This window comes from Molossus molossus, unplaced genomic scaffold, assembly GCF_014108415.1.
Source record: "Molossus molossus isolate mMolMol1 unplaced genomic scaffold, mMolMol1.p scaffold_m16_p_8, whole genome shotgun sequence".
Taxonomy (NCBI): domain Eukaryota; kingdom Metazoa; phylum Chordata; class Mammalia; order Chiroptera; family Molossidae; genus Molossus; species Molossus molossus.
The window spans coordinates 860,819-929,452 of NW_023425402.1; the positions used below are offsets into that span (position 1 = coordinate 860,819).

The following is a 68,634-nucleotide window of genomic DNA, read 5'->3' on the forward strand; positions in this document are numbered from 1 at the left end:
AGATTTGATTCCGGTCAAAGGCATGCACCTGCATTGCAGGTTCAATCCCAAGCCCCAGCTGGGGTCATGCTGGAGGTAACCAATCAATGTGTCTCTGTAATAACTCCTGCTGACCCCACCTAAGCAGTAGTGCTTGGGGCTCACAAGTCATAATGCAGCAGGGTCACCGCTGAGTCTAACTCCCACAGGTTTCTGCCACCTTTTGTTATAATGTGTCAGCAAGAAGTATCGGGGCTGCTGATCTGAGGGGAGACTATGTCTTCCGCAGCCCACCAGCAAGAATAAAGTGCTCCTTTACAATTTGGCTGTGCATCTCTGGTTATCTTGCTGACACATTATAACAACATCAGTTAATAATGCTAGACTGGCCCTGACCGGTTTAACTCAGTGGTTAGAGCATCAGCCTGAGGTCCAGAGAGACCCGAGTTCGGTTCCCGCTAAGGGCACGTGCCTCAGTTGTAGTTTGTCCCCGGCCCTGGTTGGGTCATGCGGGAGACAGCCACTCGATGTGTCCCTTTCACGTCGATGTTTCTCTCTCTCTCTCTCTTCCTCTCTCTCCCTCCCACTCTATCTGAACAAAAAATGGAAAAGTGTCCTCGGGTGAGGATAAAAAATAAATAAATAAATAATGCTAGACTATATATTTGAAAGTTGCTAAAAAAGTAGATCTGAAAATTTCTCACCACAAGAAAAATTAGTTACTATGTGGTGATGGATGTTAACTAGACTTATTGTGGTGACCATTTCACAGTATATACAAATATCAAATCATTATGTTGTATACCGGAAATTAAAATAATGTTATATGTCAATTATATCTCAACTTAAAAATCATTAGTTTTTTAAAAAGTCAGTCACAGCCCAGCCAGTGTGGCTCAGTGGCCTGAGTGTCGTCCCATGGACAGAGGTCCCGGTTCCATTCCCAGTCAGGGCACATGCCTGGGTTGTGGGCTCCATCCCCAGTAGGGGGCGTGCAGGAGGCAGCTGATCCATGTTTCTCTCTCACATCGATGTTTCTATTTCTCTTTTCCTTCTTCTCTCTCTAAAAAATCAATAAAAACATATTTATTTTTAAAAAAATCTTTATTGTTGATTGTAAAATGTACAGATGTTCTACATTTTTCCCCCATTGACCCCCTCCTCCCCATTCCCGCCCCCCTCCCGCCTTTTCCCACACTATTGCCTGTGTCCATTGGTTATGCATATAAGTTCTTTGGTTTATTTCTTCCCACCCCCCCTCCAACTCCTTTCCCTTTGAGGTTTGTCAGTCTAGCAATGAATTTGTACTTCTTAATCCCTTCACCTTTTTCATCCATTCCCCCAACCCCCCTCCCATCTGGCAACCAACAAAATGTTCTCTGTATCTATGAGAATGTTTCTGTTCTACCTGTTAATTTTGTTTGTAGATTCCATTGTTGATAGATATGTATTCATTGCCATTCTGTTTGTTCATATATTTTATCTTTTTCTTCAAAAAGACCCTTCATCATTTCATATAATAACGGTTTGGTGGTGATAAACTTCTTTAACTTTTTCTGGTCTGGGAAAGTCTTTATAGGGCCATCGATTCTAACTGACAGCTTTGTAGGATAGAGTAATCTTGGTAGTAGGTTCTTGCTTTTCATCACTCTGAATATTTCTTGCCACTCCCTTCTGGCCTGCAAAGTTTCTTTTGAGAAAACAGCTGACAGCCTTATGGGAACTCCCTTGCAGGTAACTAGCTGCCTTTCTCTTGCTGCTTTTAAGATTCTCTCTTTGTCTTGAACCTTTTGCATTTTGATGATAATGTGTCTTGGTGTGGGCCTCTTGCGGTTCATCTTGTTTGGGACTCTCTGTGCTTCCTGGACTTGTATGTCTGTTTCCTTCACCAAGTTAGGAAAGTTTTCTGCCATTATTGTTTCAAACAGGTTTTCGATTTCTTGTTCTCGCTCTTCTCCTTCTGGCACCCCCAAGGTGCGAATGTTGGCACGCTTGAAGTTGTCCCAGAGACTCCTTACGCTATCCTTATTTTTTTGGATTCTTTTTTCTTTTTGCTGTTCTGATTGGGCATTTTTTGCTTCCTTATATTCCAAATCGATGGTTTGCTCCTTGGATTTACATACTCTATTATTGAAGCTGTGTAAATTATTCTTTATTTCAGTTAATGCCTCCTTCAATTCTAACTGTGCATCTATGATTTCTGACCGGTCCTTTTTTATGCTCTTGAGGCCCTCACTAAGTTCACTGAGGTTCTCACTAAGTTCATTGAGCATCCCTATAAGCAGTATTTTGAACTCAGCATCTGTTAGGTTGCTTATCTCCATGTCGCTTAGTTCTTTTCTTGGGGTTTTGTTCTGTTCTTTCATTTGGGACCTGTTTATTTGTCTCCTCATTTTGGCTACCTCCCTGTGTTTGTTTCTGTGTATTACTTAACGAGAGGTATGGGGGCTAGCTGAGACCAGATGCTGCTCGTTTGAAAGAATTTAGGAAAAACCTGAAGCAGCATCCAAGACAGGTCAATCCTATGGTTAAGCAAGTGGCAACAGCTTGGGTGGGCCTGAAAGTTGGGTGGGGCGGGGCCTCAGGGAGTCAGCAGGGCGGGGCTACCAGTGTGAGCCAGGTTGCTGGAGTCCCAGATATGGTGGCTGTCTTCCACCCCAGGGAAGGGCTCACCAAAGGAACAAAGGGCTCTGACTGCACGTTTGTCCCGGAGAAAGCCCCCTCTCTAGCCCTCGCTCCAGTGCCAAACAGCTCAGTTCTTCCCTGTATGTCTCTGGTGCCCCTCGAGCTGCCTCCCCTCCAAGCTTAGAGGGAGTGAGTCCAATAAGTCCGTGCGCGGGCCCTTTAAGAGGAGCTGCCTGGGGCTCCAGCCGCCTCAGCCTCCCTGAGCCTCAGTTTCTGCTGGTTTTTCCAGCCAGAAGTGATCGGGACTCTCTTCCTGGCACTGGAACCCTGAGCGGGGCACCTGGTGTGGGACGGGGACCCCTCAGTCCTCAGGAAGGACCTTCCCAGCCGAGGTGTCCTCCTGATTTTTATCCACCACACGTGGGTGTGGGACCAGCCCATCCCCCTCCGCCCCTCCTACCAGTTTCCATGTGGCTGCTGCTTTAATTCCGTAGTTGTAGGACTGCCATTCAGCTTGATTTCAGGTGGTTCTGAAGGATGGTTGTTCTGTAGTTTAGTTGTAACTTTGATGTGGTTGTGGGAGGACACAATACCGCATTTACCTACGCCACTATCTTGACTGGAAGTCATCAATAAAAACATATTTAAAAAGATGTTTTTCCAGTCAGACACAGGTAGGTACATACTATTTATAATCAAGCAAAACTAACCTTCGGTAAAATGACTCAGATCACAGTATTTGCAGTGGGGGTAGCAGGAGACTGAGCACAGAGGAGCAGAGGTGACTTTCCAGGATGACGAGAATATTTTATATTTTGACAGGAAGGTGTTACATAGGTGTCTATAGCTGTCAAATAACATTGAACTTTATGTAATCTATACCTCAACAAAGTATATTTGTAAAAATAACATAATGTATAATGTAGCGGGTAAATAAAATAAATTAGGGGTTGTGACCATAGTATTCAGAACAGATCATATTAAGCATGATGAAAATGGACATTTTGTGATGCTTAAAAGTCATAATTTACAAAGAACACATAACATTTGTTAATATCTATGGGTCGGATGGAACAGCAGCAACTTAAAGACAAATTTAACAAGAGCAGACTGTTACACACCTCAATCTGTCAAAACAATCAAGTAGAACAATAGTAAGGACTTAGGAAATGAAAAGACTAGATAATCAGTAAAGTTTATATTTTTAACTCTGTATACCTGTAATAGAGAAAATATCTTCTTTACAATTGCTCATGAGATATCCATGAAAACTGACTATATATTATGTCACAGAGAAAGCCATTCTAAATTTCATGAAGTGGAAAGAACACATAGTATTCTCTGTATACACAGTAGAAATTAGAAAATAATAACAAACAAATAAGTCCTATGTGCCCTGCCGCTTAGAAATTTAAGAGCTTCTGAAAAATAATTCTTGGTTCAAAGGCAAATACAAGGTTAAATGTTTCTATTTCTGCAGAAAATTATAATAAAAACATGACATACACTGGTGTAATTTAAAGCAGAGTTTAGTCTAAAAGTAATGATATTCTTGCAGACATAAAGCCATAATCAAATTTCCAACTCAGAGGCTACCTAATGAATAAAACAGCAAGCTGAGAGACAGAGAGTAAGAAACTGGTATGAAGCAAATGCCTCCCCTTCCCTCCCCGCCTCCGTTTCCTCAGTCTAGTGTCTGGGTCTGGCATGAAGATCCCTTTCCGCAGACACTGGACTAATGAAGGGAACATCGGCATCCTTTGTGCTGAGGGGCTCTGGTATTGTTTTGAGCTCCTTTAATTCTCATGTTGGACCTGAAATTGTAGAGAAATGCTTTTCTTACATCCAGTCCCATGGTCCCGGGAAGAGCTTCACACAAACAGAATTCCACAGAAGCTGCCTTCGCTTACTGGGAAATGGTCTTCCCTCACTCCGGGTGCATCAGCTCCGTCCGCTCTGCAGAGGGTCCTTGGGCATCTGCAAAGGTGTTTCTCCAAAGATGAAGAGGACGGTGAGACAGAGAACTAGGTCCGGGCAGCTCCTACGGAATGAGCATTATTCCCGCTTCTCAAAGGTGAGAGCTGGTGCGTGGCTCTCAGGGCCCAGGTGGGAAGGGGCACACGGGTGTGGGTGCACCTCCCGCCTCCTCTGTCTTCAGCTCACGCTCTGTGCCTCCCAAGCTCTGCCATCTCCCTGAGACATCGTCCCTGTCTACATATGGCTACAGACTTTTTGTGATGGGGGAGTTTTAGTGATAGTATTTGCCAGCAAGAATAATTAAAATCAACTTCCATTTTTTAAATTTTTATCCTCACCCAAGGACATTTTCCATTTTATGTTCAGGTAGAGTGGGAGGGAGAGAGAAGAAGAGAGAGAGAGAGAGAAACATCGACGTGAAAGGGACACATTGAGTGGCTGCCACCCGCACGACCGACCAGGGCCGGGAATAACCTGCAACCGAGGTACGTGCCCTTAGCAGGAACCAAACCCGGGTCTCTCAGGACCACGGGTCGATGCTCTAACTGCTGAGTCAAACTGGCCAGGGCTCAACTTCCATTTTAAACACAATATTATAAGATAGTTTTTTTGTTTTGAAGTATTTTTTAAAAACTCCAAGCTTTACATGTGTGTGGATTATTTTACTCTAGTATTGGCAGTAATTGAAACATTAGAATTCTACTTACCATTTGTATTTTTTAAATACTGGTTAAATCAGAATTAAATTTTCTAGGTAAACTGCTCTAATGTTGACATTTGCTTTAAAATATGTAATTGCTTTTAAAGATTTTATATTGTATTATTTTTTGTTTGCTTTACTGACTAACGCTAAGTAAAGATTTCTGCACGAGGAAGGCTCACGCAGTACAGCAGGACTGGAGCTCCTGGGAAGGGACCCAACCCGCACTGGACACAGCGGACACGGTCTGTGCCAGGCAGGCGGTTGGTAGCTTGATTCAGATGAACAGCTTCAGTTCAGCTCACAAGCTCTGGCCTCATCCGTAACCTGTTCCCTGCAGCTGAAGCTTCCCTCGGCTCAGGTGAAAGTAGACCTGCACATCAACGCAATTTTTCATATTTTCCATTGAAAAACCATTAGGAAGCAGTTTATTTCAGAGAATCCTTTAAAGTCACTAGTTCATACACACAGCAGAGGCTGGTGATAGAGTCCGTGGGAATGATCTTCACCGGAAAACAGAATCACTGTGTTCAAAAGGCCCATCTGCTTCACTACCGTTATGGTTGTGAGGGGCCATGTGACTGGACATCAGGACACGGCCTCTGCATCATCGGAACATAGACGACGACTTACAATCTCCCACTGTCTGTGTTTTCGGCTGTGAGGCCACGGGGGACCTGTGCGCGCTGTGCACGCTGCATTCCCAGACCTCAGCTCAGCCTCCCCGAAACCGCGCCCCGCTTTCCTTGGGGGGAGCGATATGGTGACAGAAAGGCGGGCGGGCACGATCCACTGCAAATACGGGCCACTGCGAGGCACACACCGAACTCATTCACATAACTCAGGAGCCAGAGAACCCAGGGCAAATCGCAAAACAGCCCACGTGCTGTCTGCCAAGAAATGCAGTCTGGCCTTCAGCGGTTAGAGCGTCAGTCGGGAGACCAATGAGTTGCGGGTTCCATTCCGATGAAGGGCACGTACCTCGGCTGTGGTTTGTCCCCGGCCCTGGTGGGCTCCTGCGGGAGGCAAGCAGTGGATGTGGCTCTATCACATCCATGGTTCTCTCTGTCTCTTTATCTCCTTCCCTCCCTCCCACTCTATCTGATGATAAATAGAAAAATACCTTGGTCTGAGCTGGCGCGGAGACTGGCTTGGACTAACAGAATGTACTGGAAGCAACGCTGTGCGTTCTCAGTGTAGGCTCCAGAGGCCCTGCAGGCTTTCTCTTGCACCGGGGAGCCTTCCAGCACCTTCGGAATGAGCCTCAGTCAGCCTGCTGGGTAACAAACCCACAAGAGAGACAGGCCCAGTTCCCCAGCTCAACCAATGGAGGCACAGACTTGTGGGGGAGCCCCCCTGAGGACACCGGAGCCCAGCCCAGAGCAGGAAGGTGCCCAGGTGGGCCTAGCACAGTTCACTCTCTTGCAGAATCCTGAGAAAATAATGAAGTGTTGTTTGAAGTCATTAGGTTTTGGAGTAAATTGTTACAAAGAAAAATTCCCACTGATGTAACCTCTTCAAAGATATTCTATTTCCGGGTGACTTCCAGGACTTCTGTGGCCCACAGACACCTCCTGCCCCAGGGAGAAGGTCGAATGCAGAGGGAAACCCATGGGCCCCGCAGGCCTGGGCACGATGTTATCAGCACCATTATCTCTATTAACACGTGTATAGTATAGTAGTTGTCATCTGGGAGTACTTGTTGTGTGCCAGGCACTGAACTATATTTAAACCGTATAATTTGTAAATAGTTATAATTTCACATCATCATATTAACTATCATGCAATAGTTTTCACCCCATTTATAGAAAAGAACCCTCAGGCTCACATATTCTGAGTGACTTGCCCAAGCTGATGCAGCCAATAAATCCAGAGGCGGAGTTGACTGCTTCTCTATTTGAGTAGAGTCCGTCTTCCTTCCGCTTTGCTGCTCTGACTCCTGTCCATATCCACAGCGGGTGGTGGAGGTCTTGGCCTCACAGTGAGGACTCACCGATGCTCCGTAACTGCTCTGTGTCGGGCAAGGTAGTGGAAAGTCAGAACTAAAGAATGTGAACTAAAGAATCTAAACAGGTGTTTAGAGACTGTTAGAAATGTTCCTTAGAACTAACAGGAGTATTGTCTAGATAATTTCTCAGAGGGCTCTCAATGATGTAAATTATAATTATGAAATGAATGGCATGTAAATGAGTACTTTTTAAGAAAATTGTTGGGTAAAGTAATATTTTAAACTCTAAATTTTATCTCCACCATTAATTTATAAAAGGGCCCTTAATTTTGCTATCAGACAAAGATGACAAATTAGTTTTTTTGTCAAAGTGTTACAGCATTCCTCTATCTGAGTCTAATTCACTAGTAATTTTACTTCATGCTAAAATTATGACCTGAAGACAGAAGCAACTGGAACAAAGTCTATAGTGTGACACCTGGGTGGAGCAGGAGGAGGAGACACGAGTCGGGTTAGGGACAGAGCTCCTCCGCTGTCCCCTAGCTGAGGACAGTGCCGCACTCGGACTGTCGCTCTGTTCACAGGATGTGAGATCTGGGCTGGACCTTCAACTCCATTCAGGGCACAATTCTGATCCCGCAAGTTTAACACTAACTTCCTCATTTAAGTTGATTTTTTTAAGACTCGTATTTATAGGTGAAATATTTGAGTACCATCAAGAAAGTTTTCATTCATTTGTCAAGAAAGTTTTCATTCATTTGCCAAGCAAGATCTTGAGTCGTTTCTGCAAAGTACCAGCAGGTCAGTCTGGGTCTGGGAAAAAGCATGGAACATGTGGTTTACTGCGAGAAAGGGGTACTACCCTGTATATGGAGCACGTCTCAAGTGGAACCTCTTGATTCACAGCGGCAGAGGCTAAAAAGAACAATGAGGCCACCTATAGGGTCAAATGTCTGTCCTAATGATTCCAGGGCACTGGGTTCTGAATCCACAGGAAAGACTCTGGCTTGCCCTTGTCACATTTCATCTCTGACACCATCAGCTGTGAACCGGAGACATTCCTTCGCCTCCCTGAGCTCCCAGGTCCTCCTGGGAAAATGGACTGTTGCTACAGCAGGACAAGTCGATTTAACAAGCCCTAGGAAATCGCTCCAAGTGCGGTCTGTGTCCTCACAGCAACCTAAGGAGGTGCTGTCAGTGGCCAGCCAAAGGTCACCGGGAGCACACCTGTGGATGAGCAAGTTGATACGACGGGGAAGAAAACTCACTCTGGGGACTGGGAGGCATCAGTAAGAGGGTGTTGGAACCAAAGAAGCAGAATCAGCAGGAGATGTCTGAGCAGAGAATTAGTGCAAGGAATCAGTTTACACAGTTGTGGGGAACCAGGCCAGTCAAGATCCACAGGGCGGAACTGTCAGGAGGGGCAGCTGGAACTCCCAGCACAGCCTGAAGCTGCGCCGGAACTGGAACCCACCCCCTCAGGGAACCTCAGCTCTGCGCCTGAGACTCTAACGAATTGGACCGGCTCACTCGGGTTATTCAGGATGACCGGTATTGCTCAGTCAACAGGTCGGGACTTTAATCACATCTATAAAATATCAGTGTTTGATTCAATAACTGGGGACTATAACCTAGCTGACACACAAAACTGATCATTAGACCTTGCCGGTGTGGGCCTGTGGTTAGAGCACTGGCCCTTGGAATGAAGGGACATGGGTTTGATTCCCAGCCCTGATTGGGGAACGTGCAGGAGGCAACCAATTGATTTGTCTCTCTCACGCTGTCTCTCTCCCCCTGCCCCCCTTTCACTGTCTTTAAAAATCAATGGGAAAAAATGTCCTCAGGTAAGTATTAACAACAACAAAAAATAATTGGGTATGTTAATGAACTTACCTGGAAGGAAGGAGACAGCGCTGAGCCAAAGCTCTAATTGGACAAGAAGCCTCAGTCATTCACGTTATGGGGGAGAGACGTGTGCGTGGTCATTTTCGTGGCTCAGACAAGGTTCATGTTTGGTCTGTGTTGAGCCGGGGATACTGAGTGGCCTTGTTTTCTGTGGTGACCGCCGTGGTCACAGAGTGGCTGTCCGATACGCTGTCCTATTAAATTGCTACTGTTCAGCAGGAAAACACCAGAACAGCTGTGAGTCCCCGGCCAGCTCCTGGAGGCCCCAGGCCTGGTTAAAGCACCAGGAAGCTCCGCACTGCAGGGCCTTCTGTCCCCCATTTTCACAGTCACTGTCACTGTGAGGCAGGACAGGGCGCTGAGAGCTGAGGGCCATCTGACATGGGCAGGGTGGTTGACTCTGAATGGAACCCCCATAACTTGTGGCTTCCAGGATACAGAAAATCAATTCTTCTGAAACTAAGAAAGTGTCCTTCTAATGACTGCCCGTGACGGCCTGTGACCTTAGCTCATTCCTGGTTCCTCGCACACACATGGAATGTTCATGTGACAGGACTGAATATGAAAAGGTTCAGCAAATTAAGGGAAAGAAACCCATTTTCTAAGTCACAGCAATTCCCTCATTCCACCCTCAACATTTTACTTGACATTTTTAAACTTAAAAAAACCTCACGAAGGGAGCCCGCACAGCTTCCTTGGATATGATCAGTGTCCGGGTGCCCTTCCAGGTCCATCGGCAGCGCTGACCGCAGCCTGCGGAGTCCTGGGCGCGGACCCTCAGCAGCGAGGCGGGGCGCCCACTGCCCCCAGCACGAGCTCCGTCCTCCTGTGCCCGGCAAACCCTGGAGCTGTCCAGAGCACGAGAAGGAACTTTCCAGCAGGATTTATGTACCGAGAAAGGCCAAGTACGCCTTGGCTACCGTCAGCAGAGACCCTTTGGTGTGAGCGGGTCCCCTAAAATGTGGAGGAGTCCAGGTGCGTCATGGGAGCCAAAGGAAAGACCTCTGACCCACACATGGAGACCAGGGAATGGGGAGGGCGCTGGGCGGAGGGAGGAGGATCCGCCGGGAGAAACCTTGGCGGCTGTACCCCAGAACATCCCGAGGGACACAGGTTAGTGACACCTCAGCTCTCCGCGTGGCTGCTCCGGATCCCCACCGCTCTCCCCACCAGCAGGCGCACAGGACAGGAGACCCTGATTCACGCCTCCCCCTGGTGGAGAGCATCCCTGTCCCCTCCAGCGGGGCTGCGTCACCCACCGGGAAGTCCCCATCCCGCCGGCCTCCCAGCACAAGCTCTTCAGCCGGCAACTGCGGTGTCATCACAGGGGCGTTCTCTGATTGGCCAGAACCGGATCTGGGGGGTTGGGTTTGGGTGATTTCAGGTCATTCTCAGCTGGGTCCTCACCATTGCTCTACAACTCAGAACAGCACCTGCTGGGACCACCTTGAGAAGAGGATGATCCTAAACAGAGCTGGGATCTGGGGGGCCCTCGCCCTGACCGCCATCATGAGTCGCTGTGGAGGTGAAGACATTGTGGGTGAGTTCACCGCTGAGCCCTGTGGGGACAAGACGTGGGAAACAGAATCGGAGGGTAAACAGGTAGAGGCTGGCATAGACATGGTAGAGATTCCTCACAGACTTTCTCAATATTGAGTAGATCCAACTATTATGGTCCTTACTTGTTTTTGAAACCAGAGTCCGGACCTATTCTCTGTGCCACCCGCCACCCCGGACTCATCCCGGTTCTGACCCTGGACCTGGGTGCGGCTGCAGTGCTCTGTGGGTGACCGCCTCGCACAGCAGGGGCTGGTGCTCACCAGTGGATGTTTTGTTACTAAAATCCATGAACTATTGCTCCCAAGTTTTTCTGAACAATTTTGGAGTTCTTTATGTATTCATCCTGTAGTTTATGTTGGGGTAAAGAGTTTCATGAGTTATGTGTACTGTGTGGACATGAAGAAGGGTTCCTTGCTTTGTCTGTGATTTGCGTACACTTGCACGCTGGGAACTGGAGCGGGTGGGGGTGCAGCACCAGGGAATGCCTTAGACAGCCATTCCCACGTGGTCCTCAATCTCAGTGACAGTACGTGTCACCTCACAGAAATCAAGGGAAACAGGAATGTGCACATGCTCCCCAAGGGGAAGAGAAACGGAGGTTAATCTTCAACGGTTTATAAACCACGGCTGCGCCATTCTTGGTTTGGTAGTGAGCGTTTCTCCTGCACTTCCCTGTCAGAGTCCCTCCGGGTGCCCTGCTCAGGCTCCACGTCCCATCACCACAGGGGCACTGGGCCAGGGGCCTGAGAGCCTGTGGGGCCCCAGGAACATGTTTTACTTTCTTTAAGAATTAGAAGAGAAAATGAACTTTTAGGGTAGAAGAAAAGATTTTAATTTAGCCTGGATTATATTCTGCATTATATTTGTCTTTATACCAGTATGGTCCTAAAATGTGACTTTTTAATATTTTTATGGAAAATAAAGACCCCGCCTAAGCAGTAGTGCTTGGGGCTCACAAGTCATAATGCGGCAGGGTCACCGCTGAGTCTAACTCCCACAGGGTTCTGCCACCTTTTGTTATAATGTGTCAGCGTGATAACCAGAGACGCGCAGCCAAATTGTAAAGGAGCACTTTATTCTCGCCCGCGGACTGAGGAGGGCCTAGTCTCCCCTCAGATCAGCAGCCCCGATACTTCTTGCTAGTCCGATTTTAAAGACAGAAGCCCCATCCTCCTAATCCCTCTGAGGACCTGTACAATAGTGGGTGTGACACTGATTACAGAAGTGGAAATTAGCATTATTCACCCGGCTCACCAGTGCCTGCAAATACCTGCAAATACCAATACTGGAAACTGCTAATGCCTCCCAACACGTGGGGCAACTCTAATCTTAGGCACAATTCCTTTACTTCTAGGGGTAATTAACCTACTATTGGAAAAATATCGAGGAAGGTCCACTGATGATAAAAATGGAGTCATTTAGTCGCCTCAGCCAAGAGGCCGACATAAGAATGGAATCCAGTCGCCTCAGCCTCGGGCCCAGGTCACTTTGTGCCTGTGAGTCTTCCCCAAAGTCTGCCATCCTGGGGAACGCAGCTGACCCTGGATGCACAGTGTGAGCACCCGAGCTCAGTGCTGGGGGTTCCCACAGGCTGCCCGCCCCAGGGGTGCTGGGTTGGCCTTGCAGACAGCCTGGTGCCCAGGAGCAGGCCCCTGCTGAGCAGGACAGTGGGCCAGAGGCTGAAGCTGTGAAGGGAGCCCGTCCAGCTGCCCCGCAGCGCGGCTGTTCCAGCAGCCGTGTGCCTGCCGCCGGGCCCTGCAGATGCAGGAGCAGACACGCATCTGTGCCTGCAAATGGAGTCGAGAAGATTCACTACAAGGACTGGGAGCCTTCGAGGGGGCCTTTGAAGTGACCAAGGGGGTGGTACTGGGTCGGGTGAGGATAAACGTGCAGAGAAGGATGTAGCCTGGAGGGTTGGAGATCGTAATGTGGTCAAAAATACGCTTACTGAGAGGACTTAGCGAGGGAGTTGGTAACTAAGCAGAAAGTTCCAGAGTGAGTTGGAGGTGTCCAGGAAATCCTAAAGGATAATTTCAGGGAGAAAAACAGATCCTTATAAAGACCAAGGAACATGAAAGGGTGATATCACTTGGTTTGATTGGCAGATGAGGTATTTGTGGGAGACATAGCACAGTACCCCACGTCGGCTCCTCACCCACCTGACTCTCCCTGTTCAACAAGCTCCTTGGTGGCAGAAACCAGGCACGATCTGGGTTTTACTCCTCAGTCCTCACAATGCTCAGGAAGGGAGGGGGGGAGGGAGGAGGAAACGGGAAAAGCCCAGACAAGTGTCCATCAGGCTCCCTGGGCGGAGCTGTGTGGGCTGCCTCTGCTCTGGGCCCGCAGGTCACTGTCCATTCTGGCGGGGCCAGACTTTACCTCGAGTCCTCCACACATGTCCCTGCTGAGTCTGAAAGGAGAAGTTTAGTAATGTCCTTCAAGAAAAACAAGAGGGGTGGCAAATAACAGAAATGCAAAATCTAATAATGTTTTTATTTTTTATTGCAGAGAAATCAGATGTTTTTCTCTAAGGGTCACCACTGTTACAGAAGCAGAGACCTTAGAAGAATTGCTTACTTTTTATGTACTTTGTAATATTGTCACTGTCCTTATCATACCCTTTCATATACTCTTAAAGAGTTAAAGGAAACTCTTTTAAAATAATTATCTCATGTGTGCTTTAACTTGGTTTAAAAATAAAAGGAGGAAGGAGTCCATGTATACAAAATGTTGTTCTGAGCCAGTCCTGAGGGAGAGGATCCACAATGAATGTGTTCTTAACTGATGAAGAAATTAAGTGAGAGAGAAAACGTATGAAGCAGATGGAGGTGACCTGAGTCTCTGGGACAGAAAGCTAATGCCATGGTCATTCGTTCGTTCCCTGTTTCATCCTGTGACAGTGTTCATGGTAAGCCCACGGGGCCAGGCGCCGAGCCGGCCGCAGGGACAGCAGTCAACAAGCCTGTGGAGCCTGCTCTTGTGCAGCGGTGTTGGCGTGGGAAGGCAGGCTGCAGGCCCACAGGACAGCCACGGGGACCGGGTGGCCACTGGGCGTTGTGTCTGCAGACTGTGCCCGAGGTGGAGCCCATGGTGTGTGAAAGCCAGTTTCGCTGTCACTTGGTTTAATAAGGTCTTTTTCTCTCCCTGTGTTTCCCACCTCCCTGCCCTCCACCCTCCCTCATCAGCTGACCACGTTGCCAACTATGGCGTAAACTTCTACCAGACCTACGGTTCCTCTGGACAGTACACTCATGAATTCGATGGAGACGAGGAGTTCTACGTGGACCTGAATAAGAAGGAGACTGTGTGGCAGCTGCCTGTGTTTAGTGAATTTAGAAGGTTTGACCCCCAGGGTGCACTGAGAAACATTGCTACAGGGAAACACTACCTGGACATCATGATTAAACGCTCCAACTCCACCGCTGCGGTCAATAGTATGTGTTCACCAATCTGTCTCTCCTAAATCTGCCCCTCTTACCAGGCCTCACTCCCTTCTTCCCTCGGGTAGAACCTTCACTACTCTACAAAACTCTCTCCTTTCCGAGGAGTCCCCAGATCTGCTCATGGTAATTGCTGAACCCTCATTTTCTCCTTTTTTACGAATCACATACTCCCATGTAATATAAAGATCCTTGCTCCCATATTGTCATCCTCAGACCCTGCAAGGACTGGTCCCACAGACACCCTAACTTAGCAGCAGACCCACAGAGGGCACAGGATGGCGAGCAGGCAGTCACAGCAGGAGGGAAACTAGCTGATCCACTAACCGATGGGGAAAAGGGAGGAGGCCCCTCCAGGTGCCATCGGAACCTCAGGGCAGAGCTACTCGAGATGCTAATGCCAGTGCTGTTTCCTCACCGTAGAGGTTCCTGAGGTGACCGTGTTCCCCAAGTCTCCCGTGATGCTGGGTGAGCCCAACACCCTCACCTGTGCCGTGGACAACATCTTCCCTCCTGTGATCAACATCACATGGCTGAGCAATGGGCACGCAGTCACAGAGGGTGTTTCCGAAACCAGCTTCCTGTCCAAAAGTGATCATTCCTTCCTCAAGTTCAGTTACCTCACCTTCCTCCCGTCCGCTGAGGACGTTTACGACTGCAAGGTGGAGCACTGGGGCCTGGACCAGCCGCTGCTGAAGCACTGGGGTGCGTGTGAGCTCCGCGCTCCGGGCCTTCTTTAATCCGGCAGGTCAGAGCGTCCTGCCTGCGACCCCGAACTCCCATGAACCTGAAACTAACACTTCAAGGATGTCCCACGAGAGACTGCACTCTCTTCCTATGCCCCATGCCCCATGTCTTTGCAGAACCCCCTCCCCACCCCGCCCGTGTACACGCACAGGGGCTCTGTACGCTGACCCCACACCCTCCCGTTCACAGAGCCCGAGATTCCGGCCCCCATGTCAGAGCTGACGGAGACTGTGGTCTGCGCGCTGGGGCTGGCCGTGGGCCTCGTGGGCATCGTGGTGGGCACCGTCCTCATCATCCAGGGCCTGCGCCCAGGTGGCGCCTCCAGACAAGGGCCCTTATGAAGGGGAGGTGAGTATTCAGATTTATAAAAGCAGGAGGAGGGAAAGTGGGAAGGTTGTGGGCACGACTGTGGTTGAAAAGTTGTAGAATTGGGGAACAGCCTAAGGGCAGCACGGGGCCCCAGGACGCATGCACCTCACAGCTGTCTTGTTGCAGGTGCCCACCCGCAAGAGCAGAGGAGTGGACGGGCTCGGCGACCAGCGCTGCTTTCTGTCCAAGGTCCCCAAGTTCCTTCTCTCTTCCCGCAGCCCTCCTCCCCCTTCTCCGTGACTAAAGGCGCCGTGTCCCCCTCAGACCTCACACACCTCTCGGAATTCTCCCCCAAACTCCTGAATTTTTTTCCCAAGTGTTACCTGTTGTGGGATTCCTGGGTTATTCCCTCAGTTACTTGGTCCTCAGTGACCCTGAACCAGTATCTCCATATAAGAATAAACCCCCTTCACCGGGTCTTTACTGAAGGGGTCTCCTGTTGTTTATCTCAGGACTGACTAGGACCCTGGCCCCTATGCTTCAGCCCATTTAATCTCATTTCCCAGGTCATGATTTATGCCCAGTAACACAAAAGAAATCAGGTACAGTCTGATGATGTTTTGATATCTTAGCTGAGGTTAATATTTCTCTCTTCCTTGTGTTCCCAGCTTTGGCCACCCCCCCCCCCCCCCCAATTCAGGCATCGATGAAAGTAATATATACCTTCTGTCCTTGGTGGAAATTTGTTATAGGGGAAATATGAAAGCCAGGAAATTAATCTGCATTTATTTTAATAGAGCTGTTAAAAGTTATGACAGAGAAATAAGTTACTAGAAAGAAATTTTGAATTTCAAAAGTAACAGTAGTAAGTACTTTTCCCCAAACTTTAAATTTGTGAAGAAGTAATGATAGTAAAAGCTTTTTTGTCCCCTCCTCACCCTGGAGGTCAGAGTGCTCCAGGCAGAGGAAGCGGGTCAGGAGAGCATTAGAGCAGACAGTAGTGCAGGTACCCGAGGACCGAACACTTTGTCCTTACTGGGGTAGTGACAGACGGAGAGGGTGGGGTAGGAACCGCAGGCACACTTCGGGGCCCTGGATCACAGGGGCAGCTTGCCTCACCCCCTGGGTGAAGTCCTGCCGGGTAACCACGTGGGTTTTCCTGTGCCACCCTGGCGTGTCCGGGACGGGGTGACGATGGCTGCAGGGTGGTCCTGGCAGTGAGCCCAGTCAGGCTCTCTGAATGCCATGTGTCCCTGTGAGCCCTGGGGGCCGCAGAACAGCCCACTGTCCCCAGCCCTGTTCTCCTCCTCTCCGGGCTACGGAAAGCACGGCCTGTGAGGGAAATCGCGGGGGTGGGGGACACAGCACGGTTGGGATCATGCAGCTGTGGGTGCGGATCCTCCCCTAGATTCGCTGTCTCCAGTGGAAACCCTCCAGGGTGAAGGATCACTGGGGGGTGCGCTGGCTCTCCTGGGGGTGCCCAACACTTCACGAGGGGATGTGGCCTGACTGGGAGTCGTTGCGCCTTTGAAGTTGTCCTCAGCCCGTCGCCTCAGCTTTCCGCTCTGCAGTCCCCCGATCCGCACGGGCACCCAGGACGCCATCGCGGGGGAGCTGCCGAAGGCTGAGGCTGCCGCTCTGCAGTCCCCGATCCGCACGGGCACCCAGATGCCATCGCGGGGGAGCTGCCGAAGGCTGAGGCTGCCGTCCGTGTAGGCCTCAGGGAGCTCCAGTGTAACGGGGGTAAAAGTAACATGATCATCGATAAAGCGTAGTTCCGTACAAAGAAACCTAAGTCGGAATCCAGGACTCTGTACCTCAGAGCTAGGATTTTAAACTCTGTAACCCTGGGTAAAGCAGCTAACATTTCTGTGCCTTGTTTTTCTCATCCGTACGTGGGAGCAATAGTACTTTCCTTGCAGAGTTATTGACAGAATTGAGTAACTTGATATATGGGCAGTGCCTTATACATAGTATACAAATAAATAAGAAACCATTGCTAGTTATACTCATCATTGATAAATTTATTTTTTATTTTTTAGTGTTTCAATTTCAGTTGACATATAATATTACTTTCAGGTGTACAACAGAGTGATTAGACATTTATATAACTTATGAAGTGATCACCCCCCATAAATCTAGTACCAGCTTAGCACCATACATAGTCATTATAATGTTATTCCCTATGCTGTGTTTTATATCCCCATGACTGTTTTTATAACTGGAATTTTTTACATTTTAATCCCTTCTTTTTATCACCTGTCCACCCAACCCCCTCCTCTCTGGCAGCCATCAGTCTGTTTCCTGTATCTGTGAATTTATTTCTACTTTGTTTGTTCATTTTTTCAGTTCATTAAATTCCACATATAAGTGAAATCATATGATATTTGCCTTTTTCTGTCTGTGACATTTCATTTAGCATAATACCCTCAGGTCCATCCATGTTGTCACAAATGGCAAGATTTCATTCTTTTTACGACTGAGTAATATTCCGTGTGTATATGTACCAGATCTTTTTTATCAAAAAATTTTAAGTAGATCATATTACATGAAAAGCACTTTTGTTTTCCTGAGCCCTTTAATAATTTCAGAGGTACAAACGTAGAGCTATGGATGAATTTTCTTTCATGTGTTAACTGGAGGATTTTCTCTGTCTCTCTAGACAGGAGAGGCTGAGATTGGGTTGGGCTGAGCAAGGAGATGGGGTAGGCAGTGGTTCTCAACCTTCCTAATGTCGCGACCCTTTAATACAGTTCCTCATGTTGTGGTGACCCCCAACTATAAAATTATTTCCGTTGCTACTTCATAACTGTAATTTTCCTACTGTTATGTCTTAGGCAACCCCTGTGAAAGGGTCATTCGACTCCCAAAGGGGTCATAACCCACAGGTTGAGAACTGCTGTTAGAGCAACCAGTGACGTATCAGTGATGAAGGGGTTGCTTAGAGACCTGATACAGAAAGAAGTTGTAATATTTGACCTTGAGTTTTTACTTTAATGAAAAATACATTCCCTCCTTAGGAGGTAGAGAAGATTCAAGGATAAAGGCTATCTGTGAGGTAGAAGTAAGAGAGTAATTAAATAATGCAGACAAGGAATCAGTACCTGCAGGGAATCTGAAGCAGAGGTGACCACGACAATGTAGGTAACAGCACAGAGAATGTTTAGGGCAGTGAAGATACCCTGGATGACATCATAATGCTGGACACATATTATGCATTTGTTCAAACCCATGGAATGTACAACATAAAGGGTGAACCCTAATGTAAACTGTGGACTTGGGGTGATAGTGACGGTTCAAGGTAAGGGCTTTAGTCGTCACAAAGGCACCACACTGGTAGGGGTGTTGGTACTGGGAGGCTGTGCGTGGTGAGGCAGAGGCTGTATGGAATCTCTGTGCCTTCCACTCATTTTTGTTGTGAACCTAAAACTGCTCTAAAATAAAGTATATTAAAAAGAGATCAGGAGGTATGATCCCAGATATAGAAAATAAAAATTTTAGTATAAAACCACATAAGTCACCTGAAAATACACAAATATGCCGAGAAGTTTTGGCAACAGGATTTTGAACAAATTTCAATGATTTATAAGGTAAGAACCCAGAATTTTGGAGGTGGTGTGTGGGTTGTTGTAATATAAGAATTATATTGAAGGGGAGAGTGGGAAGGATGGTGTCAATGGGGGAAAAAAGAGGCACATCTGTAATCCTTTCAACAACGAAGAGAAAAAAGAATTATGTTGAGCCCTGACTGGTGTGAATCGGGTGGAGCGTTGTCCCATGCACCAAAAGGTGGCAGGTTCAATTTCCGGTCAGGGAACATACCTAGGTTGTGGTTTGATCCCGGATAAGGGTGCATAGGGGAGGCAGCGAATTGATCTCTCGATATCTCTCTCTCCTCTCTCCCTTCCCCTCTCCCTAAAAAAACAAAAAAAAATCAATAAACATATCCTCCAGTAAGAATGATAATGAATAACGTTATGACCAGGGTCCCAGAAATACACAAATGCTGCCCTGCTCAGACTCCTTCCCTGTGAAGTACTGAGAAACGCAAACTCATGGTAGCTGCATTTTATTCAAGGGATTCATTCATAAAGTTTTCATAAAATTTTTAAATAACACAATTAAAATTAATCTTAAAAATAACAGCACACGGCCCTGGCTGGTTTGGCTCAGCGGTGAGAGCATCAGCCTACAGACCAGAGTCCAGGTTCGGTTCTCACTAAGGGCATGTACCTCGGTTGCAGTGTGTCCCTGGCCCCGGTTGGGGTCGTGTGGGTGGCAGCCACTCGATGTGTCTCTCATACCTCAGTGTTTCTCTCTCTCTCTCCCTCCCTCTCTCCCTCCTGCTCTATCTGAAGATAAGTGCGAGAATGTCTTTGGGTGAGGATTAAAAAAGAGAGAGAGAGAGAGAGAGAGAAAGGAGAAACTGTACATTAAAAAAGAAAAAAGGAAACATATAACCAAATGCTAGGCTTTGTTTTGATTCATATTCAAACAAAACATCTGTTAAAAATTTCTCATTTTTGTAATAATGTGTGGTGATTGATGTTAACTAGACCTATTGTGATTATTTTACAGTATATACGAATATCGAATCATTATGTTGTACAGCTGAAACTAATGTAATGTTATATGTCAATTATACCTCAATTAAAAATAAAATAAATAAACTAAAAAATCTCAATCTAAAATAAATAAATAGAAAACTGGCAACATGGCCTAGTATAAGGCACAATTAATGTATAGTTGTTTCTCCAATAGGAATGATAGACAAGAACAGTCCAAACACCCTGTCACCTGGTGCTGTGTATGGGCAGCTGGCCGGCGTGGAAGGGGCACTGTGCCGTCATGAGGGACACCAGCACCTCAGAGTCTGCAGGACACAGCTGTCCGGAGGAGCCAGGAAGCCATGCCCCTCCCCCCTCTAGGATACACGTGCCATAGGAAGTGGCTTCTAAAACTTCCCTTGTTCTGCGTGAGAACAGCGGGATGCTTGGTGAGCATCAGCAAGGCTTCAGGTGTGGAATTCCAGCTGAACCGTGACGCCATCTCCTCGTGACTAAGTCCACTGTGGTCAGAGCACTGTGCTTTAGTTCTGAGAGCTGTAGACCAGTTCCATTGCTCTGAGCCACACATCCCATAAGCAGGAGATCGGTGACGTAAAAACGGCGCAGAATAGAAAAGGGAGAAAGCACACAGATGTCTGTCTATAAGTACTTTAAGAAGTTTGACTTAATCTTGGGGTCATAGAAATTTACTTCAGAAATTAACTTTCCTTTGTGTTTGACACTTTTTTCCAGCTTTATTGAGGTGTAATTAAAAAATAAAAATTATATAAATTTTGCATGGTACTCAAGGTCCACCCATGTTATTGCAAATAGCTGTATTTCATCATTTTTTATGGCTAAGTAGTATTCCATTATATACGTACATATATATATACCACATCTTCTTTATCCAATCACCCACTGAAGACACTTGGGTTTTCCACATCTTGGCTACTGTACACAATGCTACAATGAGTTGTACAACATGAGACTTTATTTTGAAATGCATTTCTTCACCATAACATTAAATAGAAAATATGTGATAGGAAGAGAAGGCAGGTGTTGAATGTCAGGTACAATGAAGAGAGGTCTGGTTTTTTGCTCACAAGAATATTTTCCAACATACACAAAAGTAGAGAGAATAGTATAATGAACCACCATGTACTCATCACCCAACTTTAACAAAACAGAGAAAATAGTTTACTTTTTAGTATACATTCTGCCACTGAAACTTTTTATGCTCTCTTAAAAATAGAAAATCCAAGAACTTTTGACCTATGATACTCGGTAAATAAAGGGTTCTAGATCCAATCTCGTTTAGTTGGCCTCGGACTTTCACAGGGAAAAAGGGGAAATACCTGAAAAAGAGGTGCTTAGAGCCCGAGGAGCTGCAAAGTAAGCAAGTGCCTGGTGGCCTGGCCTGCTTGCGAGCCCGCACCGAGCCTGGGGTGAGAGCTGCGGTAACCCTGCAGCTGGTCTACGGCACAGGTGGGAGGAAAAGAAAATGGGGGGCAGGGAAGGCAAGGAACGGACGGAAGCAAAGGAACTGGAAATAGGAGAGAGAGTTGAGAAAGAGGGAGAACAAATAATACGTGATGTGAAACGATACTAAGTGTTACCGGACAGGTACCGCCCGGGCGGGTCAGCCTCAGGCGGCCTGTAGTGTGTGGGATCTTGACTTCGTGTAGGAAAGATTTCACGAGTCCACATGGGCTTGAACAGGTGTTTGTTAGTGCTGGGGGCAGAGCAGCAGAGGAAGGGATTGGGGTAGAAGAAACCACGGGAGAACCCAGGCTGTGCTCTGCTCTGGCTCCTGGAAACGTCGGGGGCGGGGTTGCTGAACCCACTGGGAAGTCAGAGGAAAGGGGCTTTGGAGACAGGGTCCGGGTGGGCTGGGGTCAAGCTACTGCTGAACACTGCTCCCCTGGTTGCCAGTCTCGTGGGGACCCTTAGAAATAAGAAGTTCATGCCCGGGAAGGGGCCTGGGCGTGCTCTGCAGGGAGCCTGCATTGGTCTTTGTCCTCAGGGCTTTTTGTCCTTTTCTGCAGGTGAGAATTTTAGAGCAGAGCGTGAGTAGATATTCTTCAGCTTTCCAGATGCACTTTTAATATGCTAGGCATCCAAATGAGCATATAGGGGAGTTTGGGATTATTCTTTGTTCTGTTTTACTTTATCATATCTCTGTCTGGCTTTTTGTTATTTGTTCCCCAACTTCCTCAGTCCCTGGGCTTAGAGGGCCGAATAGCATGAACTGGGTCTTTGTTCTCTGTGTTCCCAGCCAGGGTGAGTTGAGCTGTGTGCTCTCTGGTTAGGGAGGAGGGTATAGACCATCTGCTCTCACGGTCCTTGGCTGGGGAAGGTAAAGTCTTGCAGTTCACAAGCTGGCTGTAAATTGCCCGAACTGTGTGGCCTTGCTTCATTTTCTTGTCTCAGTTTCCCCATTCCACTTGCCCAGGGAGTTTTCTAGCGTCTCACTATCCTGCCTCACTACGTATTCAACAAAGGCCTGAACTTTATTTTTTATTTTATTTATTTATTTATCCTCACTAGAGGACATTTTTGCATTCACCTTCAGATAGAGCAGGAGGAAGAGAGGAAGGAAGAGAGAGAGAGAGAAACATTGACGTGAGAGAGACACATCATGTGGTTGCCACCCACACGATCCCAACCAGGGCCGGGGACAAACTGCAACCGAGGTACATGCCCTTAGCGGAAACTGAACCCGGGTCTCTCTGGTCTGCGGGCCAACGTTCTAACCGCTGAGCCAAATCGGCCAGGGCAAAGGCATGAACTTTAGAATCTAGTCCCAGCTCTGTCACTCATCAGTTCTGTGTCTGTGAGTATATCTCTGAAACTCTCTAAGTCTCAGTTTCATCATCTGCAAAACAGTGCAACTAGTACTTATTCAGAAGGGATATCATCAATATCAGATTAACAGAATATAGTAGTCCTCCTTGTCCAAAGTTTAGCTTTCCATAATGTCAGTTAGCCTTGGTCAGCCATGATCTAAAAATACCAAATGGAAAATTCCAGAAATAAACAATTTATATGGTTTAAGTTGCACACTATTCTAAGTAGTATAATAAAATCTCACACTGCGTGCCCCTTGCATAAGGGCAGACTGCTACAAAGGGTATAAAAAACAATTCTTGTGAGAAATCAGAAAAACTGAATATTGAATGTACTAAGGAATTATTTATCTAGTTTTAGGTGTGGTGTGATGTTTTTGTTTCTAACAAATCATTATATCTTAGATTTCGTAATAAAATATTTAAGAATGAAATAATATGATGCCTAAAGTTATCTTCAAAGTAATCCAATGTGCAGGTAAGATTAAGTGAATAGGTTTACAAAATTTCCCATGAACTGATCATTGTTAAAGCTGGACTGTTGATATAGGAACTATTCTCACTATATGTAGTTGAAATTTTCCTAACACAAAGTTGTAGTGTTCTTTTACGTATTCCGGGAAAGACAAAAAACAGTCACAGAAGCATTCAATTAGAAGTTATAATGGTTTTTAAAGTTTTCTTTTTCTTCTTTTTTTTTAATCACACTTAGCCCTGAGTATTCAAATGCTACTCTGAACCAGAGATTGAGCCCACAACCTGGGCATGTGCCCTGACTGGGAATCGAACTGGCAACCTTTCAGTGCACGAGACGATGTCCAGCCAATTGAGCCACACTGGCCAGGGCAAGCCCCAAACTTTATTAATATATTTTCTAATTCAAACAATAATGCAAAAATGGTCATTGCGTACCAGTGTAGAAGTCTACCAACTATGTTCTAAGTGTATTAAATTAATGTGAAAACAGATACTTCTTAAAAAAAAAAAAAACTTCCACAGCAGTGAGGGGAAATATAAACATGTGAAATAATTCCACAAACATATAATTACAAACTAAATGATTTATAAAGGAAAAAAGACAAAATAACATGAGAGAGGAACCAGGAACCAGGTATAATTTGACGAAGTTTAAAGGAGAGTCGAAGAAATGCATCTCCTGGTGAAATAAAAGGCATGTGAACGATGAGGCTTAAGGGGGCAGAGCAAATGTTTGAGAAAACCTTCCAATATGAAAGAGAAGGTGAGAATAAAATAAAATGAAAATCATCACAAATTTGGTAGAAAAAGTGTATGTAAGAGCAAACAAGTTATTAAAGTCTTTCTAATTAGACTTCTTAGTAATGAAAAGATATTGCATCTATAAGAGTAATAATAGGGAACTAAAAGTTGAAAAATTTAATAGCAAGTCTGGAAAATTAAATCAAGAAAATCTCCCTAAAAGAAAAAATGTAATATATGATAGAAAAATATAAAACAGGAATAGACCAAGGAAGTCCAACATCAAGTTAACAGAACTAGGGGAAAAAAAGGAAGAGAGAAAATCACCACAATAAATAATAAGAAAAAATTTCCAGCTATAAAGGACTTAATTCTTTACATAAAATGGTACTGTCAAATATTTAGCAAAATTAATTTTAAAAGACTCATCATTTTTAAAATTTCAGAACCTCAAGGGTTAAAAGAAGATTATAAAATATCTCAAAGAGAAAAAAATAAAACAAACTGAACAGAGAAAAAAATCAGACTGCCAGATACTTCCATTGTTAAGAAAATGAGAAAAGCCAAAAAGTTCTAAAAGAAAATTATTTTCTATTGTAAATGTACACCTTTTCAAATCTACAATCAGGCATGAAGACAGAATAAAATTACTGATACCTCATGTTGCAAGAGGGAGAGGACAGGAAGGGTAGTGATGCCAATGCCTCCATGTTTCAAGAAGACATTTTAAGAGACATCGGCCATACTTAAAGGAAGAAAACACAAAAATATGTTTAAATTACAAAGAGAAACTGAAAGAAGAATTATGTAAGATAACTCATGAGTTAAAGCAGGATTTTAGACGTTAGGCTGTTACGCATTCACAAAAAGTTCTCACCCTAACCCCAGGGAGTTCTGAAGCTGCAAGAGCCCTTCAGAGCTGGCCCAAGGCCGGGCGGCTCAGGGCCTTGCTAGCCCCACACTGAGCCGTCACGGGAGATAAGTTTCCCCTGGGAAGTGGGGTGAAACTGGGTGAGGTGGCCATCCTCACCTACGGTAATTCCACAGGAGGGCTAACAGCTGGGGGCTGTCAGCAGCAACATTAACGGCAACTAAGGGAATAAATTCTCAGTCCCAAAGGGAGGACTCTAGGTGGATCAGGACAGCATCCACTACAGGTGTACTCTTATAGTCACTGGGAATACATATATATTCAGGTGGAAGGAAACAAGTGATTCTAAGAATACATTGTGTCTTAACTTTCATTAACTCAGATGATTCACCTTTTGACTTAGGAACTTTCTTCCTTCAATTAAACATTCTATTATAATCAAGAAGGGCAAAGTTATGTTGCAGTAGAATCTTAACCTGCAGTTGAAAGTAAATCTCAGTGGCTTAACTCAGTAAAGGGAACCCAACTCCACAGTCCTTCAAGGGACTCAGGTTACGGAGTTTCCAACACCTTGCACACCTTCACCTCAACAATGGCTCAGACTGCGTAGTAGGAAAACACAAAGCAGGCAGAGTTTACACCCACTTTTATGTTCTATTAGCTGGTACTGCTCACATGACCCCAACCTGACCCCAGGTGAGGGTGGGACATGTGCGCAAGGTTATGGAATACTGGTGGGCGCCACTGTCCCTGAAAGACATGCGGACTGACGTGACTGCAGGGAAGCCCAATGCTCAGGGCCAGGAGGTTGTTCTCTAGGACACCCACACACTTTCCTCCAGGGTACACGCCAACGAAGACTAGGGGTTTTGTTAGCAAACTGGTTTGTATAAGATTAACTTATTTTAACTAAGTTCTTAATTAAGGTTTATATCACCCAGTGAAATCTAGGTACAAAAAGTAGTTGTTTCTATGAAGGGAAGAAGACTCTGACCCTCTCATTAAAAATAATCTCCCAGCAAGGGGCCAGTGAGACAGTGTGGAGTTATATGATCTCACTTATATGTGGAATCTAATAAAATAAACTGATGAACAAAATAGGACCAGAGGCATGGACACATGGAACAGACCGACAGATCTCACAGGGGAGGGGAGGGGGGGACTGGAAGAGTTTAGCCAAAGAACATAAATGCATGTGTAGCCCATGGACATGGGCCAGGGGTGGGGCAGCGGCTGGGTGGATGGGTACAAAAGTGGGGGTGGGAAATGGGAGACATCTGTAATAGTGTCAACCATAAAAAAGTCCTAGGATATACTTTATCACTTATCCTTATAATAGGGCTTATACTTCAACTAGAAAAGTCAGATCTCAAATGTCCCCCTGAAGTCGGGGTCTGGTTCAGTATCCAGACCTGCCTCTTGTCTCTGCAGGCTCAGAAGCCAAGAGCCACACATAGAGAGCAAGGGCTCCCTGGACACTCAGCACAAGTCCTTCCACTTCCCCAGGAGAGTCACTCCATCCTCACTCTGACAGTGAATGACAGCGCCGTCCCTGAGGAATATGACAAAGCAGCACACAAACTCTGACCACTCAGCTTCTTCTCAGCAGATTCAGACTGACCTTGGAGAGCAGATTTCCAAGTATCACTGTCTGCCCCATGCTCCGGAGCTCCTGCCTGGTGACTTGCAGTGCAGCCTGGATTTCAGGAGATGAGGGTCCCAAGAAAGCCTACTTCTCCATTCTGACCTCAAACAGATGGAAGGACCTGCTGTTGGCTTTTCAGGCCCAGGGGTGGGTGAGGGAGCAGGGAGGAAGGGTTCTGCTCCCCAGCAGTGTGGTCCTCCAGAACTTCAGAGATAAGCTCCCAGCCACCCTCTTAATGACAAAACCCAGAGACTGAGACAGAGGCCAGCTTTCAGGACTGGGTCCATGTCTAAGGATCCACAGTGTGTAGTGACCTCCCAACACCTGGGAAGAGAATGTCATCAGGAGTCAGCAGGTCATCATGTTCACAGACAAGGGGTGCTCTGTCCTCTGAGAATCCCAGCTCAGCACGTCCATCAGGTGACCGTGCAGGAGACGGGGTGGGAGGAGTGTGAGCTGGCAGCCCCCCGAGGGAACCCAGACCAGAGGGAGCTCTGCCATTCGTGTCGTGGGGTCCATAAGAAAGGAACTGTTTCTACTCCACTGTAAGGGGGCTCTGGAGGCCGGGGTGCTCCACATGACAGGTGTAGACATCTCCACTCTGGAAAGTCACTTCAACAACACCAAGATCTAGAAAATCCAGACCCTGTTCCTAATACGCATGATGAGTACAATGCCAGCATCTGCTTCCCATGTACAGGATGTTTTTGAGAAGTGTGCACACTCCCCAGGGTGAGCCAATCCGAATCTCTGCTAAGATGGTTGCAACTCTGGCCAACAGTCTAGGAACATACAACAGAGTTAGAGAGACACGCAGAGAAACAGAGATGGGATGAAATGTGAGGTGATGAGAAAGAGAGATGCAGACAACCGAGAGATGCAAAAAGAAACAGGAGAGGGTAAACAGATGCAGGTAAATAGTGGCAAAGGCGCAGCTAGAGAAAATGAGACACAGAGAGGCAGCGGTGCAGTGAGAGACCCAACAGGGAGACAGAGACAAAGATGCAGAGACACACTGGTAGAAACACGCACGGACAAAGAATGGTGTAGAAACAGTTCGTTTCTTATGGACCCACAACACAAATGAGAGAGGAAGGTGCACAGATAGCGCTAAAATAGAAACAGAGAGACCTCATTGAATATCTGGATCTATTGTCTTCTGAAATCAAGTTGACCCTAGGTTTACTTGTAACATGAGCAAAATAAATTTGTGTTAGGTTTCTATCAGGTAAAACCCAATTAGCAGTTCTTTGACGGCTAATTATACTTTCTCAAAAATAAAAATTGATGTCGGCCAACAAGACTTGCCAGAAAATATGTGAAACATCGTGCCCTGTGTCAGTCAGCAAGCACTTCCACCACACTCACCTACAGACCCCTCACCGCCACACTCGCCTACAGACACCACGCTCACCTACAGGCTGCTCACCGCCACACTCACCTACAGACTGCTCACGGCCATGCTCACCTACAGACACCACACTCACCTACAGACTGCTCACGGCCACGCTCGCCTACAGACTGCTCACCGCCACGCTCATCTATAGGCTGCTCACCGCCACGCTCATCTACAGACCACTCGCCACCATGCTTGCCTACAGACACCACGCTCATCTACAGACACCGCACTCGCCTACAGACACCACGTTCATCTACAGACACCACGTTCATCTACAGACACCACGCTCGCCTACAGACACCACGTTCATCTACAGACACCACGTTCATCTACAGACACCACGTTCATCTACAGACACCACATTCATCTACAGACACCACGCTCGCCTACAGACTGCTCACCGCCACGCTCACCTACAGACACCACGCTCACCTACAGACATCACGCTTGCCTACAGACACCACGTTCATCTACAGACACCACGCTCATCTACAGACACCACGCTCGCCTACCGACACCACGCTCGCCTACAGACCGCTCACCGCCACGCTTGCCTACAGACGCCACGCTCGCCTACAGACACCACGCTCACCTACAGACACCACGCTCACCTACAGACACCACGCTCACCTACAGACACCACGCTCACCTACAGACACCACGCTCGCCTACAGACACCACGCTCGCCTACAGACTGCTCACCGCCACGCTCACCTACAGACACCACGCTCACCTACAGACATCACGCTTGCCTACAGACACCACGTTCATCTACAGACACCACGCTCGCCTACCGACACCACGCTCGCCTACAGACACCACGCTCACCTACAGACCGCTCACCGCCACGCTCACCTACAGACTGCTCACCGCCACACTCATCCATAGACTGCTCACCGACCTGGAAGAGGCCAGTGCACACTGCGGCCTCGCCCTCAGCATCAATACTAAAGAACCATGAAGGACGTTACAACTGAAATGATTTTGTCTCCTCTTCCCACCCTTACATGGCACCCCAAGGTGTTTCTTTCTAGTCTTCTTTCAAGGAAAAACCCCTCCTCTGATCCTAGTCTGGCCGGGTCACCTCAGCATGTGTCCCTTTCATTCTGCACTGGTTTCCTGCCTCTGCTCATTTAAGGAGGTTCAGGATACCAATAACTCATAATGTGTTTAATTATGATAAAAAGCTCTGTAGGCAGGTACTTGATTTCAATGTGCTTCTCTTGAGCAGTTTGTTGGGGGGGGGGGGGGATGGAAACAGAGAAACGCCTTGACAGGGACAGGCAGCATCGTGGTCACATCCATATCCTTGGGGTGGGGTCGCAGGGGGTGACCTGAGGACGGTCAGAGTCACTGGGGGACTCTGATCTCAGGGATGGACAGGCTGCCAGGCAGCTGGAACTCTGGGCAAGGACAGGCCCGCATTTCAGGAGAGTGAAAACCGAGCACAAGGAAAGCACCCTCGGGTCAGCGCAGGAGCCCTGTGGGAGAGAGAGTGATCAGCACGGCACCCTGAGGGGCGTGCCCTGGGCCCTACTCTCGGTCCGGCAGCATCAAACAGAAAGCTGAGGTCCAGGGCATATCATCACCTCCCCCAGTATCTGTGTTAAAGTGAAAGCATCCAAAAAGGACCCGCACCTCAGCTCCACGCACCCACGCAGGAGCAGAGGAACAGCTGCTATCCCTTGGGGAGACATGAGCCTTTCAACCTTCTCAGCAAATTTAATGGGAACTAACCTTCCTTCCACCACTAGCAGTCTCTTTCAGTCCCTTATAAACGCCCACAGGCAGGAGCCACCAACACGGGGCACGAAGTGGGCATCATCCCCGTGTCAAACACCCAAGACGTGGCTCTAGCTCCAAGTTTCACACAAAGATGCCACCAAAGTTAAGCCTGGTTCTGGATAACAGCCCCGGAGCCTCCTATAGAAACTGGGTGCACTTCTCCCCTAACCCTTACCCCGTGGCAGGGATCAGGCCATGAAGAGACCTTTGTGACCAGATACCCTCACCTCATGCCCCTCCCTCTTTTACCTCCCCTAACCCCCCCGAACCAGAGCAGAGACAGTACCTGCAGGTGGTGGCCCCGGAGATCCTACGAAAGGAAGGTGCACAGAGAAAGGTCTCAGTACACAGCAGCCAGGCCCGCCCCACCCCCAGGGAAATGAGATAAGCTACTTGACTAGACATTTATTTCCTCCTACCCAGCGGCCACAAGGCCTTAACTGCCCTAAGCTACAATCGCCCAAATGCACGAACCTGACACCAGAAGGAGGGGAAGCCAGTGCTCTGACCTTCTTAAAAGAAGCTTCCAGAAAGGGGCCAGTGAGGCAGTGATGAACTGCAAAGGTCCTGGGACACTCTCCACCAGTCCCTTCTGTGCCAGGGCTACCTCTCAACCAGTAAAACCCAAAGTCCGCCCCTCGGCCTTTCTGTCTCCTCCCACCACCTGCCCAGACCCTTCCTTCCAGGTCAGGAGGTCAAGTTACAGGGAGAAGCAGAGCCCTCCCTCAGCAGAGGGTCTCAGTGACAGCCCACCTTCCCCATTTCCGAGTTCCTCACCCTTCTGTCTCCTGCGACGGACGACAAGGCCCAGGCCCAGGAAGATCAGCCCCAGCACGAGGCCCCCGATGCCACTCAGCATCTTGCTCTGGGCAGACTCCGACTGTGCCCCTGGGGAGCGGAGCCCAGGGTCAGCGTGTGCCCCACACCCATGTCCCTCTGGAAGCCTGAAGTCCAGTCTGAGGTGCAGGGGCACCCGGTTCTCCATTCTGACCACCCCTAGGGGAGGGACCAGCCTAGGGGACACTGCGGGTGGGTGACAGGGGGGAAGTGGACCCCTGTCCCTGAGACACACCTTTAGCCTTGACCCTCAGACCCAGGCACCAGCTGCAACAGTCAGCCCTCCAGAGCTCTCAGGGTCCCGGGCCTGGTGTGCGGAGGGACCGCCCCAGTGTCTGGGTCAGGAACCTGCTGATGCCCCTGCCGGGACACAAGAGGGGCTCTAGTGTCCTGCGATGTCCAGCTCAGCAGTGACACCAGGGACAGGGATGAGATGGGAGGGGGCAGGGGAAGCTGCTTGCCCTCTCTCTGGGGGGCCCAAGGTGAAGGAAATACACTGCCCCTTACGCCACTCCACTGTGATGGGGCCCTGGAGGCTGGGGTGCTCCACGTGGCAGGTGTAGACGTCTCCTCGCTGGGGGGTCATCTCCAGCATCACCATGATCTGGAAGGTCCAGTCCCCATTCCTGATGAGGGGGGTGGACACGACGCCGGCTGTCTCCTCCTGGTTGTTCCGGAACCACCGAACTTGGACCTGGCCTGGGTAGAAACCCGTCACCGAGCAGACCAGCATGTTGTGGTGGTTTAGAGCCTCTGTCTTGGTGGGGGAGATGGTCACTGTGGGTTCCACTGGGGGGAGTGACAGGGAAAGACAGAATGAGATGTGAGACCACACAGTAAGTGTCCCCATGGGGAGAGTCCTCCTGCACCAGAGCAGAAAGGTCCCTGGATTCCAAGTCTGGGACGAGGATCCGAGCTGGGCCATTTTATTAGCTCGAATAAACAGTCAGTTTACTTTTCAGTCTCAAGAGTTAACAGTAATCATTTTATGGGGAGTTATTCTGTTGATACCAATTGATAAAAATTAAGCCCTGTCAAATTTTAAATTGCTATATTTTACAGGACAATATTCATAATATTTTTAAAAATAAATATAATAGCCCTGGCCAGAGTGACTCAGTAGTTAGACCATCATCCCGCAGACCAAAGGGTTGCGGGTTTGGTTCCCAGTCAAGGGCACATACCTAGGTTGCAGGTTCAATCCCAGGCCCTGGTAAAGGTGTGTGGGGGAGGGAACCAATTGATGTGTGTGTGTTTCTCACATGGATGTTTCTCTCTCTCTCCCTCCCCCATCCTTCCATTCTCTCTAAAAATGAATGGAAAAAATATCCTCAGGTGAGGATCAATCAATAAATAAATATTATGAGCCAGGAGGACTTCTTTTCCCCCATACCTATTGCAGGTGACCATCAGGATCAGCTCTGGTGACTCACGCCAGGACAGTGTCACTGTTTTCTGTTGGTCCCGCTGCTTCCCCACAAGAGAGAAAATACATCCGTTTGAGTCCCCTGCTGGCCATGAGACCATCAACACTGGAAGAGGCTCCACGAACAGTAACGTGGACTGAGAATTAAGAACGTAAAGACATTTCTGTGTCCAACAAAGTGGGACAGCAGTGACCATCACATCCTTCCTCCAAAGCAGTGTTTCTCGGCCCGTTTTCTATCATTCTCAGCGGCTGATACCGACCGAGGTTAACAGTGAGAGCACGTGTCACCCACAAAGCAGCTCTCAGCTTTTAGCCCCACCTCAGCTCAGACGTGGTAACCTCCCCATTGAACTTATATTATTAAATACATAAATGTCCATGTCCACATTGTATATGCCACCTATATTTTTATTCATTTACTGAACAAATACAAATAGAACAAGCACTAGTAATAGAAAGAAAAACAACAGACCAGGGTCCCTACCCCTATAGAATTTGCAATCTAGTAAGAGATGAAAAACAAACGTTATTTCAAAGTCTGTAATTTTTTGAAGGAAAAGAAAGAGAAGCCTGAAAACAAGCAACACTGATCAACGTCACATTTGCCCAGGTCTCAGCTCCTTTATCTTCTCAGATCGCCACACGTGCTCAAATACGACACACCCCTCCCGACCTATATGTACAGCTTATCCTTTACCTCTCCAGCCTTTTTACTGCATCTCCCTTTTCCCCATAGTGTGGAACTATGCTAAATAGTTCAGGTGTGTTTCATCTATTTGATAATATGTTATCTTCTTTTTTCCCTAATTTTCTTTTAACATTCAAGTGAATTGAATTACTAGCAGCCTACCCTTCTCCATCCCCTTACTATTAAGAATTACATCTTTGTTCTAACTCAGATATTATTTCTATGTACGTTCTCTGTAGAAAATATTCTGAGATTCTTGCAGGGGTGGTCCTGGGTTAACAAGAATGCAAAGTGGACATGTAGGTCAGTGGGACTTGCTGAGGTCAGCGGGAGTCCCAGCGTCCCCATTGTATGGCACCGGGAGCCATCACCTGGGGGAATCACACTTTCAGCTTAGACTAACACTTGTCAGGTTCTCCTTCCTGGAGACGGGCTAAAATCTGTCAGCTTAGACAGATTGGGAATAAAAATAAAGGGCACGAGTCCAAGAGGGAAATGTTAGAATAATTTTTATGAAAATGACCTGAAGTAGCAAAAATGTAAGTACTTGGTGTTACTAGGATGTGGGTCAGAAGGCAAGAGAGTTATTTGAACATGTATAGATAGGCAGGGTCTGAGTCAAAAGAAACCTGAAACAATTTTTATTCAGTAATTTAATAGCATCAATTTATTCAAAACTTCAGCTCTATTACGCCATTAGTTGAGCTTTTCTAAGCTCAACTGAAATTCTGCTTTATAGCACATTGAAGTGCTGCTTTTGCTTTTAGTGAACACTTTTTTCTTCCAACTTTGCAATCACAACTTCTGAGTTAAGATCCAAGTCAAGAAGAGTTTACTTCAATGCATTAAGCAAAATAGAACAAAACAATAGTCTGTTTTTAAGGCCCTACTTACCCTTCTGTTTTCTACTGAGCCCCGTGCAGGGCAGCTGGGAACTTGTTCATCACTCACAGAGGTTCAGTGAGCTCACCCTGCGCTAGTCACTGGGTCGGCACCAGGCACACCCATAAATGACAGCCCTGCCTCACAGAGCTCCAGGACTAGTGACGGCCACTGAGGAAAACTGAATTGAGATTAATGATAATTTGAGACCAAAAAGTTAAAACAACACGTCACAACTGTGACATGTTAGCACGTGTGCGCGGGGACCTGATGGCGGCCGCGGAGGCCCCGAACCCACCCTGCAGTAGGTGATCTGAGACGGGCCTGGCTGGGCTCACCGCGCACCGGGGCAGGGGCAGGGGGCACGCGGGGCGCCGGGCAGCTCGGGCAAAGGGGAGACGAGGAAGCAAACACGCCACGCGCGAGGCGGGCGGAGCAGAGTGGGTGGAGGAGCAGGCGGCGGGGGCTGGCGGGACCTGGGCCGGCTGCCTGGTCCATCCCGGTTCTGCCCCCGGTCCGGCCCGGCGTCCGCCCTCCAACCCCGACGCTCCCTGCTCTGGGGCCGCGGCTCGGGTCCCAGAGGCCGCCCTCCGGGCACGGAGATTCCCCGCCCCGGGTGGGCCGGGGCGCTCACCTCGCCGCTGCAAGGTCGTGAGGACCTCGTTCCCGTAGTTGTTTCTGCACACCGTGTCCACCTCGGCCCGCGTCTGCTCCAGGACGTCCTTCTGCCCGTTGAAGTACTCGGCGTCCGGCCGCCCCAGCTCGGTCACCGCCAGGAACTTGCCCACGTCGCTGTCGAAGCGCAAGTGCTCCTCCTGGTTGTAGATGTATCTGACCACGTGCCGCACGCGCTGCGTCCCGTTGGTGTAGTAGCACTGGCCCTTGAACTGGAGCACGAAGTCCTCTGCGGGACGGCGCCCGGTCAGGCCCAGCCGCACAGCCCCGCACAGCCCCGCACAGCCCCGCGGGGCCCGGCCCGACCCAGGCTCCGCCCGCCCGCCCCGGCCTCCCGCTCCAACCCCGGACACCGGCTCCCCCCCCCCCCCCCCCCCCCCCCCCCCCGGCCGGGCTCCCGGAGCTGCCTCAGGGAGGGAGGGAGTGTCCCCGGACCTGGGACCCTGCCTGAGCCTGACCACGCTCAGGGACCGCAGTCCTGTGACTTCACATCCACCCCGTCCTGAGAGCCACCCAGACGGCCTCACGTGAAACCCACTTTCCACGGACCCCCGGGACCTCCGACACGAGTGTCCACACAGGGGCGCCGGGCAGCGCGAGGGGAGCAGGAGGCGCAAGGGCAGCACTGCGCCTGCTCCACCTGAGGCCTGTGCCCGCGGGGGGCCGGGGGACCCACACCGCCCCCCCCAGAAGGGACGCTGTTCGTGGGAAGCACAGGCTTTCGGAGTAAACGAATCAGATTCCAGTTACGCGGTGCCCGTTACCGGCTGGGACGGGATGCTCAGAGCATCCACAGCAGACCTGCGATTGTGTAAAAAGACCATGAGACCTACACACGGGGTGTAGGGAGATTGACAGAATTTATATGAAGATACAGTCCTGTGTCTGAAATAAATGGTTTCCCGGTATGTTATTCCCCTTTCTCCTAAATTCAGCCCACCATCAACTCAGGACCAAACCCACCCAGCTTCTATTTGACCATATATAGTGACACTGGAGTAGCCTGGTGTCTGGTCAGCAGCCAGCTTCTCTCAGACCCACCCAGGCTCAGGGACGCGGAGTCCTCTCCTCCAGCCTGACACCCGCGGCCACGACTGCCCCACATTCCCGCCTCAGAGCCCCTTGGGGTGTAGTCCACACGGGTCCGGGTGACCCTGGAAGGAGGCATCCTGCTGCTCTTGAGAGGAAGTCTTGTCTTCAGAAGTAACCCCGTTCCCTGTCCCTAGCAGGTGCACACTGTCCCCTCCCTCCCCTATGACAGCCCCAGGTTTGAGCCAGTGAGATGGCTTTTGTCCCCGCCTTGTCATTAGAAGGCGTAAATGAAAATGTAACAGCTCTTTCCCAAAGAGAGGAAATGTGGGACAAAAGACTGTGTTCTCAGGTAATAGTCACCCCACGCCCAGCCCCAGGGTCCCTCAGAGCCGGTTCCCAGGCTGGTGGCTCTGGGGAGCAGCTGCCCTGGACTCACCTGGGGAGTCTGTGCCCTCGGCCACTGGGGCACCGAGCACCACCAGCGCCACCAGCGCCACCAGCGCAGCTGCTGTCCACAGGCCTCCCGGGGTCCGCAGAGCCGGCTCCCCAGACGTAATCGAGAACAAAGGAAGAAGTAATGGCAGTGAACCCCGCTCCATATGATGACTCCAATGTAGCCACTTCAGAGAATAAAAACCTGAGAAAGCCTCCACGCAGGGTAGGGTCGGAGAGTTCCTGGGAAAGGAACCAATCAGCACTGGAGCTGAGGTCCCTCATCTGTCTCTGGGCAGATGTTTTCTATGAAGGTTCTTTATCCACCGCCCAGCACTGTGTCTTCATCAAAGTGCACTGAATGAGCATTTGAAGACTTTCTCTCAGTTGTAGAAGATCTGCAGATTGAATGCCTTACGGGTTTAAGGAACTAAAAGAGAAAAAATGATTCAAGAGTAGACATCTTTGTGATATTTAGTTAAAACCTATTGTTCTGATACTTGGGATGTTTAGTAGGGGAAAATAAGTGGGGATCATGTATCAGGAGAGAGAAAATTACTGTCACGGAGATGTTCCCTTCTATTATAGTAGCCACTCCAAGGAGCCTTAAGTTGTGGTGGGAAGAGCAGAGCTGGGAAGGAAATGGTTTTGAGCTGTAGCTGTAACCACAATGTGTTTTAAGACAAACAACAAATTACTCAACCTCTTTTTTTTTTTTTTTTTTTGAAAAATGTGGATCATGTTTTATGCATATCTCCAGATCTCTGTATATACAAGCTTGGGGGTAATAAGACGTTTAATGTTGCAGAATGCTCCTCTGCTGCCATATGTAACTATTGGGAATAGCTAGTTCATATGTGGAACAAGAAACAAGCCCAGAATTCCGCACCCAACCCTGCCAGTATGAGATTCTTCATTATGCAAAAATCTGTTGTATTCATGTTGTTTGAATGAAAGTATTTGAAAAGCTGACTTTTCTCTTACAGGCTTTCAGCTACTTCAGTTCTCCCTGAAGCATGAAACAGGTCCATCTGCTGTCAGCCAAGGTACAGTCCACAAACCTTCACAACAATCTGACACAGCCTCCTTTGGTTTCCAGGATGCAGAGAAGCATTCCCTGGGGCCTGGGCAGTGTGACTGTCCTGACCTGGGCTGTGTACTCTGCCCTGTCCTTGGCTGTGCAGTCTGTCCTGCCCTGTGCTGTGTATTCAGTCCTGCTCTGAGCTGTACAGAGGAGGCTGCTTCAGGACTGGGGATTCCCCCTTCTCACTGGTCTCTTCATGAAGATGTCTCTACTTAGTAACAGAAGTGTCAGTTTAGACTGCTTTTTCTGATTGGCTAAAATCTCGTCTGCTAGACTCAAACCAGGCAGCATTCTCTACAGTGTCTAGAGTTCTCTGCACCGTCCCTGTCCTGGCCGCATTGCTCAGGGCAGCCACAGCTGGCCGGGCCTGGGAGGAAGGCCACACCCACAAACATCATGATTCTGGGCACCTCACCTGAATCACCAGGCAGGGCCCCTGTGGAGACAGAGCACTCAGGATGAGGGCAGTGTGCCCACGTGGGTAGACAGTGGGATAAAAAAAAAAAAAAAACACCGTTAAAATGAGTCAGGGGTACAGTAGGGCAGTAGGGAGACTCCCCAGGGACATCCTCTGTTCCCTTGGGGTGAAAGATCAAAGTTGTGGACTCTGGAAATTCAGGGAGGAATCGTCTTCCCTGCTCAGCACCCCCTGGAGTCTGTGCTGGCCAGTGGGGTTAACTGCGAACATAATCATCTCATCACCAGAAGCACCATCCAGGACCCCACTCTGCCTTCACTTCTGGTGTCAAGAAACATTGTTCATTTTAAGGGGTTCTGTGGGCTCCTTAATGCCAGCAGTAATATAATTAGAAATGCTGTCTCAAAATATTATGTCCCTTTAATAAAAATGTGTCAAGCGTGTATTCCTAAATTTTTCTAAATCGTTACAAAGCTCACATGTGTCCCCATAAGAACGCTTAGGCAACGTATATTCATTTTCCACGACACAGTAACGTCGGTCCTTTTTCTACAGAACCTTGCCTCACTAAAAGCACATTTCAGAGAATCCGAGGAAAGAGTTGAATTAGTAGCAGAGTGACCGCGGATAAAACATTTCAGCTCTGAAACGCTCAGCATTGCCTCATCTGTGGGAAGCAGCACCATACAGGACCCTGTGATGAACACAGGCTGATGTGTCACAGTCCCCTAGGGGCGGCGCTGAGCACCTGCATATTCCTTTGAATGTACTGTAGCCAGTTCATCCTTGCTGACCTCACTAAGGGAGACAGCAAAGTCTCCTTGCTCCTCATCTCTGTGCACCTGGTGGAATTACAGTGAGTCTGAACCCTCCCTCTTACGCATCACTAAGGACAGAGAGCAGGGAGAGCTCATCACCTGGGTCTGACCCTGACTCCCCCCCTTCTCCCTCTGACGTGCCACCACTACCCCGCACAGAGCTGCCCTTTCCTTGTAACTTCAGATCTCAGCACCCGGTCCTCCTCGCAGTGGGCTCAGCGATGTGGAAACTTACATGCAAAACACAGAGTCATAACACGAACTGGTGAGCAGAAGAGGGTGAGAGCAGCTTCATGAGCAACGTGGGCTATGACGACACAGGGTTCGCCCACCTCTATTGCATTTAGAGGAAGAGGCCTGGCCACTCCCCTTATGGCTGCTGCCAAAGTCTAAAAGCCCCGCATTCCCACCCCATGGGCAGGGTCCCCTGCACTCAGCTCTGACACTTCTGTGCAGTCTTGTTCCCTGTAGTTCTGTCCCCCTCCCCCAAACCCAGATGGTGGGGACCATCACAATATTTTTTGTACCCCTACATAGTAAGGTCCTGAGCTGCAAAGATGAAAATACAAGGGCCCTGCCTTCCAGGAGTTCACTCATGGGGGGGGAGGGGTACACGGGGAAAACAAGAGACAAAACTGCAATAGCCACACAGGGGAACGGCACCCACGCGACTGAGGGCGGTGGGAGGCTCAGGACACAGAACTGTAAAGTGACAATGGGGCCGTTGGTTCAGTTATTTCCTTGTCTCTTGGAAATGGTTGGCAACATAGGACTAGAGGTCATTATTATTTGTGGATTGATTCATGAAGAACAATTTTTCAAGATGAGGAGGACGGGGAGTCGATGGTGTGGAGGTCGTGTCAGGACTGAGCCCGGCTTTCCCCGGTGGGTCCGCTTCTCAGAGGAGGTGATGACTCCGCAATAAAGGGCCCTTCAGGCAAAAACAGGGGTGCAGACAGACAGGTCTGGCAAGACTTGGGGTGGGGGCACTCACCTCCTGTGGTTCGGTATGCTTAGAGGGTGGGATTCAGGTGCACTGGCCTTGCCAGGTTTGACCACAGCAGCACTGAAAGTGACCTGGTTGTTCCCCGCAGTGTGACAGGAGAAAACAGGCGCTTTAAGCAGAGGAGAGCCCTGTACTTTCCCGTTCACACACCGGGAAGCTGCACGGAGGGCACTATGCAAGGGGCTGTAGGTTCTTTATGTGATGGAAAAAGGATCCGGTGAATTAGAAGACCCCAAACCACCAAGAACCGGTTTACTAAGGAACCAATTTGCCAATGACCAGTTTGCTAAATTGACTAAAAGTATTACTGTACCCCAAACTCCTTTCTCTTTTTTGTATTTCTAAAGTTTGTTAAACATACGTTAAACCATAGTTGATGGGTTGGAAGTGCACTAGGGCTGTGAATCCCAACAGGCTGGTGTCTGGCCTCCTGCTGCCCCGCCCCCATTCCCTTGCTCTCCAGGGCTCTACTCCCTCTTTCTGCCAGTAAATAGCCCCAAGAGCCAGGAAGCTTTAGAGCAACTGCATTTACAAACACACAGTGGAAACTAGGCAATGACAAGCCACTGACAATTTCAGAAGTTGTTTAAAGTACTTTGAATACAAATTGAAATAAACATTTTAAATAGTTAAAAATATGTTTTGGTTGAATTTCATTAATTTTATAAATTGATGCTACAGAGAAATTAGCAAGAGAAACTTTAAATGCTAAAATTTATTATTATAATCATTATTTCTTTATTGATTTTAGAAAGAAAGGAAGGGAGAGGGAGAGAGAGATAGAAACATTATGAGAGGAACATCGATTATCTGCTTCCTGCACGCCCCCCACTGGGGATTGAGCCCACAACCTGGGCATGTGCCCTGACCAGGAATCCAACTGGTGACCTCTTGGTGTATGGGTCAATGCTCAACCACTGAGCCACACCACCTGGGCTAAATTTTATAAAAATGAAATACAATTTCAAAAGTATTTGATATGAATATATATAAAGTGAAATTTTTTAAAAATATGAAATGCTGATATTTTTGTAATGTTCACTAGAAAATTAATGAATAAATTCAGCCCTGGCCGGGTGGGTGGCTCAGTTGGTTGGAGCATGGTCCCATACACCGAAAGATTGCAGGTTCAATGTCAGGTCAGGGCACATACCTAGGTTGCGGGTTGGAATCCCTGCTGGGGAGCATACAGGAGGGAACCAACAGATGTTTCTCTCTCTCTCTCTTAAAAATGTCAATAAAAGATATCCTTGAGTGAGGACCTAAAAAATTAAAAAATAAAATAAAACTATTCCTCAAACTAAGTTTTGATGAATTACTAAATTTACTAAATCTGGTAAATATATCAGCAGCAACCTGAATGGGCCAGCTGCTGTGAGCTGTCCATTTACTCACGACTCCGCTGACTAACCCACAGACACGACCTTGACAGTGAGCAGGAGCCTCCACCCACAAGTTGTTTTTATCCAGTTCTGGACCCAACTTTTCAAATATAAGATCCTCCAAAGAAAACCCAGCCACGTGGGGAACCTAAGAGAAAGGGAGAGGAGATTGGGTTTTGTACCGGGTGCTTTCAGCACTGGTCCCGTCTGATCAGTGCGCGTGCGCGGTGTGAGGTGCCTCCTGCAGCCGTACCCAGCCTCCTCCTTCCGTGCTCTGCCACCTTGGATGGGCAGCTGAGCACACGGGCACGGGGCACCCTCTCTATGCCAGGTGCCCTACGACTTTGACTCAGATGGGCAGTTCTACATGGACCCTGTAGAGGAAGGTCAAGTAGGAACAACCTGAGATTGACAGGTTTGTAGCATCTGACTCTTTGGAGAACCGAGGAACACTGCTCACCAAACACTAGTCTGGATGTCATGACTGATGTTCCACTCTGCCCACCCTTACCCCTGCCCTCTGCTCAGTCTGCATTGCAGCTCCCCACTGGGCCCTGTGTCTTTCTAATCCCAGCATCTCTGTTCCCAGAATCCCTGGTTCCAACCCATTTTCGGAGAAGGGAGGGACACCAGCCTGCAGACATTGACGTGGACATTGTGGAGAGCGCCTTCCTGATCACCCAGGACAGAAGAGGGATGGGACTCGAACACGGGCTGCTGCTGCAGGCCTGCGCATGGCTGAGCCTCACCTCCCTACCCCCTTCTCAGGTTCCTCCTTCCTGTCCATCCCCTCGCCCACCCCCACCTCGGTGGGGTCCTCGCCCCTCACCTACACGTCACTCTTTCCTGCCCACCTCTGGCTGCTTTCCTCTCATCTCTGTTTCTGTTTTCCTATTGACTCCTGGGATGTTTCCGGAGACCATTCTTCCCCCTGCTTCTGTGTGTGGTCACCATGTAGCTTCATCTTCAGAAAAACCTTAAATATCCCTCTGTGGGATCTTTCTAATGTCCCTTTTTCTGTAAGTTCATACCAGTAAACAGAGGCTCTAACATTCAGTTATACAGAATATATTATAACCCCACATAAACTCACATCCGAAGTCATGGTTTATGCACAACAGCATCATCGCGAATAATATTTGGGGGAGACTGATCTTACATGAAAACTCACGCTATGCTGAGGGCCGGGGCTGAGGTGGTGCTACGCAAAATCAGCCATTACTCTCAACCCCTGACATCTCACGTGAAGAGGGACACGGAGCCAGAATGAGGTTACAGTTCTGGATACGTGACCAAGTCCCACCATGACAGGGTGTTATCTGGCTTGGGGACAGTCGGCTGAAGTCTAGCTTCTCTCAGACCCTCCTCATGCAGCATCAGCACCGACAGTGGACCTAGAACGGTGCTCTGAGCCCTGCGCTGGCAAAATTACACAGTCCTCGGTCATCACATTCTTTCAGTGAATTAGGCTCTGTTCAGAGAAAATAAGCACAGAAAATAATTAAAGAAAAAGTTTTATCTAATAGTGTAGACCAAAAGTATACACTTCGTTGTCACATTATGGTTAAATATAAGCTTCATCAACTGGTATTTTAGGGCAAAAAAAACCCAGACATCTCAAGCCTCATTTTCCTCATCACAATGCAGTAAAACAAAATCTTTCTGCATAGTTATTGTTAAGAATTCAAAATAATTCTCACTATGTAAGACTAGAATGCATGTGTTTTGGGATAGTGAAGATATTAATTAATCATAATTACCTTCTAATAAAAGTGAATGTTGCTCATAAATATATAATATGCATTCTCTGAATGATAATGTAAGGAGGCAGAGAGGGAGAGGAGAGGGAAGAAGAGAAAGTGGTGAACTGGGAACAGGCCGGCACTCGGAGCAGTGGAGTAGTCAGTGAGAAGCCTAAAATGATTCCAGACAAAAATATGTAATGTGTAATTTCAACTTTTATTTTTTTGCATTTCACTGTGGCATGTGAACCCTCCACGTAGCCTGAAAAGATGCTTCATGCAACAGACTTGTGGTGAATCAGGGTGACAGAGGGAGGAAATTCAGGAGAATGGAGATGTGTTTCATAATCATGTACGCAAAGCAATAGGTGAATTCTTTTCTTTTTTTTTTTTATCTTCACCCGAGGACATTTTTTCATTTTTTGTTCAGATAGAGTAGGAGGGAGAGAGAGGAAGGGAGAGAGAGAGAGAAACATGGACATAAAAGGGACACATCGAGTGGTTGCCACCTGCACGACCCAACCAGGGCCGGGGACAAACTGCAACCAAGGTACGTGCCCACAGCGGGAACCAAACCCGGGTCTCTGTGGACTGCAGGCCGACGCTCAAACCGCTGAGCCAAACCGGCCAGGGCAGGTGAATTCTTCTAATATTAGATAGTAGGTTTTTGCCTCTGTGTAATAAAAATACCTACTGAGACTAGCTAATAAAAAAGGACATTTTTTATATTTTATACCAGACAGTTCAGAAACAGGGCAGTCTGTAGAGTCTATTGATCTAGTCTCTACCCACAGCAACACAGATCCAATGATTTCTAACTCCCTGCTCTCCTGTCTACAGCACTGGCTTCATCCTAGCATTGATTCCCCACGTGGTCATAAGGAGTGTACTGCTTATTTTTAGTTTCCTGACCAAGACTATTCTCTGTCCTCACTGGTCCTGCTCTGTGTCCCAAAGGCTCAGCTAGTAATTGCATCGCTTGGACCGACTTTCCAGCTGGTTTCTAGTTGTGTTCAGCCCGTGGATGCTCCATCAGGGGATCGGGAGGTGGGAAGACGGGAGGCCGTGCTGTTCCTCCTCAGCCCCTCCCTGCTTTGGTGCACATTTGTTCTGGCTGCTCCCAGCAAACTGTAGCTTCTGCCAGCTCCCTTTGCCTCTTCAAGACTTCCCACTCCTTCTCGTCTCCAGAAACCTCAAAATCCCTTGACCTGCTCACAACTTAACACAGTGACACCTTCATAAATGGTCCTGTAATGAATGTATCTTTATTTTAGAAATTATCCTAAAAGTATCCTTCATTTTAGAAAATCTCTTTCCTACTGTGGTCCTGACTGGTATAAACAGGCTGTCATCAGTATCCATGGCAACATACATTTTCATATAACTGTGGAGAGAGAGACTGGTTTTACTTACTGAGAAGTCAACACACATCACTGGCCAGAACTGTTTAAGGCTTGTCCAACTCGGAAGGAGTCCGTGACACAAGAGATGAGGTTACCGTGGTTAAGTTAGACTGATCTTGTCACATGGAAAGCAGATTGGAGATTTCACCCAGATGACCTAGGGTCGGAAAAGGCAGAGTGCAAAGCCAGGGCTCTCCTCCCGTCCGTGGTGATAAGATCCACCATCAAACCACAGTGTAAATGGAGACCTCATGGGGAGACTTGACTTCCACCCTCATCTGGTGGCAACTAGGCCCCTCCCCTCTCTGATACCAGTGGAAGCCTAGTGGGGAGACTGAACTCCCACTTCCATCCAGCAGGGACAGAGGCCAAGGAAACCTGGACATCCACCACTGCCTGGAGGTGATGAGGAAATGTCTTCTGCCCACCAGCAGAATGGTGCTGGAGGAGTCCTAGTAAGACAGAATATTTCACCCTGACTGCGTTGGCTCAGGGTTAAAGCATTAGCCTGAGGACCAATGAGTTGTGGGTTTGATTCCAGTCAAGGGCAAGTACCTTGGTTGCGATTTGTCCCCAGCCCTGCCATGGTCAGGGTGGTGCGGGAGCCAACTAGTCCATGTGTTTCTCTCACCTTTCTCTCTCTCTCTCTCTCCCCCCTCCCCCCCATCTAAAGATAAGTAGAAAAATATCCTCCGGTAAGGGTTTAAAAATAAAAAAGACAGAATATTTCAATGATATTCATAGTCTTATAACATAATAGACAAAATGCCCAGGTTTCCAATCAAAACAGGTTGTCATACCAAAAACCCAGAAAATCTCAATTTAAACACAAAATGATAATGGAAAGATGCTAGCTGAGCTGACACAGGTGCTGGAATTTCTGAGAAAGACTTTAAATCAGCCATAGAAAATTGCTTCAAGAAGCAATTACAAATGCCCTTGAAACAGATATAAACAATAGAAAACCTATAGAAACTGCAAAGAAAAGCAAAATGAAATTTTATAATTCAAAAATAAAACAACTTAAAAAATTTTAAGTGGATATTCACCAGCAGAATGGGGAGGACAGTGTGAAGAATCAATGAGTAGACGAGTGGATAAAAAAGCAGTGGTACATTTACACAATGGAATACTATGCAGCTGTAAGAAAGAAAGATCTTGTATCCTTTGAGATGACATGGAGGGACCTGGAGAGTATTATGCTGAGTATTATGCTTATTATGAAATAAGCCAGTCAGAGGAAGACAAGTACCATATGATCTCACTTATTTGTGAAACATAATGAACAAACTAAGCTGATGACCAAAATAGATCCAGAGACTTGGAAGTAGGGAACAGACTGACAAACCTCAGAGGGAAGGGGGATAGGAGGCAGTGGGAAGAGATAAACCAAAGAACATATATGCATATATGCACAACTAATGGATACAGACAATAGTTTGGGGAAAGCAGGAGGAGGGTGGAAGTGGGTAGGAGGGGGTCAATGGGGGGAAAGGGGCACATCTGTAATACTTTCAATAATAATAATAAAAAAAAATCAATGAACAGCTTCTTAGTTCCAGTCCAGCATGTAAGAAGCTGTAAATCACCCCTCCACCCTAAAAACATGTAAAAACTGAACAAACTAAAAAATCAACAGTGCTTCTTAAACTCTTAAGAGAAGTGGGGTGACAGAGCAAGCCACTGCCCCCACATTGGGGAGCCCATCCCGCAAACAGAGAATCACAGCTTGTCGGGGGCAGGGGACTCACAGCACCGAGCAGGAAGCTCCAGGGGGCCTGCGGGAGGGAACCTGGCCTGTAACCTGCAAGGGCTGAGGCCCAACGTGCACGAGTCTGAGAGTTAAAATCTCCCAGGGGTCCCAGGCCTTGGGCCCCCACACTTCTGTGAGCTTCACGTGCAGAAGCTCGACTGGTTCTCACAGTGAATGTTGGAGAAAAGTCCTCTCGTGCTTCTGGGAAGGAGGGGGGACAGGGAATCCTTTTGTTGTGTTTGTTTGTTTTTTGCTTTATTCATTTTTTTATTGTTGAAAGTATTACAGATGTCCCCCCTTCTCCCCCATTGACCCCCTCCTTCCCGCTCCCACCCCTCTCCTGCCTCATTTGGAATACACTAGAACATTCTGGTTTCTTAGCAAGGTCTGTCTTCTGCCTAAATTGTTCAAGGAGAGCCTAATCTTCCGAGGTTTCATAGGAGCCCAGCTGACCAGGGGACAAACCAGCCTGCAGCCTTCCGTGTGGGAGGAGGGCAGTGTCCAGCTGCAGCCCACACTGTGGGAAGACGGAGAAGCGCAGGTGAAGCTGGGTCAGGGCTCGGGCCCCCGGGATGGCTGAGCCGCGGCCCAGGCCTGCTGACCACTTGCCCTCCCCCCACACCTCACCTCCACATCACTAGAGGCCTGTTCACAGCAGTTCTCTTACCCAGTACGTCACTCCAGCTGTTCCGTGAAGAGCTGAGGTCCCATGGAACCTCAGGGCACTGCTTGCCAGTTCCAGAGAAATGACCCGAGGCTGGCTGTGAAGACAGGGGTCTATTAGGACTTCGTGTGCACGGCAGGTGGCTGGCTGTTTCTGCAGCTCGGCTTTTGCAGTGGAGGCTCATACAGAGACACGAAGGCAGAGAACAGAGCGAGCAGGGCGTGTGGGGTATGGTGAGGGGGGGTGCGCAGTCGGCTCGCATCTAGAAACAGTTTCCTCCAGGCTCCCAAGGTCTCGCATTCCGCGTACTGATGGCCTCCATCACATTCCCTCAGGGTGGGAGGGGAGCTGGGGCTTGGGAGGGGGCCCATGCTCTCACATACCTCATACCCCACCCCAACATGGGTACCTTTCTTCTCCACTCCCGTACCATCTGCCCGTTGTTCTTCCCCATAAGTCCTGGGGCGGGAGGAGGATGGGTGAGACCGTGTCCATAGTCTACAGCAACAGTATACATACAGGAAAGGAAGGACAGACTGACACGTACCAATACCAGAGTATATGGAGCTGCCCTCAGCCCTAAGACACCTTTCCAAACCATGTTGAGATAGGATCATTCTGTTCGGTTGCCTGGATTCATTTTCCAAGGCAGCCCCCCAGTAGAAGAGAGGGGGCGTCTCCAAACACACCTAACAGTCCGAAACATTGGACCCAACAGCCCCTTCCTCAGCCCACCTCGCAAAGCTGTGAGCCTGCACTGAACTACGGGGAATAAGACGAACGCTTAGTAGCATCACAGGCAAATCAGTACCCGCGGGCAGTGTACAGGCCGCTGCTCTCTCCTGTGTGACAGGGGCTTGTCCAGGTGGTCTCCTGGCCTCCTGCACTGCACCCTTAGGCCAGGATGTACCCCCGGCCTAGCATGCTGGCTGTAGGAGGAGTACAGCTCTGCCAGATGAAGACAATTCGGGTACCTACCCCGATACGTTTCCCAGGGTTATTTACTTGAACAGTAGCTGCCCATTGACCAGTTTGGTGGGTTGTATAAGCAAGCCCTGGGCAAGACCCTCCCCCCACCATGGAGCGAGGAGACTGCACCAGTGGGTCCCAGTTTGTCTCCAGGGTCAGGTCAGCACTCTAGCTCCAGGGCATACGTGCTGGGTGTGGCAACAGCAGGTTGTCCTCCGCTCCCAACAAGGTCTTCTCTTAGCATCCGCTGTTCGAACCTGCACTCTCAGTGGTCTCCCACGTCTGCTATTGCATGGGGAGCGTCGAGCTATGTCAGACAATCTTGTGTCCATGTGTGTCGTGACCCTCCCTCAGTTCCCAGGGGTTTTCTCAACAGTCCATTACAACGCTCTGTGAGCCCGGCTCCCGGCGGAGTGTGAGGGAGCACAGTCACCATTCAGCGCTGTGGCTCTGGACCCAGTCTTGCACATAACGTCCTGATGCTGCTGGCAAGGGATGTAGTTGCTGCTCATACATACAGAACGCGGCTGACAAGCTGTAATGATGTCAGTCATTCTCAGGGGGAGGCCCCAGGCTTCAGCTGTTGCTCACAGGGTTTTCTGCCCTGTATGGTTTATTTCCTGTGTGGCCATGTAGCCAGGTCTTCTGCTGGGGCCTCTTCCAGCCATCGAATGCAAGCAAGCGCATCCGCTTCATCATTCCCTGGACATTGTAATGGTTGATGTCCTGTGACACGCTGTAGGGTCACCTCCTTAGTCCGTACAACCATCCTTCTGTCAGCCCACAGGGTTTGTCCCCACAGGGGTCTGTTGTTGGTAGTCCAGTCCTGCGTATGCCATTTCGGGGCTGTCCTTTGCACGGCCCATCGGTATACTATGCTTCAGGTGGCACAGGAACTGTGCCTGCTGTCACTGGCTGAGGCCATAGGCTCTTCCCCGAGTGCCTTTTCATATCTTCTTCTGACACGGAGGTGACTGGCCCTAACAATGTCCACAACCCCTGGCTAAGAGGGGACGCTGAGTGGACATGTCTCTGCTGTAGTATATACGCGCTCTCATTACAGCTTGAGTCTGTGCGGCAGCAGATTGCAGGGTGTGAGACACGCCGTGCGGCCAGCCTGTGATGGGCTGGAGGTCCGCACCGTTCCAGCAGGGCCTCCAGTACAGGCTCCGGTGCTGTGGGCGTGGCAGGTGGCACAGAGCTGTTGCTCTCTTAGACTGTATCCTTCTTCAGTCCCTTTCCAGACTGGGACCAAACCCTTATTGAGGTACAGAGCCTCCCCTGTCGTTGCCAGAGACTCCACGATATGCCCTCCTGGGTTCCATGTACATCCAACTCCCCAGGTAGGGCTGGATCGTCCAACACCTGCACCTGGTTAACTCCCCTTCGCCTCCTCACAAGCTGCTGGGGCTTCTCCTGCCAACCCCACTGTGGTCCTTTCCTCGTAACACAGGTTTCAGTATCTGGGCTAAGGGAGGGACAAGGGCTGTCCCAGAACCAGGTAACCCAACAAATTCTTCCAACATGTTCCTCGTAGTGTGTAAAGGGTAAGCTTGTATTTTATCTATTAGGTAATACTTTTGTCTTACCAGACCAGAGGACACCCAAGAACTTGACAGATAGCCAGGCCCTTGGATTTTGTTGGGGTTTATGCCCATTCTTATGTTTCTAAGTGCACTAACACCATGGAAAACACTCTTCTAGACTTGAAGAGAAAGACAGGTTAGCATGACGTCCCTTTGCAGCTTGACCTCTTCTTGGACTCATTCAGAAATAACCAACTTTAGGACAACATATATATTTTTTTCATTTTCTTCAAAATATATTACCATAACTTATACCCTCTATTACCAAAACATATACTTTTTTCCAACTTAATTAGAATTTTTAATTCTTAAAAATCTTAACTCTTAGTGACAAGTAAAAGCAAGTAACATTCTTTAGATTGACAGATTTGTGAATACATTTCATAACTTCTAGGAACAGGGTTTTTCATTGACAAATACACTTACATTTTCTCAAGACATACTTTAAATCAAATATAAGAAATATTCATTAACAGGTCCAAATTTATTTTCTAGCTTCTCTGTAATAAGAAACAAAAATAAAGTAAATGTAGATTAATTAATGCTTTAGTATTTTGTTATTTCGAGATATTTAGGTATTTGTTACTGAAAAGCTTTATTAAAAACTCTTTATTTTATTTATACCTATTTATTAGTTCTTAACTCTATGAGATTTAAAAATCAATTATTATTCAAACCATTTTCTTGACAAATTTTGTAACAGAGATAAATAACATGAACTTATTTTTGTAAACCCGAGCAAAAAAAACCCCAAAACATATTTACTAAACTTAAGCCACCTTTTTTGGATTCTTGGTGATCATTGCAATTCTTTAGCATGTTCAAAAGTAAGCTGTTTGATTATCTAGTGTCCTTGACTACTTCTAAGGAGACTATTTGTTTGTCTTTTAAGATTTTTGTTGATGCTGATATTTGATAAAGGTGCATTTTGGTTTGGTCTACTATTGTCTTGCCTTCTTTACTTTCACACAGATTTTTTTCTCCCTCTTTTAATTTGTTTAGTCTCAAGCCTTCTAATATTGTTCTTTGTGTGCACATGTGTGTGTGTGTGTGTGTGTGTGTGTGTGCAAGCCACACATGTTTGTTCTCAGTTTGTTTGTCTTTTAATTTTTTTTGTTCAGCTTGTAGCTTTTATCATTGTTGATGCTGAGGGTTTTTTGTTTTTGTTTTTGTTTTTGCTATGAATAAAAAGCAAGTGGAAATGAAGAATAACATAGCTGATATAAAAACATACCTTGGAAGGATTTACTAGTAGAGTAGAAGAAGCAAAAGATTGAATCAGTGACTTAGAAGAAAAGGTAGGGAAAAAAAACATCCAGTTAGAGCAGCAAATGCAAAAGAGATTAAAATCAGTAGGAGAGCCCTGGCCAGTTTGGCTCAGCGGTTAGAACATCAGCCCACAAACCAGAGAATCCCAGGTTCAGTTCCCACTAAGGGCACATACCTCAATTGCAGTTTGTCCCAGGCCTGGTTAGGGTCATGTGGGTGGCGATCACTTGATGTGTCTCTTTCACATTGATGTTTCTCTCTCTCTCTCTCTCTCTCTCTCTCTCTCTCTCTCTCTGTCTCCGTCTCTCCCTCCTGCTCTATCTCAAGATAAATGCAAAAATGTCCTCAGGTGAGGATAAAAAAAAAAATCAGGAGAAGAGTTTAAAGCAGTGGTTCTAATGCCACAACCCTTTAATACAATTCCTCATGTTGTGGTGACCCCCAACCATAAAATTATTTTTGTTGCTACTTCATAACTGTAATTTTTCTACTGTTGTGAATCGCCATTGGAAATATATGTTTTCTGATGGTCTTAGGTGACCCTCTGAAGGGTCATTCGACCCCAAAGGGGTCACAATTCACAGGTTGAGAACCACTGGTTTATTGAGACTTTGGGACAATATGAAATGTAACAACATTTGAATGATAGGGGTACCAGAAGGAGTAGAATCAGGGAAAAGAATAGAGAAACTGTTTGAAGAAATAATGACAGAAAACTTCCCTAACCTGGTAGAGGAAAAAGTCACACAAGTCAGGAAGCACAGAGTCTCAGTCAAAAGGAACCCAAACACATCCACACCTAAACATATCAAAATTAAAATGGCAAACATTAAAGACAAAGTAAGAATCTTAAAGGCAGCAAGAGAGTCAGAAATTTACCTACAAGGGAGCTCCCGATAGACTGTCAGCTGATTTCTCAATAGAAACCTTGCAGGCCACAAGGGAATGGCAGGAAGTACACAAAGTAATGAAAAACAAGAGTCTGATTCCAAGACTACTCTGTCCAGAAAGGCTATCATTCAAACTTGAAGGTGAAATAAAGAGCTTTGCAGAAAGAAAAAAAAAAGCTAAAGGAATTAACTACCGTCAAACCAGCACTGCAAAAAATGCTAAAGGGACTGTTGTAAGAAAAAGAAGAGGAGGGGGGAAAATACAAGCATAAAGAATAAAAATGGTAACAAATAAGTACCTATCAATAATAACTTTAAATGTAAGTTGCTTAAATGCTCCAATCAAAAGACATAGGGAAGCTAATTGCATAAAAAACATGACCCATATACATGCTGTCTACAAGAGACCTATCTCAGAACAAAAGACTCACATAGGATGAAAATAAAGGTATGAAACAAAATTTCCTAAGAAAATGGAAATTAAAACATAGCTGGTATAGTAATACTTATATCTGACAAGATAGACTTCAAAATGAGGGCCATAATAGGAGACAAAGAAGGACACTTCATAATAGTAAAAGGATCAATTCACAAGAGAATATAACACTGGTAAACATATATGCACCAAACATAAGAACAACAAAATATATTTTACAAGTTCTGGAGGACTTCAAAAGAGAGATTGACAGCAATACAATCATTGTAGGGGACTTTAACACCCCACTGACACCACTGGGTATATATTCAAGACAAAAAATTAACAAGGAAACAGAGACCCTAAACAACAGACTAGATCAGCTCAATTTTATTGATTTTTATAGAGCATTTCACCCAAAAACTTCAAAATATACATTTTTCTCTAGTGAACACAGGGCATTCTCAAAGATAGACCACATGTTAGGACAAAAATTAAGTCCAAGAAGATTGAAATTATATCAAGCATCTTCTCAGATCACAATGGCATGAAAATAGAAATCAATTACAACAAAAACACACAGAAACATTCAAACACATGGAGGCTAAATAGCATGTTATTGAACAATGAACGGGTTACCATGGAGATCAAGGAAATAATTAAAAACTTCCTGGAAATCAATGAAAATGAACACACAACAACACAAAATCTATGGGATGCAGGGAAAGCAGTTCTGAGAGGAAAGTTCATAGCACTACAGGCCTACCTCAAGAAACAAGAAAAATTTATAATTGACTATCTAACCTCACAACTTAAAGAAACAGAAAGTAGAAAAAAGAAGGCGGCGGGCAGGACCGGAGGGAGGGTGAGTGTGTGAGAGAGTGAGTGAGTGTGTGAGAGAGTGTCAGTGGATGTGAAGGTGGACAACCAAATCAGAGCAGTGCAGAGATGTGGAGCAGAAGGTTCCTCTGCTGTGGATGGGAGCAGCTGGCTACCACAGTAAGTGGCCCTTCAAGGTGCTTCTCCCTGCACCGCAGGGAGGTCCCACCATTTTGGAAGATCCTGGGTCTTCCCTGGGAGGAAGCAGTGGGAGCAGCTAGGTTCCAGCAGCCTGAGACCACCAGTGCACCTGGCATCATCGAACCAGTGGACATTCTGTGTCAACACAGACTGGTGCACAGTAGCTGAGCTGCTAAGGTGCCAGTTGCTGAAGCTGCAGACAGCCGGAAGCCCAGCACCATCCCCTACAGTAACAGCCCATTCAGAGTCGAGATATACCCCCAGCAACAGAGGCTGGGGAGCAGACATCCATCCCCAGGCAACAGAAGCACAGATCAGCAGCAGAGAACCATCCCCCAAAACTACAGCAAATGGTGGAGGCCATTTTTCCTTTGGTGAGTCCTTCCCCCACAGGGCAGGCAGACAGCCACCATATCTGGGACTCCAGCAACCTCGCTCACACTGTTGGCCCCACCCTGGTGATTCCCTGAGGTCCCGCCCCACCCAAATTTTTGGCCCACCCAAGCTGCTTCCAAAGGCTTTACCACAGGATTGGCCTGTCTTGGATCCTGCTTCAGAGATTCCTAAAATCTCTTAAACAAGCAGCATCTGGTACCGGAGCCCACCAGTGCACCTGGCACCATCGGACCAGTGGACACCCTGTGTCAACACAGACCAGTGCACAGTAGTGGAGCTGCCAAGGTGCCGGTTGTGGAAACTACAAAAGGCTGGGAGCCCAGCACCATCCTCCACGGTAGCAGCCGGATCAGAGTTGAGATATAACCCCAGCAACAGAGGCTGGGGAACAAACATTTATCCTCAGGCAACAGAAGCACAGACCAGCATCAGAGAACTATCCCCCCCACCCCAAAAAAAAGAACTACAGCAAAAGCTGAGCAGGAGCTGAGCCCCACTGGGTAGCAGCACTCCCCAGCCACCAGCAGCGGGACCTGGGGCTCCATAGGGCCCTGAGCGACCCAGCAGCCCACAGGGGTGGTGCGGAACCAGGGCTCAAAAGGGGCCAGTCTCAGTGAGCCCCATACCTTTTGTTAAGTGGCCCCAGGCCTGGCCCTAGAAGTAGCTAGCCTTGCTTCACAACTTGGCTTTTCCTGGACACCTTCAAGCCCAGCACAAGAAGCAGCCATCTTTGTAGCTTACTTTGTATTTTATGTCGGGTAGCCCTGGATTGTCCATAGGCAGTGGCTGACCTTGCCCCTGAGCCAGTACACCTGGTGGAAAGCTACAGGCCACATGGAAACACCACCACCCAACCACCTCCACAAGTGATACACTCAATGAGTAGACTCAGTGGGTACCAGAACCCTTCTGAAGTAAGTCTTGCTCTGTGTAGTGGGCCCCTACTCAAAGGTAGTGGCTAGTGGGCACAGCCAGTCCTTGCAGCTGATCAGCCTGAGTAAACCTCTCCCATTGATGTGCCAACAGCAATCAAGACTCAATTACAAGAGAAGGGTGTACAGTCCACATTAGGGTTGCACTGTGAGGGTCCAGCTGGGGTGATCAGGGAGACTGTGCCACTGGATCCTACAGGACACATACAACAGTAGGCCACCTTACGAAGCCTAGGAGGTATAGCAACTCTGCCTAATACATAGAAACAATCACAGGGAAGCAGCCAAAATAAGGAGACAAATAAACTTCCCTAATGGAAGAAAAGAACAAAACTCCAGGAAAAGAACTAAACAAAATAGAGATAAGCAATCTAACAGATGCAGGGTTTAGAACACAGGTTATAAGGTTGCTCAGGGAACTTGGTAAGATATCCAAGGGACTTAGTGAGACCTTCAAGGAACTTAGTGAGACCTCTGAGGAACTTAGTGAGAACATCAACAACATAAAAAAGGGCCAGTCAGAAATGAAGGATGCACTAACTGAAATAAAGAATAATTTACAGGGAATCAATAGTAGAGTAAGTAAAGCCAAGAAACAAATCATCGATTTGGAATATAAGAAAGCAGAAAACACCCAACTGGAAAAGAAAAAAGAAAAAAGAATCCAAAAACATGAGGATAGTGTAAGGAGCATCTGGGACAACTTCAAGCATGCCAACATTTGCAAAATAGCGGTGCCTAAAGGAAAAGAGAGAGAGCAAGAAATTGAAAAACTATTTGAAACAATAATGACAGAAAACTTCCCTAACCTGGTGAAGGAAACAGACATACAAATCCAGGAAGCACAGAGAGTCCCAAACAAGTTGAACCCAAAGAGGCCCACACCAAGACACATCATCATCAAAATGCCAAAGGTTAAATACAAAGAGAGAATCTTAAAAGCAGTGGGAGAAAAGCAGTCCCTTACCTACAAAGGAGCTCCCATAAGACTGTCAGTTGATTTCTCAAAAGAAACTTTGCAGGCCAGAACGAAGTGGCAAGAAATAATCAAGGTGATGAAAAGCAATGATCTACAACCAAGATTACTCTATCTTGAAAAGCTATAATTTAGAATCGATGGACAGACATATCAAGAGTTTCCCACACAAGAAAAAGCTAAAGGAATTCATCACCATCAAACCAGTATTATGTGAAATGTTGAAGGGTCTTCTTAAGGATGAAGAAGAACAAAAATATGAACAATAAAATGGCAAATAATACATATCTATCAACAATTGAACCCACAAACAAAATGAGCAAGCAGAACAGAAACAAATTCATAGATACAGAGAATTTTTGTTGCTTGCCAGATGTGTGGGGGCTGGGGGGATGGGTGAAAAAAAGGAAGGAATAAAGAAGTACATATTGGTTGTTACACTGATGAACCTCAAAGGGAAAGGGGGAGGGAGGGCGGGATGAGATAACCCAAAGTACTTCTATGCATATATGCATAACCAATGGACACTGACAATAGTGTGGGAAAGGTGGGAGGGGGCGGGACTAGGGAGGAGTCAATGAGGAAAAAAGGGAGAAACATCTGTAATACATTCAACAATAAAGATGAGTTTAAGGAAAAAAAAAAAAACTACAGCAAAGGCTGAGCAGGAGTTGAGCCCCATGGGGCAGCTTACTCCCCAGCTGCCAGCAGCGAGACCTGGGGCTCCACAGAGGTGAGTGCTACCCAGCGGCCCACAAGAGTGGTGAGAATCCGGAGCCTGAGAGGAACCGGTGCGATCCAGCTGCCCACAGGACCTACGGGGTGCTGGGGCACCAGAAAAGCCTTTGTGACCCAGCTGCCCACAACATAAATGTGGAGCCTGGTCCTCAAAGGGACTGAGTGATCCAGCTATCGCCAGACCTGTGGGGTGCTGGAGCACCAGAGAGGCCTGTGTGACCCAGTTACCCACAAGATAGTTGTTGAGTAGGGTCTCCAAGGGGACTGTGCAATTCAGCTGCCCATGGTATGTGCAGGGAACACAGCTCCAACAGGGCCTGAGCTATACAGCTACAGGTGGCAACAGCCACCAGCTGGAAGCACAGCTCCAGAGGGGCCCACCTGATTCAGCAGCAGCACCTACTAGGACACACCAATACCAGCCCCCAGTACTCAGTCCTTTAGGATCCACAAGAGGCAAGAGGTGACACACAACAAAACAGTCTGGGAGGCACAGTAGCCTTATTTGATATACAGTTAGCTGCATACACATCCAAACATCCCTCAGCAGGTCTACAGCTACCAGAGAGCTAAAATGGAGAAACAAAGAAACAATACCCAAAGGAAAGAAAAAGAGGAATCACCAGAAAAGGAACTACAGGAAATGGAAGGCAGCAACTTGTCAGATAAAGAATTTGAAGCAATTATTTTAAGGGTGCTCAAACAATTTGGTGAGAACTACAAGCAACTTAATAAAAATTATGAAGAGCTCACTGGGAACTACTTAAGCTTTAGAAAAGAAGTATAAACTATGCATAAAAATCAAGAGGAAATAAAGAATGACATAGCATTTATGAAAAATACCTTAGAAGGGTTCAGTAGTAGATTAGAAGAAGCTGAAGCCCGAATGAGCAATTTAGAATACAAGGTAGAAAAAAACACTCAAATAAAGCAGCAAATGGAAAAAAAGTTTTAAAAGCAGGAGGGAAGTTCAAGAGAGCTGTGGGACAATACAAAATGTAACAACATTCGCATTATAACAATACTGGAAGGAGAAGAATCAGAGAAAGGAATAAAGAACCTGTTTGAAGAAATAATAACAGAAAACTTCCCTAAACTGGTGAAGGAAAAAGTCACACAAGTAGTCCAAGAAACACAGAGAGTCCCAAGCAAAATGAACACCAGAAGACCCACAGCTACACACATGATAATAAAAATAGCAAACATTAAAGACAAAGAAAGAATCTTAAAGGAAGCGAGAGAGAGAGATAGAAAGTTACCTACAAGGGAGCTCCCATTAGACTGTCAGCTGATTTCTCAATAGAAATGATGCAGGCCAGAAGGGAGTGGCATGATGTGTACAAAGTAATGCAAGGCAAGGGTCTGAATCCAAACTACTCTATCCAGCAAGGCTATCATTCAAAACTGAAGAAGAAATAAAGAGCTTCATGGATAAAAAAAAAAAAAAAAAAAAAAAAGCTAAAGGAATTTACCACCACCAAACCAACACTGCAAGAAATGCTGAAGGAACTGTTGTAAGAAAAAGAAGCAGAGAGAGATAGAGACTGAGAGAGAGAGAGAGAAAGAGAGAGAGAGAGAGAGACTGGAACACAGGCATAAAAATTAAAATGGCAACTAATAACTATCTATCAATAATTACCTTAAATGTAAGTGGCTTAAATGCTCCAATCAAAAGGCATAAGGTAGCTGATTGGATAAGAAAACATGACCCATATATATCTATGCTGTCTACAAGAGACCCACCTGGCAACAAAAGACTGACACAGGATGAAAGTGAAGGGATAGGAAAATTTTTCCAAGCAAATGGAAATGAAAAAAAGTTGTAGCAATATTCATATCTGACAAGATAGACTTCAAAACAAGGGCCATAATAAGAGACAGAGAAGGGCACTACATAATATTAAAAGGATCAATCCAACAGGAGGATATAACCCTGGTAAAGATATATGAACCAAATAAGGGAGCACCAAAATATATTTAAAAACTTCTGGAGGACTTCAAGAGAGAGATCAATAGCAACATGATCATAGTGGGTGACTTTAACATGCCACTGACACCACTGGATAGATCTTCTAGACAAAAATTAACAAGGACATAGAGTCCTTACAAGACAAAGTGGATCAGTTGGACTTCATGGGTATTTACAGAACATTTCACCCCAACACTGCAGAATATACATTCTTCTCAAGTATACATGGGTCATTCTCAAAGATAGACCACATGTTAGGACACAAAGCAAGTCTCTACAAATTCAAGAAAATTGAAATGATATCAAGCATCTTCTCAGATCACAGTGGCATGAAACTAGAACTCCATTACAATGAAAACATGCAAAACCAAAACACACAAAAACATTCAAACGCTTGAAGGCTAAATAGTATGTTATTAAACAACAAATGGGTTACTAACAAGATCAAAGAAGAAATTAAAAACTTCCTGGAAACTAATGAAAATGAACACACAACAACACAAAATCTATGGGATGCAGCGAAACCAGTTCTGAGAGGGAGATTCATGGCACTAAAGGCTTACCTCAAAAAAGAAGAAAAATTTCTAATTGACTTTCTAACCCTACAACTTAAAGAACTAGAAAGTAAACAGAAAGGAAAAACCCAGTGCTAGTAGGAGGAAGAAAATAGTACAGGTCAGAGCAGAAATAAATAACATAGAACTAAAAAAAAACAGTTCAAAAGATCAATGAAACAAAGATTTGGTGTTTTGAAAAGATAAAGATCGATGGACCTTTAGCCAGACTCACCAAGAAACAAAAAGAGAGAAATCAATTAAACAAAATCAGAAATCGAAGAGGAGAAGTAACAACTGACACCACAGAAATACAAAGGATCATTGAAACATACTATGAACAATTATACACCAACAAATTGGACAATCTAGGAGAAATGGACAAATTTCTAGAAACACACAGCCTCCCAAAACTGAACCAAGAAGAGATAGAAAACTAGAACAGACCAATAACAACAAAGGAAATTGAAGATGTAATTAAGAAACTCCCAGCAAACAAAAGCCCAGGCCCACATGGCTTCACAGGGGAGTTTTACTGAACATTCAAAGAAGATCTGATACCCATACTTCTCAAACTATTTCAATAAATCCAAGAAGACAGAACACTTCCAAACACACTTTCTGAGGCCAGCATAATCCTAATTCCCAAACCACATGAAGACACTATACACTAAGGAAAACTACAGGCCAATATCCCTGATTAACACAGATGCCAAAATTCTTAACAAAATATTAGCAAATAGAATATAGCAATACATCAAAAAAATTATTCATCATGACCAAGTGAGTTTCATCCCAGGCATGCAAGGATGGTACAATATTCACAAATCGATAAATGTGATACACCACATAAACAAACAAACAAAAAAGATAAAAACCACATGATCATATCAATAGATGTTGAAAAATCATTCAACAAAATCCAGCACCAAATTCTGATAAAAATGCTCATCAATGTGGGAATAGAGTGATCATATCTCAACTTAATAAAAGCCATGTATGAAAAACCTACAGCCAATAGCATACTCAATGGGCAAAAACTAAAAGTATTCCCCTTATGAATGGGAACAAGACAGGGATACCCACTATCGCCACTCTTATTTCACATAGTATTGGAAGTCTAAGCCACAATTAGACATGAAGAAAAAATAAAGGGGATCCAAAATTGGAAAGGAGGAAGTAAAACTGTCATTATTTGCAGATGACATGATATTGTACATAGAAAACCCTAAAGAATCTATCAAAAATTGACTAGACTTAATAAATTAATTTGGCAAAGTAGGAGGATACAAAATTAATGTCAAGAAATTGACAGCATTCTTATACACCAATGATGAAATCACAGAAAGAGAAACTAAAAAAAACAATCCCATTTACCATCACAGCAAAAAAATTAACATGCCAAGAATAAACTTAACCAAGGAGGTAAAAGATCTGCTCTCAGCAAACTATGAGACATTGAAAAAAGAAATAGAGGAAGATATAAAAAAAGTGGAAGCATATACCTTGTTTATGGATTAGAAGAATTAACATCATCAAAATGTCCATACTACCCAAAGCCATCTATAGATCCAATGCAATTCCCATTAATATACCAACAATGTATTTCACAGATCTAGAAAAAATACTCCAAAAATTAATATGGAACCAAAAAAGACCCCAAATAGTGACAGCAATCATGAAAAAGAAGAACAAAGTATGAGAGATAACAATTCTAGATATAAGGTTATACTACAAAGCCATTATAATCAAAACAGCCTGGCATTGGCACAAGAATAGGCATATAGGTCAAACAAACAGAACAGAGAACCAAGAAATTGACCCAAGACATATACTCAATCAATATTTTACAAAGTGGCAAGAGCATAAATGATGTAAAGACAGTCTCTTCGATAAATGGTGTTGGGAAAATTGGATAGGTACATGCAAAAAAAAAAAAAAGGAAAGAAGGAAGGAAGGAAGGAAGGGAGGAAGGGAGGAAGGAAGGAAGGAAGGAAGGAAGGAAGGAAGGAAGGAAGGAAGGAAGGAAGGAACTAGACCACCAACTTACACTATACAGAAGAATAAACTTAAAATGAAAAAAAAGACTTAAATGTCACTCACGAAACCATAAACATCCTAGGAGAAAATGTAGGCAGAAAAATCTCAGACATCACATGTAGCAGAATTGTTATCCATACATTGCCTAGGGCAAGAGAAACAAAGGAAAAAAATTAATAAATGAGACTACATGAATCTAAAAATGTTCTGCACAGCAAAAACAAAAACAAAAAACAGCATCAAAATGTAAAGGGAACCCATAATGGGAGAATATATTTGCCAATGATACATCAAATAAGGTGTTAATTTCCAAAATATATAGAGTACTCATACAGCTCAACAAAAGAAAGACAAAGAGCTCAATTAAAAATGGGCAGAGGGCCCTGGCTGGTTTGGCTCAGCGGTTAGAGCGTCGGCCTGCGGTCCAGAGAGACCCGGGTTCGGTTCCGCTAAGGGTATGTACCTTGGTTGCAGTTTGTCCCCGGCCCTGGTTGGTCGTGCGGGTGGCAGCCACTCGATGTGTCCCTTTCATGTCGATATTTCTCTCTCTCTCTCTTCCTCTCCCTCCCTCCCACTCTATCTGTACAAAAAATGGAAAAATGTCCTCGGGTGAGGATAAAAAAAAAAAAAAAATGGGCAGAGGACCTTAACAGACACCTCTCCAAACAGGACATATGAATGGCCAAGAGACATATGAAAAAATATTCAACAATCATCAGATTGTTGAAAATTATCAGAGAGATGAAAATTAAAACAACATTGAGGTATCGGCTGCCATCAACAAATCATCCAACAACAAGTGTTGGCGAGGGTGTGGAGAAGGGGACTCTAGCACACTGCTGGTGGGAATGCAGACTGGTGCGGCCACTATGGAAAACAATATGGTGTTTCCTCAAAAAGTAAAAATTGAACTGCCATTTGACCCAGTGATCCCACTTCTAGGAATATATCCTAAGAAGCCTGCAACAAAAATCAGAAAGAATATATGTACCCCTATGTTCATAGCAGCACTATTTACAATAGCTAAGATCTGGAAACAGCTCAAGTGTCCATCAGTAGACGGATAAAAAAGCAGTGGTACATGTACACAATGGAATACTATGCAGCTGTAAGAAAGAAAGATCCCTTATCCTTTGAGATAACATGGAGGGACCTGGAGAGTATTATGCTAGGCGAATTAAGCCAGTCAGAGAACCACAAACATCACATGATGTCACTTATTTGTGAAATATAATGAACAAAATAAGCTGATGTACAAAATAGATCCAGAGACATGGAAGTAGGGAACAGACTGACAAACCTCAGAGGGAATAGGGACGGGGTGGGCCAGGAAAAGATAAACCAAAGAACTTATATGCATGTATGCATAACCAATGGACACAGACAACAATATAGTGACAGTGGTCAGGGGACGGGAGTAGGGAGGAGAGTGTCAGTGGAGGGAAAAGGAGGAACATCTGTCACAAAATGAATGAATGAATTATTTTTTTAAAAAACTCTAAAGAAACATAAATAAACTCTCTCCTCAGGAAATAGACAACCATGTCTATATAAAGGAACAAAATAAATCCAAAGCAGCAATTTGAAGTAAATAATAAAAATATAGCAGAAATCAATGAAATTGAAAATTAAAAAAGAGACAATCAATAACACAAAAACTGATTCTTTGAGAAGATTGGTAAAATTAACAGACCTCTAACAAGACTGACAAAGAAACGAGAGAGAAGAGAGGAACCACCTGTTAGGGCTGAAACACATGGTATCACCGTAGACCCTGCTGACATCAAAAGGACAACGAGGATGACGTGAATAATTCCGAACATCAATCTGACACCTCAGACAAAATGAGCCAGATCCTCAAAAAGCATAAACTACCACAACTCACCCAAAGTAAAATAAACAATTTGAATAGTCCTATAACTACTTTAAAATTTTTTTTTCTTTCCCCTGGCCGGTTTGGCTCAGCGGTTAGAGCGTCGGCCCGCGGACTGGAGAGTCCCAGGTTCGGTTCCCACTAAGGGCATGTATCTCAGTTGCATTTTGTCCCCAGCCCCGGTTATCGATGTTTCTCTCTCTCTCTTCCCCCTTTTCTCCCTCCTGCTCTATCTGAAGATAAATGCAAAAAAAAACAACAACAAAAAATGTCCTCAGGTGAGGATAAAAAAAAAAAGTTAAATTTTTTTCCTTTATCGATTTTAGAGAGGAACTGAAAATAAGAGAGAGATAGAAACATTGACCTGAGAGAAAACATTGATCAGCCACCGCCTCCCGCATGCCCCTCACTGGAGATTTGGCCCACAACCTAGGCAGGTGCCCTGACCGGGAATTGAATGGGCGACCTCTTGGTGTATGGGTCAACATTCAACCACTGAGACACACTGTCCGGACAGTCCTATAGCTGTTAACAATTAAATTCACAATTAAAAAAGAAATCTCCAGGTCCAGATGGTTTCACTTAAAAATTCTACCTCACATTTAAAGAATTAACACCAATTTTACATAATTCCTTCATAAAATAGATAAAATACTTCCCAATCCATGTTATGAAACCTGTTTCATCAAAACCAATCAAATTACAAAGCAAGAAAACTACCAACAAATATGTCTCAGGATATAAATATCTCAGAAGAGGTGGGTGGGGAGGGAAGAGATAGACCACAGAACTTACCTGCATGTATGCGTAACCATGGACACAGACAACAGTGCTGGGGACGGGTGCGGGGGCGGGATCAGGTGAAGGGGGTCAATAGGTGAAAAAGGAGAAACATTTGTAACAAAAATTAATTAACAATAAAAAAGGAATATAAATGTGAAAATCCTTAATAAAATATTAGCAAATGGAATTTATCAATTTATAAATGAATTATGCTCTATGACTAAGTGAGATTTATTTCAAGATAGTTCAATAGTCACCTATCAACCATCAGTCCACGATATAACATGTTAAAGAATAAAAAAGTCACATGACTGTATCAGTTGATACAGAAAAGACATTTCACAAAGTCTGACACACATTCATAATAAATACTCTCAGAAAACAAAAATACAGGGAACTCCTTGCATTCAGTGGTGGTTACACAAATATACACATGTGATAAATGACACAGAACTATATACACACTCACTGTATCAGTGTCAATTTCTTGGTTTGATATTTACTATAGTTAAGTACCAAAAACAGGGGGGAAAACTGAGAAAGGATACTCAAGACCCCTCTGTACCATCTGTGTGACTCCCTGTGAATCTATAATTACCTTCAAATACAAGGTGTATTTAAGTGAGCCACAATAAAAAAAATTTTTAATTCAATTCAATGGCACCTAATAGAATGCCAAACGTAAAATACAAAGAGAAAGAAAAAAAGAAAAAGAGTGGAAGGCAGGGGTAGAATAGAGTACCCAGCAGCTGCAGTACCATATGAAATGGATTAACATGTTCGCCACAAATATGTTTTATATTGCCTTCACTTTAAAAGTTCTTTTTCTTTCGTCTTTTTTCTCTTTATAATTCATTGTGGGTAACTTCTATTGACCTGTTTTAAATTCATTAATTTCGCCCTGGCCAGTTTGGCTCAGCGGTTAGAGCGCCGGCCTGCGGTACAGAGAGACCTGGGTTCGGTTCCCGCTAAGGGCACGTACTTCGGTTGCAGTTTGTCCCCGGCCCTGGTTGGTCGTGTGGGTGGCAGCCACTCGATGTGTCCCTTCACGTCGATGTTTCTCTCTCTCTCCCCTTCCTCTCTCTCCCTCCCACTCTATCTGTACAAAAAATGGAAAAATATCCTCGGGTGAGGATAAAAAAAATAAATAAATAAAATAAATAAATAAATTCATTAATTTCTTCCTTGTGTTAAGCTTATTACTGAATGTGTTGAATTCTTTATTTTTGTTAATTTTTTTTATTTTTATTATTCAACATTTTTATTTTATTCTTTCTTCTAGTTTTCATTTCTTGCATTTAGTCTACCTTTTTCATTAGACACCTGAACATGTTAAGCATCGTTTGTGTTGTGTTTTTTATTGTTCCAATATCCACGTCATATCTGAATCTGGTCTTGATGACTTGTCTCTTTTGACTTTATTTTGTCTCTTACCTTGTGGTATGTTTCATAATTTTTTCATGAAAAACCAGGCGAGTTGTATAAGACAAAAGGCACTGAGGTGATGTTTATGCTTGACTGTGGGTTTACTGGTCCAGACATCAATGAACTGGGTGTGAAGTTTGCTGTTACTGTGGTCACCTTGGTGCATCCCTGGCTTCAAATTCCTCTAGTGATGCCTTGTGTTTGTCTCCCCACCTACCCCTGTGTCTTCCCTTTGTGCCACTTCCCAGGGAAATCTGTCTCTTGAGCTCTCTCAGCCACATCCCACTTTTATTCATTGTTTTTTTTTATTATTATTTGTTGTTTTTAATAAATGCTTGTGAAATGGTGGTGGGATGTGGGTGGTGTCTCCCTCTGGTGTCAGGTCTCAGGCAGGCACAGTGGACTTGGGTGTCATCACAGGGCCTTCACAAGGCCACAGGCAGGTTCCGCCCCCCCCGCCCCCCCACCCCTCAGCTGGTTTCCACCGTGTCCACAGGCTGTGATTGTGACGTCCTTCCCCTCACAGTTAAGGCTTTTGTTACCTAGAGGAGACGGGGGAGATGCATCATTCAGATCATTTTTTATTTCAGAGACTGTTTTCATTTCTAGATGTATTTTTATTATTTTTATATCTTCCATTTTTTCCATTGATCATGCCTTTTTCCTGTAAATCCTTGAGCATATTAACATGGTGTTTTTAACATCCTTGTCTGCTGTTTCCATATCTCCCCTTTTTCTTTCTCCACTCACTTCTTTCTCTCCTCCTTGTAGTTCATTACCGTTCTCTTTCTGGGTACGTCTGGCCATTTTCATGAGAGGCTGCACATTGGGGATTTTATTCTGTTAAGTGTTTGATTTTGTTGTATACCTTTAAAGAGTGTTAATTTTATTGTAACAGGCAGTTTATTTACTTGCAGATCATCTTAATCCTTTCGGGGTTTCTCTTTGCCTTCATCACGGGTTAGAGTCGCGCTCCTGCAGTCGCCCCTGAGTGCCCGGTGCCCGGAGGAGCCCTGCGCTCCGGCTGGCAGCCTCGAGGTCCCCGGTGTGTCCTCTGGGGACTCTTCAGACCACAGCTGCTGGGCCAGCCTGCTCTGGCCTGGGTTCCCCCTGCGCACTGCAGCTGCATAGTGAGCACAGGGCAAAGGACCCTGTAGATGTCCCGAGCTCTTTCTTCAGCCTTCCTTCCTCCCCGAAGCTCTGCCCTTCAAAGTGCACCCTCCCCGCCCTCCCGAATGTGAATCGCCTTCTCTTCACGTCAGCAAGTTCACCCCGCTCTGCGGTGACCTCCTCTTGTGCACCATGTCTTAAGGAGGCCATTCGGGCAGAGATCCAAACCAGTCACAGGTCCTTTAGCTCAGGTGCTTTCTCAGGAATGAAGCCCTGTAGAGCCTGCTGTTCAGTGTCTGAAACCAGCCACCTCCATCCTTTTCCCTGTGCTCCAGTTGTTCACATGAGTCCGCCTTGTCTGTTACCAGTTCCTCTATTGTGGCTTAAAGTGAAAGCCAAGCACTTCTATTGGACCACGTGCTCCAAAATAGGACCAAGGGAAACTTCTCCGAAGGGAACTGAGCACGCACTGCTGTTCTAACGCCCCGATGTGCACCCGCCCCGCCCCCGCACGCACGCAGCACACGGCTGGATGTGGCCTCTGTCACAGTGTGCGCTCGACCACGACCACTGTGCTCCTGGAGAAGGTGCATTCGGACCAGGTGTGAACAGACCCAAACTACATCAGTACAAGACGTGAGTAGTAGGTTGAACTCCCATCCTTACCTGCTTCCCCGGCATCACACTTCTCCCTGAGCCTGCATCCCTGTCCTCATCGACTCTGTCTGCTAAGTGAGGGGAGAATTCTGGCTCCGTTCCTAAGGGGCTGGGTCACACGGGCATTATCTGGAAGTGGAGGCTGCTGGAGCTTAGACACGGCTCCCAAGGATTTGGTTACCCCTTCGATGCAGGGAGAGGTGGCCTGAGGTACAGATGCTCCCTCTGGGGCAGTGGAGAGAGTTATGGAGACAAATGACAGCAGTGGGCACTGCGCAAATCTCACCAACCTCCGAGCCGTAATCTTCTGGGAGCTCACACGGGCCACTCGTCCTGACCTCTCTTCTTGAGGAGAAACTGAGGTGTGTGCGTCTTCACAGAAAAAACTAAAATGAGAAAGACCGTGTTGAAGTGTGGGAGGCAGGGTCCCTGAATCCCCACCTGGAGGAGAGTTACCCCCTAACGATCGCCGCCTGCTGGTTGAGATACAAACTTCTCCTGTGTTGGAGCCACTGCCCGCTCGGGGTGTACTGGTCACAGCGGCCTGACCTGCTTCAATAGCACAAGAGAATCAAATGTGGGGACATGTCACTTTTCACTGACAAAATGGGAAGAACTGCAGGAGTGTGATAATGCACCTCATACATGGGTGGTGAGTTGTAAACTGGTAAAACTTTCATGGAGGGAAATTTGGTACTATGCATCAGTTACAAATACACAGTCTTTGATCTGGCAAGTCCACCTCTAACAATTTATTCTGATATCTCCTGAGAATGTTTGCTTTATCGTGCACCATTGTTTGTAAGAGCAAAGACAGAAAACTACCTGACGGTCTATCACGATAAAACTCCGAAGTGGCTATTTTCAAAATGAGCAGATATTTATGTTCCGATATGAAAACATCTCTAAGACACATGGTTACTGGGCCACAGCAAGGTGTAGACTATGATTCATGTTGACACTCAGAGGACAGGTGGGATAGACAGGTTGGCTGAGTGTGTGTGGAAGGCACCAGAGGCCGCCCCCTCGCAGCACACCTGAGACTCCAGTGCGGCTGGGAGACGGATGAACCTCCTCTGTCATGTACCTTGTGCTGAGTTTTTGTCATGGACGTGTTGTTAGCTGCTTAAAGGAAGTTGAACTGACAGACAAACCAAAGAAGTGGTGGTGGGCGGGGAATGAGAATGTAACTATTTTAATGGTTTCTCGTGGACCAGACTCCTATGAAATGATTTTCTTTTTTAAAATTATTTATTTTCATTTTCATTTTTAGGATCGTCACAGATATAAGGCAGGATCTCATGCAAACATTGGAGCTGTTGATGGTGGCAAATTAGCAGCTAAGTTGTGTCTGGAATTCAGAGCAGACCGGTCCTCCCCGCCCATCCCTCACCCTCCTTCGGAGCCGGCATTTCTCACTGGCCTCTTCCCTCGGGCATTTTCCTCTCGTGAGTTAAATCGGACACGGGCTTGCCTTTCACTGACACTGCCTCCCCGTCTGCACCAGTCAAACTGCTTTGCACTCACGTGACAGCACCTGTAGGAAGACGGCCTTGGTGAAGGTTCGTTGGAGTCTGGACACTGCGTCCTGTCTCCTGGACTGATGTTGCTTCAGACTGATGGATGCCGACCTTCCTCACACTGCGGGAGATGACTGTGCTGGAGACCAGCCTGACGTGCTTCTGGAATCAACACTTACTGTGAGAAGAAGTGTAAACTTCCTTTTGTTTCGGGAAGAAAGGCTCCAGCTGCACCAAAGACAAAACCAGCAGCTCAGACCTTCAGGACAAGAGCAGTGGCCGCCGACCACACAGGACACTCTGACCGTAGCCCGGCTCCTGGAGGAGGAGGTGGCCTTGGCTGAAGGAAGAGGTTCGCAGCCCAGGGAGCACCCAAATACGGAGTGTTGCTTGGAAAGGGGGGTGGGTGGACTCACAGAAGTATATTTAAGCTAAACCAGTAACTACTTTCCTCTCCAGCCCCTGAGCAGATGGGAGGGAGCATCACTCGTCGCCAGCAGATTAAGCCACTTCGTCTGTTCCAGGAAACATCTCCTTTAGAGGAGCAATAAATATACAAGATGTGAAAGCAATCAACTCTACCAGCCACGTGCACGATGGACTGAAAGAGCAGAAGCTGACGGAAAGGAAGAAAGAACTTTAAGAAATCGATGAAGAGGCCCTGTGCTTGAACAGGACAGCCTGTGCCAATGTCCCCAACCAGAAACATGGGTTTGTGTTGCTTTAATCTAGCTACTAATAAGATTGTTTAACAAATAATATGTCTCTGCTTTTTTCAAGAATAATAAATGTACAAAAATAGCTATTATTAAAAGGGGGAGTTGTTTTAATAGATGTTTACAAATGATTATGCAGCTAAACAATGGAAACAAATGTATACTGATACAAAGACAAAGGACAACGGTGGAATAAAACTGACTTCACAGAACAGAAGTGTTGGTGGTGAGACGACGAGACCTCGGTTCTCGTCTCCTTGAGGAAAAGATTTCAGTCAGGAGACGAAGGGCAGCAAAGCGAGAAGGAATGTTCGGCCGCAGCACAGACACGCAGGGCAGTGAACAGGGAGGGCGAGAAGCAGCGAGAGGAGGTGAGTCTGGGCTGCTCTGGCTCCGGGAAGTCAGAGAGAAGGGGCCTTGGAGACAGGGTGGGGTTAGCCTGGGATGTGCTGCTGCTGCCCACTGCTGCCCTGGCTGCAGGTCTCATGGGTCCCTCAGAGGGAAGGGGGGGAAGGGAAGGAGCTGGCTGCTCCCTGGGGGAGAGCGTGTCCTGGGTCCTTCCCGGGAGCATATTTCCCTCTCTCTTGTGGTGGGAATCTTAGGGGAGGTCTCACTAGAATATTCATCAGCTTCCCAGGTGTGCTCGGTCAGGGTGTGGTCTCCACTGTGGGTCGGTGCCAGGGCAGGGTCATTAGTCCGTGCAGCTGGTCCTGAGGCCCCAGGGTGTCACTTGTCAGGTTTTGTTGCTTTTCTGGGCCTGGAGCTGAAGTACAACTGAGGCCTAAATGTTGTCTTTAGGGAGGAAAAGGTCAGGGGTCCGAACAGCATGACCACGGATAAGCGAGGGGAGGGCAGGGTACCCTGGGGTGAGGGTCTTGTTTCACCATTCTGCCCCCTGCTGGGCACCTGGGCTTCCTGCCCTGGTGACCTCTGTACCTGGCCCTTTGTCCTTGCTCTGCTCATTTCTGTCTAACTGCCTATCTCAGCACCTAGATTTATATTAAGATTAATAAGATTGAAAATGATTTACTACACTTCTAGGAAGCA

At 46.5% G+C, this 68,634-nt stretch overlaps 2 protein-coding genes across 3 annotated transcripts; one reads left to right on the forward strand and one right to left on the reverse strand.

Annotated features, from left to right (window-relative positions):
- The first annotated feature begins 10,539 nt into the window (after window positions 1-10,539).
- On the forward strand, window positions 10,540-17,184 carry LOC118620987 (SLA class II histocompatibility antigen, DQ haplotype D alpha chain-like). 2 transcript variants are annotated; one of them, XM_036248138.1, is made up of 6 exons: window positions 10,561-10,674; window positions 13,203-13,602; window positions 13,880-14,128; window positions 14,558-14,839; window positions 15,071-15,229; window positions 15,377-17,184. In XM_036248138.1, the coding sequence occupies exons 2-5, from the start codon at window positions 13,557-13,559 to the stop codon at window positions 15,220-15,222; spliced, it is 729 nt and encodes a 242-aa protein (XP_036104031.1). In that variant the 5' UTR covers window positions 10,561-10,674; window positions 13,203-13,556; the 3' UTR covers window positions 15,223-15,229; window positions 15,377-17,184. The 2 variants fall into 2 exon arrangements, with proteins under 2 accessions (XP_036104030.1, XP_036104031.1); XM_036248137.1 differs by lacking the exon at window positions 13,203-13,602 and having other exon boundaries at window positions 10,540-10,674; window positions 15,377-17,183.
- Window positions 17,185-28,778: 11,594 nt separating this feature from the next.
- On the reverse strand, window positions 28,779-35,679 carry LOC118620976 (SLA class II histocompatibility antigen, DQ haplotype C beta chain-like). Its single transcript, XM_036248106.1, has 6 exons — window positions 35,484-35,679; window positions 33,975-34,244; window positions 30,849-31,130; window positions 30,282-30,392; window positions 29,791-29,814; window positions 28,779-29,200 (listed from the first exon to the last, which is right to left on the reverse strand). The coding sequence occupies exons 1-6, from the start codon at window positions 35,644-35,646 to the stop codon at window positions 29,187-29,189; spliced, it is 864 nt and encodes a 287-aa protein (XP_036103999.1). The 5' UTR covers window positions 35,647-35,679; the 3' UTR covers window positions 28,779-29,186.
- Between the last annotated feature and the right edge of the window lie 32,955 nt (window positions 35,680-68,634).

Bases quoted from the DNA above. Each gene is read 5' to 3' on its own strand.
- LOC118620976 (XM_036248106.1), bottom strand. From the start codon at position 35,646: ATGGAGCGGGGTTCACTGCCATTACTTCTTCCTTTGTTCTCGATTACG. The intron at 34,245-35,483 runs GTGAGTCCAGGG...GCCGTCCCGCAG, and splicing joins CGAGGGCACAGACTCCCCAG to AGGACTTCGTGCTCCAGTTC. The intron at 29,815-30,281 runs GTGAGGAACTCG...TTCCTTTCGTAG, and splicing joins CCGTCGCAGGAGACAGAAGG to GATCTCCGGGGCCACCACCT.
- LOC118620987 (XM_036248137.1), top strand. From the start codon at position 10,593: ATGATCCTAAACAGAGCTGGGATCTGGGGGGCCCTCGCCCTGACCGCC. The intron at 10,675-13,879 runs GTGAGTTCACCG...CTCCCTCATCAG, and splicing joins TGGAGGTGAAGACATTGTGG to CTGACCACGTTGCCAACTAT. The intron at 14,129-14,557 runs GTATGTGTTCAC...TCCTCACCGTAG, and splicing joins CTCCACCGCTGCGGTCAATA to AGGTTCCTGAGGTGACCGTG.